At 40.8% G+C, this 72,089-nt stretch overlaps 1 protein-coding gene and 1 long non-coding RNA gene across 3 annotated transcripts; both read right to left on the bottom strand.

Annotated features, from left to right (window-relative positions):
- Window positions 1–23,591: 23,591 nt before the first annotated feature.
- Window positions 23,592–25,604, bottom strand: LOC130830037 (uncharacterized). The gene is made up of 3 exons (XR_009047707.1): window positions 25,456–25,604; window positions 25,128–25,288; window positions 23,592–23,632 (listed from the first exon to the last, which is right to left on the bottom strand). It is a non-coding gene; the product is annotated as an uncharacterized LOC130830037 (long non-coding RNA).
- A 1,602-nt stretch (window positions 25,605–27,206) lies between these two features.
- Window positions 27,207–68,235, bottom strand: LOC130830036 (cyclin-Y-like protein 1). Of its 2 annotated transcripts, XM_057696910.1 has the most exons (10): window positions 67,907–68,235; window positions 59,208–59,282; window positions 57,313–57,347; window positions 52,236–52,336; window positions 42,523–42,558; window positions 40,265–40,316; window positions 39,293–39,412; window positions 34,881–35,047; window positions 31,446–31,608; window positions 27,207–30,305 (listed from the first exon to the last, which is right to left on the bottom strand). In XM_057696910.1, the coding sequence occupies exons 1-10, from the start codon at window positions 68,130–68,132 to the stop codon at window positions 30,189–30,191; spliced, it is 1,092 nt and encodes a 363-aa protein (XP_057552893.1). In that variant the 5' UTR covers window positions 68,133–68,235; the 3' UTR covers window positions 27,207–30,188. The 2 variants fall into 2 exon arrangements, with proteins under 2 accessions (XP_057552893.1, XP_057552894.1); XM_057696911.1 differs by lacking the exons at window positions 40,265–40,316; window positions 52,236–52,336.
- Window positions 68,236–72,089: the final 3,854 nt, after the last annotated feature.

Below are 72,089 nucleotides of genomic sequence, written 5' to 3'. Positions count from 1 at the left end.
GCCTTGAGAGGAAAAAGATGGCGGCGAAGTAGAGAGACGTGGAGTGCATCCCTCTCCACAGATGCATTGGGAATGCACGGAAGGACGCAGTCATTCCCACAGAGAACCAGCTGAACACCAGCAGATGGCCTCGGACACCAGAAAGGGCTGCGGGGAGCCCGACATAGCCGGTAGGGAGGCATCTACGAGGGCTCAAAGAGGGGGAAGCGGCGGAGCTGTGGCAGACGGGAGGGAGTGAGAAACATACGGAGGGTCCGTAGCGCAGCTCAGCGTTCCCGGACCGAGACATCGATCCGCGGCTGAACGGAGGATCCAGGAGCGGGAGCGTGGGAACCGGAGAGCTGGGTCAGGGTGAGAAACATTGTTGCCGGTAGGGTGACGGACCGAGAGGATAGGAGGGAGGAGGTCCGCGGAGAGGAGTGCTGGTCCCTGAGAGCTGCCCGGCCATGATGGCGGCTGGAGGCTGCAGGCTCCTGGGCAGGGGGGAGGAGCCGCGCTCGTAGCCTCTCCCTCTCTTTCGGTGCCTCTGCAACAGGCAGTGGAGAGATGCCCTGCGGGCCACCTAAGGCGCTCAGGGATAACAAGCACTCTCAGGCACTCGGGCGGGGCTAGATTAAAACTCCTTGCAACGCCAGCAGCAGGGAGGCTGCCGAGAGAAAAAAAAAACCAGCATCAAAAAGAAAAAACCCCGAGAGAGGCCCAACTCTAAGACTTTCTGTGTACGCCTGAGCCACCAGCGCCCTCTGCAACAGGCACCTCCAAGCCTGACTGAAACAACAGTGCGCCACTGCTCACTCACTCCCAGGAGAAGGAGCCACTATTGTACCCTCTCCCTCCCCACACACCGAGGCTTACAGACGAACAATAAAGGAACCTCTGCTGGTCACAGAATAACGCAAAAAAAAAAAAAAAAAACCCAAGGCAAGGAGAAGGACACTTACAGCTGAGACGCTAAGGAAACAGAAATAGTAGTATCAATACCTATTGAACTGGTCCATTCTGGGATCAGTTCTGGATTTTTTTTTTTTCTTTCTCTCTCTCTTTTTTTTTTTTTTGATTTATTAAATACGATCTTAGCCCTAAGGGATCTACAAGTTTTACAACATAATTTTTTAAGGATATTTTTTATTCTTTTTTTTTTTTTGCCTTTTTATATACTTCTATATCTAGCTAAGTTTTTGGTAGTATGGACAAAATATCTCTCATACTTTCCTTTCATCCCTTTCTTTTATACACTTCTATTCCTTTCTTTTTCTTTGCATATTTCCAACCACATTACGCTCTTCTGTTCCCCTTTCTTCCAGCCATTTTAAGTGTATTTTATCTTAACATACTTATAAGCAACACTATCGGTCTGCTCAGACTCCTTGCTCTATTCTCCAGATGATGCACTGCCTTGGTATTAATATTAGGCTTTTGTCTTTATCTTAGTTCTTAGTACAGTTGTCTAATTACATTCTGAGAATCTCCATTCTCTCTGGTGGTACTCCAGCTCATTTCTATATTTGATCCTAGCTTACAAAATCTCCCTGGATTGATGTTTGTATGTGTAGGGTGTTATTTGTTGTTTGTTTGCTTTTGCTTTTGTCTCTGATTTGTTCTGTTTCAGTTGTCAATTTCCGCTGGGTTTCTCTTTGAATATCTGATAGCACACTGGGGTTCTGTCAGGTCTTTCTAGAGCCTTATGTCCTAACGGATTCAATAATTGTGTGTCTTATACATGTATGTGTTTCCTAGACTGAATATTCGTTTAATCCAATACTTGGACATTAGTCTGAGGCTTGGACAGTCTTCTATAAACACCTCTATCACCAGGACAAGCAACCAAAAACTTGGATAACCATGAGGAAACAAAGAAACCCCATGCAGGCAAAGGAGCAGGAAAAAAACCCACAAGACCAAATAAATGAGGAGGAAATAGGAAAAATGCCTGAAAAAGAATTCAGAGTAATGATAGTAAAAATGATACAAAATCTCGATAACAAAATAGAGAAAGTACAAGAAACAGTTCATAAGAACTCAGAAAAACAAACAGCAATGGATAACAAAATAACCGAAATTAAAAATACTCTAGATGCTATAACCAGCAGAATGACTGAGGCAGAAGAACGAATAAGTGAGTTGGAAGATAGAATGGGAGAAATAAACGCCACAGAGCAGGAAAAAGAAAAAAAAATAAAAAAACTAGAAGACAGCCTCAGAGACCTCAGTGATAACCTTAAACGTACCAACATTCGAATTATAGGCATCCCAGAAGAAGAAGAAAACAAGAAAGGGTCTGAGAAAATATTTGAAGAGGTTCTAGTGGAAAACTTCCCCAACATGGGAAAGGAAATAATTCACCAAGTCCAAGAAGCACAGAGAGTCCCATACAGAATAAACCCAAGGAGAAATACACCAAGACACATATTAATCAAACTAACGACAATTCAACACAAAGAAAAAATATTAAAAGCAGCAAGAGAAAAGCAACAAACAACATATAAGGGAAAACCCATCAGGATAACATCTGACCTTTCTACAGAAACTCTGCAGGCCAGAAGGGAATGGCAGGATATACTGAAAGTCCTGAAAGAGAGAAACCTACAACCAAGAATACTCTACCCAGCAAGAATCTCATTCAGATTTGAGGGAGAAATCAAAAGCTTTCCAGACAAGCAAAAGTTAAGAGAATTCAGCACCACCAAACCAGCCTTACAACAAGTGCTAAAGGAACTTCTCTAAGTAGGAAACACAAGAAAAGGAAAACACCTACAAATACAAACCCAAAACAATTAAGAAAATGGTAATTGGAACACACATGTCAATAATCACTTTAAATGTAAATGGATTAAATGCTCCAACCAAAAGACACAGACTGGCTGAATGGATCCAAAAACAAGACCCTTCTATATGCTGCCTACAAGAAACCCACTTCAGACCAAGGGATACATATAGACTGAAAGTGAAGGGATGGAAAAAGATATTCCATGCAAATGGAAGTCAAAAGAAAGCTGGAGTAGCAATACTCATATCAGACAAATTAGACTTGAAAGTAAAGACTATTAAAAGAGACAAGGAGGGGCACTACATAATGATCAAGGGATCCATCCAAGAAGAACATATCACAATGGTAAATATCTATGCCCCCAATATAGGAGCACCTCAATACATAAGGCAAAAGCTAACAGCTATAAAAGGGGACATCGACAGTAACACAATAATAGTGGGAGACTTGAACACCCCACTTACATCAATGGACAGATCATCCAAACAGAAAATAAATAAAGACACACAAGCTTTAAATGACACATTAGACCATCTCGACTTAATTGATATTTATAGGACATTCCATCCAAAAACGACAGACTACACTTTCCTCTCAAGTGCACACGGAACATTTTCCAGGATAGATCACATCTTGGGTCACAAATCAAACCTCAGCAAATTCAAGAAAATTGAAATCATATCAAGCATCTTCTCAGACCACAATGCCATGAGACTAGATATCAATTACAGGAAAAAAACTGCAAAAAATACAAACACATGGAGGCTAAACAATTCACTCTTAAACAACCAAGGAATCACTACAGAAATCAAAGAGGAAATCAAAAAATATCTAGAAACAAATGACAACGAAAACACAACAACCCAAAACCTATGGGACGCAGCAAAAGCAGTTCTAAGAGGGAAGTTTATAGCAATACAGTCCTACCTTAAGAAACAAGAAAATGATCGAACAAACAACCTAACCTTACACCTAAAACAACTAGAGGAAGAAGAACAAAGAAACCCCAAAGGGAGCAGAAGGAAAGAAATCATAAAGATCAGAGCAGAAATAAATGAAAAAGAAAGGAAAGAAACCATAAGAAAAATAAATGAAACTAAAAGCTGGTTCTTTGAGAAGATTAACAAAATTGATAAACCATTAGCCAGACTCATCAAGAAAAAAAGGGAGCAGATGCAAATCAACAGAATTAGAAATGAAAAAGGAGAAGTCACAACGGACACCTCAGAAATACAAAACATCATGAGAGACTACTACAAGCAACTCTATGCCAATCAATTGGATAACCTGGAAGAAATGGATACATTCTTAGAAAAATACAATCTTCCAAGACTGAACCAGGAAGAAATAGAAACCATGAGGAGACCAATCACAAGTACAGAAATTGAGACAGTGATTAAAAATCTCCCAACACACAAAAGCCCAGGACCAGATGGATTCACAGGCGAATTCTATCAAACATTTCGAGAAGAGTTAACACCTATCCTTCTCAAACTCTTCCAAAATATTGCAGAAGGCGGAGCACTCCCAAACTCATTCTACGAGGCTACCATCACCCTGATACCAAAACCAGGCAAAGATGTCACAAAAAAAGAAAACTACAGACCAATATCACTGATGAATATAGATGCAAAAATCCTCAACAAAATACTAGCTAACAGACTGCAACAGCACATTAAAAAAATCATACACCACGATCAAGTGGGGTTTATCCCTGGGATGCAAGGATTCTTCAATATACGCAAATCAATCAACGTGATACATCATATCAACAAATTGAAGGATAAAAACCATATGATCATTTCAATAGATGCAGAAAAAGCTTTTGACAAAGTTCAACATCCATTTATGATAAAAGCTCTGCAGAAAATGGGCATAGAAGGAAATTACCTCAACATAATAAAAGCCATATATGACAAACCAAAAGCCAACATTGTTCTCAATGGAGAAAAACTGGAAGAATTCCCTCTAAGAACAGGAACAAGACAAGGGTGTCCACTCTCACCACTGTTATTCAACATAGTTTTGGAAGTGTTAGCCACAGCAATCAGAGAAGAAAAAGAAATTAAAGGAATCCAAATTGGAAAAGAAGAAGTAAAATTGTCACTCTTTGCAGATGACATGATATTATATATAGAAAACCCTAAAGACTCTACCAGAAAACTGCTAGCACTAATTGATGAGTTTAGTAAAGTAGCAGGATACAAAATTAATGCACAGAAATCTCTTGCATTCCTATACACTAACAACGGAAGAGCAGAAAGAGAAATTAAGGAAACTCTCCCATTCACCATTGCAACAAAAAGAATAAAATACCTAGGAATAAACCTGCCTAAGGAGGCAAAAGATCTGTATGCAGAAAACTTTAAGACACTGATGAGAGAAATCAAAGACGACACAAACAGATGGAGGGACATAGCATGTTCCTGGATTGGAAGAATCAACATCGTGAAAATGACGGTACTACCCAAAGCAATTTACAGATTCAATGCAATCCCGATCAAATTACCAATGGCATTTTTCACAGAACTAGAGCAAGAAATCTTACGATTTGTATGGAAACGCAAAAGACCCCGAATAGCCAAAGCAATCTTGAGAAGGAAAAATGGAGTTGGAGGAATCAGGCTTCCTGACTTCAAACTATACTACAAGGCCATAGTGATCAAGACAGTATGGTACTGGCACAAAAATAGAAAGGATGATCAATGGAATAGAATAGAGAACTCAGAAGTAAGCCCAAACACATATGGGCACCTTATCTTTGACAAAGGAGGCAAGAATATACAATGGAAAAAAGACAGCCTCTTCAATAAGTGGTGCTGGGAAAATTGGACAGCAACATGTCAAAGAATGAAATTAGAACACTTCCTAACACCATACACAAAAGTAAACTCCAAATGGATTAAAGACCTACATGTAAGGCCAGACACTATAAAACTCCTAGAGGAAAACATAGGCAGAACACTCTTTGACATACATCAAAGCAACATCCTTTTTGACCCACCTCCTAGAATCATGGAAATAAAATCAAGAATAAACGAATGGGACCTCATGAAACTTAAAAGCTTTTGCACAGCAAAAGAAACCATAAACAAGACAAGGAGGCAACCCTCAGAATGGGAAAAAATAATTGCCTATGAAACAACGGACAAAGGATTAACCTCCAAAATATACAAGCAGCTCATGCAGCTTCATACCAAAAAAGCAAATAACCCAATCCACAAATGGGCAGAAGACCTAAATAGACATTTCTCCAAAGAAGACATACAGATGGCCAACAAACACATGAAAAGATGCTCAACATCACTAATCATCAGAGAAATGCAAGTCAAAGCCACAATGAGGTATCACCTCACACCAATCAGAATGGCCATCATCACAAAGTCTGGAAACCACAAATGTTGGAGAGGGTGTGGAGAAAAGGGAACTCTCCTGCACTGTTGGTGGGACTGTAAGTTGGTACAGCCACTATGGAAAACAATTTGGAGGTTCCTTAAAAAACTACAAATAGAACTACCATATGATCCAGTCATCCCACTCCTGGGCATATACCCAAAGAAAACCATAATCCCAAAAGAAACTTGTACCATAATGTTTATTGCAGCACTGTTTACAATAGCCAGGACATGGAAGCAACCTAAATGCCCATCAACAAATGAATGGATACAGAAGATGTGGCATATATATACAATGGAATATTACTCAGCTATAAAAAGGGATGAGATGGAGCTATATGTAATGAGGTGGATAGAACTACAATCTGTCATACATAGTGAAGTAAGTCAGAAAGAGAAGGACAAATATTGTATGCTAACTCACATATATGGAATCTAAAAATGGTACTGATGAACTCAGTGACAAGAACAAGGAAGCAGATACAGAGAATGGACTGGAGAACTCGAGGTTTGGGAGGGGGCAGGGGGTGAAGGGGAAGCTGAGACGAAGCTAGAGAGTAGCACAGACATATATATACTACCAACTGTAAAATAGTCAGTGGGAAGTTGTTGTATAACAAAGGGAGTCCAACTCGAGGATGGAAGATGCCTTAGAGGACTGGGGCAGGGAGGGTGGGGGGGACTCGAGGGGGGGGCGTCAAGGAAGGGAGGGAATATGGGGATATGTGTATAAAAACAGTTGATTGAACCTGGTGTACCCCCCAAAAAAAAATAAAAATTAAAAAATAAATAAATAAATAAATAAAGGAGGAGCCTTTACAATTCAGAGAACTCTCTACAGTACCTTCAACCCAAACTGCGTTCACCCCTCCAGCAGACTTCTATTTGAAACAAAAGCAACCAGGACACAAAAAGTGTAAGAGGTTGAAACTCACTGGCAAGTCACTCAATGTCAAATTCAATCATTTCCCAAGTTCCTTCAAAAAAAGCCTCAAAGAACCACACACCCAGCAATCAGCTTTATCTGTTCCACACCCTTGGACCCTCTTTGGAGCAATTGATGGAGAGGTAGCAGACTGCCCTGGAAGTGCCAACCCCAGCTCTCGGCAGATGCCGCTTTTGACTCATTACCAGTAGCAGCTAAACACATAATCGAGCACAGCTGCAAGGAAGAATGGCTTGAGCTCATGGTTGGCTGACTGGTTCCCGAATTCCCACTCAGTAAGCATCCCTCTGAACAGCCTTTTTCTACTTGGGGAAGACCTAGAATAAAATCCAACCGAAAACGGTATGTTGCCAAGTAGAGGGACACCTAAATCTCTTCATAGGCAGATTCCAATTAAATGTGAGTCAAATACTCCTATTGCTGCAGGAATTCTGCAGAGCCATTTCCACCCAGGTCCTACTGGGGTGCCTTGCTCCAAATAAGACTCCCCTTTCTTTTTCGGTAATATGTTCTTTCATAATAGCAGGAGATGATGATTACCCCCCAACTTATTGTAAATCAGCACCACTGTGCAGTTCTGCTGAGCTGCAGATCCTGGGATTTGGGAGGTCCCCTGTCCAGCACTGGTCCTGGCTGGAACTTGAGCACAAACCTCTTTTCACATCCTACCAAAGCACTGAGAAGGATGCGAGCATGACCTCACCAACCTGCTTGTGGAGTTAAGTTCACAGCTGTCACAACTTTCTGATCACATCAGTCAAACTGTCTCAGCTTCATCAGGAGCATAGAAAGCAGCACAACACTGACCTGAAACTGCATCTTATGCAAAAGGACAAACCAAAGAGCTGAAAGGCACACGGGGTGGAAAATGTTGACATTTGTTGAAAAACATTCAATTGGCCAATCAACTTATTTGTAATTTTAGAATCTAAAATGTACAACTTTTTTCTATTTAGAGGTGAGAGGTGGTATCCAAATGCTGTTTTTTTTCTCCCAGATTTTCTAAAAGGACCACTAGGTTATAGAGTTAGATGGGTGGTAGGGGGGAAAGAAAAGGGCAAGTCTCAAAAGCTGGTCAATAACAATGAAACAGAAGTAACACAGCCACCCACCTAACCCGCCGAGCTCTGAATCCTCTTGTTCTTTCTTAAGGACAGGAGTTGAGAGAGGCTCACAAATGGCATAAAAGAAACACCCAGGTTCATATTTCTGCTCCCATCCCGCGGCATAGGGAAGAATGGCAAACCAGAAGGATGGACAGGTAAGTCCTGGCCCAGATAAAAGCACAGTAGCATGATTTCATAGATCAATTACAATTGCCTCATGATATTATGAACCAGACATGCTATAAGTCTTTTTTTTTTCCTTTTAACAAACAGACCCTATTTGATTAATAGCTCCATGGGAGGGAGAACTAGTTTTTATTTGTAGTGCCTCAAAAGAATAGGACCGATCAGGTGATCTGGGAACTGAAAACAGTTCTTTGGTTAAAAAAAGGCTCCATTTTATTAATGACAATGCTGCCAGCAGCCCAACCAGAACCCCACCTGGGCTTACATTCAGCTGACAAGATGCCAGTGTGCACTCTCACGAACACAGCTACATTAGAAGAGCCTGGGAAGGTTAGTTCTTGTGCAGTGATAAATTGTTTTGCACAGTTAGGTGTACATAGCGCCTCTCTAACCTTGAGCCCATTTCCCCCGAACTTCAGTCCACCTTGCCTCTCCTTACAATTTTCAAAATGATGAAGCAGACAAAACCCTCTCCTAAAATAAAACTCACATACACCTGTTTTGATTCCCATTTTCTGCATCTTAGACTTGGCAAGGGCCCCTAAGTTCCGGAAAGGGATCTGTAAGTCCACATACATTCAGATATCAACTACACACTTGCACATATATGTGCAACTTTTCAAGTGTATTATGGAAGAGACCAGCACATGTCCTGAGTTCACAGCCATCTCCCCAGCCTCCCCAGCTAGGAGGTGCAGCCATGTGACCAGGTTCTTGTGGTGGGAGAATAGGCATTGGGACCCTACTGGAGATCTGCATCTGGTCAGGAACGCAAAATATGGATGTAGGCAGAGGTGATGCATTCCACTCCCAAGATGACCCCAAGAAAACCTTCCATGCGATTCTCAACATTCTCCCCCTAAGCCTACCCTGCCAGCCAGACACAGGCACCAGGTGCAAAATAACATATTAAGAATGATGTGGTATTACCTACTAACCATTCAAAACTACTTCCTCATTCATTTCACCTCATCAATCACACCTTAGAGAATAAATTGTAATACTACATAGGATATTTTAAGGCCAGATCTTTACATCATATTAACTCCAAGTTCTCCCATAAATCTGTTTCCAAATATGAACATCAAAATTTATAAAACAATAAACGATGTCTGTGCTGTATCTCTGAGCAAATAGGTTAGATTCTATTTATTTAAGCAAGGAATGGAATATACACCGTTATTGAAAGACTGAAAACTAAATTATAAAAACAAGGATGGAGAGAGTACCTATTATTATGTTTGGCAACTATCAGGCAGTCAGCATGGATTCCCTTCCCTGAAAAAAGTCCAACTCTCTAGCTGCAGAGACTGTCGGTAAATTAAGAACTAGAACCTAGGTCTTAGGACCTCACATCTAGTGTCTGTTTTGTAATAACGGATCAAAGTTTTACTTACATTGAGAAACAAAAATGTATGAGTCTCTGAAAAGTGTGCAAAATAACCAGAATGAGCTTTAATGGGATTTGGAAAAGGATCAAGACAGGAAAACAGAAATAATGAAAGAATAAACAGTGCTAACTTCCAGCTAAACATGGCAGGTTGAACACCACTTTTTTCCATTCTCTCCCAAATGTCCGCTAAAATAACAGTAAATAAATAACAATAACAAGAGAACTGGAAAGGAGACAAGAGCAGACAAAAGTTGCCAAGTGTTTGGAATATGGAAGCCAGTGGAGGAAGTGTACCTGACTCAACAGACTCGTGCTGATGAGGAAATTGAAACTTCCATACTTGTAATTGCTTACTCTCCTCTATCTTGCAAAGGCCTGCTCGCCACTCTCAGGTAAACAGTAAAATGAATTACTAAGAGTGATCAGATAAGGGAAGACTGTCTCGCTCTCAGGCACCCACCCCAAGCCTTTGTTTGAGACCCTTTGCACATAGACTTGTTAAGTGACCATTAACTTCAACCTGCAACCAATATGAGAATGCAAATTGTGACCTTAGTCCTGATAGGAATGGAATGTCCCGCTCCTACAGGTTCCTATTAGGACCCCCTACTATGTGTGTAACCCATGGCAACTCCCGAGCTCTGTAACTGCCCGTGACCTATAGTAATTTGTAGCCAATCAGTTTGTACCAATTATAGCTGTATGTTTTAACCTATATAAGGAGAAGACTCCCCTGAAACGAGGCCCCAGAATTTTGGAGCGTTAGCTCGTCTGGGTCCGCCTGCTCAATAAACCTGAGCTCTCCAACTCTCCGAGTGTTGTGCTTGGTTTCTCGTGGGATCAGTTTTTTTCCTGCAACAGTGCCTGCAACAGGATAGATCGGGAGCAAGACCATTTGACCTGTAGAAGCTCAGAGAGGTTTCAGACGTGGAGGCACCTGGTGCTGCAAAAGCTGGCAGTGGAGTTTTGTCTACAACTAGGAATAGTCATTGAAAATTATCAAAAGAAGACTCTGTTGGAAAGTAAAATTGAGAAAATCTTTCAGAAACTATACCAAAAAGGTAACAATAAAGACAAAAGATTGTACGAGATAGACGGTCGATCCACGAGGCTTAATAACGGACTGAGAGGAGTTTCCAAAAAAACCAAACACACACAATGCTGGCAAGGAAACTATCAGAGACATATGAACATAAATATTCACCAAACTGAAGGATGCAGATCTATTGAAGGTCCATGAAGCACGTAGCACACTGAATTTAAATAATCCACATCGAGAGACAGCATCATGAAACTGGTGCAGATGTTGGCAAATGTCAGCGTGTGGTCCAAATATGGCCCACCACTCATTTTTGTAAATAGTTTATTGGAACACAGCCAGGTTCATTCATTTCTATACTGTCTATCACTGCTTTCCTGCTATAGCGGCAGAGTTCAGTAGTTGAGATAGAGATAAGCATAGCCTACAAAGCCTAAAATATTTTTCCAAGAGAAATGAAATGTGTGTCCACACAAAAACTTCCACATGAATGCTTATAGCAGCATTACTCATAATAGCCAAAAGGTGGAAACAACCCAAATGTCCACCCACAGACAAATGGATAAACTAAATGTCATATATACATTGGAAAAAAACAGAATGATAATACACTGCTTGACACGCTGTAGCCATTACAATAGATTAATACTGACCATTGGGTCTTTAAAATGTGATAAAACATCATTAAAAATGATGAAAGGAAGATGAGAAAGAGAATTAGGAAGTCATATCATAATGACAATTTAATAGAATATAATAAATCATATTAAAGTTATACTGTAATAACTACAGAAGTACTATCATATAAAAAAATCACAAAAAATTAAAAATGGTTCTCCAGTATTAATATAGTCAAAGGCAAAGTTGGTTTTAGAGCATAGACTATTACTAGGTTAGATAAGATCATTTAATAATGATGAAGGAGTCAACTTACCAAAGACATGACAATTCTAAATATGTATACACCCAATAACAGAACTTCAAAACAAATAAAGAAAAACACTGATAGAACTTCAAGGAGAAGCAGGCAATTCCACAGTGGTAGATGGAGACTCATACATCTCTCAGCAATTGACAGAGTAAGCATGTCAGTAAAGGCATAGAATATTTCAATACTCTCAGGCAACTTGACCTAATTGATGTTTATAGAATATTCCACCCAACAACAGCTAGATTAAGCAGGAAAATTTAGAAGACACAGATTTGTGGGAAACCAGAGAGGACGCAGAGGACAGTAACTTGGAAACACCTGCGGAGGGCACAGGACAACTGAGTGACTGTAAACATGTTCTGAAAACAGAACCAGTCTCAAAGGAAAACCGACTGAGATAAGGCAGTCACGAAGCCCGATAGTGCCAGCTCCGGGTTGAAGCTCAGCTATACTCCCTAGTAGTGATAATATACACAAGGTGTTCTGTTTTGGCTCTTCTGAATTCTCGTGCCTTGTGTTTTTCATGATTTTGTTTTATAATTTGGTCTCTGCTAGAATGCTTTTGATCTTTCTCAATAAATATGCCATGGGAATCAGAGCTTGGGGCTCTTGACTTGCTTGGTCTTGAGTCCCCTGACTGCCTGCTTTCCTATACTCTCATGTGAATTGTCTTAATTCCACCGGGCCACTCACATTCAGGTTCGTTCGTGTGGACGTTACCTCCACAACGGGCGCCTGAACAGGGATCTGAGGTGAAAGGAGTTGCCTGAGCAACTGGTTAAAGATAAAAGACCGGTGGAACCCAAAAAGCAGAGGGACTTGCCAGAAAAAAGAGAGGTAAGTTCTCTTTTTGGGGATTTTCTTCAGGGTTACCTTATGGGTCAGCAATCTTCTACTCATGTTGATGATGACTATGTGCAGTTATTACGGACTCTGTTACAAGGCTCCGGAATAAAAGTGAAAAGGAGGAGCTCTGAAGAGCTATTTTCTTAGAGGACTGGAGCGGGGAGGGAGGGGGGGACTCGAGGTGGGGGGGTGAGTCAAGGAAGGGAGGGAATACGGGGATATGTGTATAAAAACAGATGATTGAACTTGGTGTACCCCCCCAAAAAATAATAAAAAAAAAAAAAGAAAGAAGAGGATGAGAGAAAAAAAAAACAGCTATTTTCTCTAGTTAGACAGCACTGTTATTGGTTTCCAGCGGATGGTACTTTACAAATGAAACAATGGAAACAGGTAGCACAGGAACTTAAGAGAGCTTATAGGAGTGGAGAGCATATTCCTCTTTCCATTTGGTCTCTCTGCAATCTTATTTCTTTAGTCTTGCAACCATTACAATCTCCATCTGGCTCAGATTCAGAGGAGGAAGAAGAAGATAGGGCCAGAGAAGTTAATCTTCTCACCTCTGACCCTGTCATAGAAGGTGAAGAACAAATCATTTATGAAAATGAAAAGGATGAAAGAGAAGAGAGTCCTTTATTGGCAATGCCAGCTTTAAATTATGGAACACAAATTAAGATGAAAAGGACCAAGAAAGGAAACGGTAATTTAGAGGGTACTACAGCCCCCGTCTGGAACAATGGTCTATTTTTGGATTTGAATGACCCCCCTAAAAGGTCTATTGTCTCATCACTTAAGGGTTCAGGAATACAGAAAGGAATTGTCAAGCCCAATTAGAGGGAGATTTAGAGGCTTACTTACACCCTTGTGCTTTTCCGGGGAATGTTTCTCAAAGTACCTTCTAATCAGGAATTCCCTCAAGGGGCTTATCGATTTGATCATGCCCCTATTCCTTCTAAAACATTAAAAGAATTAAAACAGGCACGTATGGCTTATGGGACTCGCTCCCCTTACACTATGGGGCTAGTGCGAGGTTTATCTCAAGCAGAAAGACTCATACCATGGGACTGGGACCAACTAGCCCGTCCTTGTTTAACATCAGCAGAATTTCTACAGTTTAAAACTTGGTGGCTAGATGAAGTGTCTCAGCAAGGAGCAATGGCCGCTTACTGTAGAAAAACTGGACGCCCTTCAACAATTAGTTCAAGAACAACTTCAGGCCAGTCATGTTGAACCTTCCACCAGCCCTGGGAATTCTCCAGTTTTTGTAATAAAGAAAAAATCAGGAAAATGGAGAATGTTAATGGATTTGAGAAAAATTAATGCTGTCACTCAGCCAATGGGATCACTACCACCAGGGCTTCCTTCTCCTGCTATGATTCCTAAGGACTGGTCTCTGATTATTATTGATTTGAAGGATCGCTTTTTCACTGTCCCTTTACAGCCACAGGACTGTATTAAATTTGCCTTTCCTATTCCTTCAATTAAAAACCACAAACCTGCAGAATGATATCAGTGGAAAGTATTGCCCCAAGGAATGTTCAACAGTCCTGCTCTTTGCCAACGTTTTCTTAATCAGCCACTGCAGCTGCTAAGGCGGCAGTTTCCTAATGCTTATATAATTCATTATATGGGTGATTTATTATTTGCAACTCCCACCAAGGAGGAATTGACTCTTCTTTTTTGCAGCAGCTCAGCAAGAACTATTAAAATATGGTTTGGAAATAGCCAAAGACAAAATTCAGACTGAATCTCCATTTCATTATTTGGGAGCTGTTATAAATCGTAATATCATAACTCCACAAAAAGTTCAAACTCGTGTTGATTCTCTCAATATTTTAAATGATTTTCAGAAATTGTTAGGAGATGTTAATCGGCTACATTCAACATTGGGAAGTCTGACTTATGCTCTTTCTAATCTTTTTGATATTCTGAGAGGTGATCCTGCATTACACAGTCCCAGAAAACTCACTCCCGCTGTGAAAAGGGAATTGGAATGGATACAACAGCGCATTCAAGCTCAGCTTGAACGCGTTGATTTAAATAAACCTATTCAACTTTTGATTTTTCCTTCTTTACGTTCTCCAACAGGTATATTAATTCAGGAAGAGGCCATTACTGAGTGGATCTTCCTCCCTAACAAGGTTAATAAAGAGCTACAGCTTTATCTGGACAAAATGGGACAATTAATTCATAAAGGAAGAATTCGTCTCCAGCAGTTAGCAGGCCGAGACCCGCGTGTTATTGTAGTTCCTTTAACAAACGCTCAAATTAACAAAACTTTGCAAACTAATATTGAATGGCAAATTGGGCTCTCGGATTATGTAAATATTCTTGATAATCATTTTCCCCATAGCAAATTATTTCAGTTTTTGAAAGTCACTAATTGGATTTTATCTCATATTGTTGCCAAAAATCCTATTATAGAAGCCCCTACTTTTTTTACTGATGGAAGCAATAATGGCAAAGCAGGATATTCAGGACCTTTCACTAAAGTATGGGACACTTTTCAAACATCTGCACAAAAGGCTGAATTAATGGCAGTAATATCATTATCGACAGATTTTGCTGACTCTCTTAATATAGTTTCTGATTCACAATATGTTGTTTATACAGTACAAACCATTGAAACTGCTGAATTTAATTCCTCTTCTATCTTTCAATTATTAACTCAATTACAGGAGACTCTTCAACAATGAACTTTCCCATTGTTCATTTCTCATACGTGAGCTCATTCAGATTTGCCTGGACCATTATCCAAAGGTAATCATAATATTGATCAGTTACTTATTGCTAATGTTCAACTTAAAGAAGCAACAGAATTTCATCGATTGACTCATGTTAACGCCAAAGGTCTTAAAGAACGCTTTGGAATTTCCCATCGCCAGAGTCAAATGATTAGAAAACATTGCCCGTCCTGTCAAATCATCAGTGTTCCCTCTTGGCCTAGTGGTGCTAACCCCAGAGGGCAAGCCCCAAACCAATTATGGCAAATGGATGTTACTCGTATCCCTTCCTTTGGTCGTTTGGGATATGTGCATGTTACTATTGATACCTATTCTCATTTTATTATGGCCTCTGCTTTCCCTGGTGAAAAAACATCTCATGTTTGTTCTCATTTACTAGCCTGTTTTATGGGTATGGACCTTCCACACAAATAAAAACAGATAATGGTCCTGCTTATACCTCTAATTTATTCAAAAAATTTTGTAATGAATGGCATATATCACATTCTACTGGCATTCCATATAATCCAACAGGCCAGGCAATTGTTGAAAGAGCTCACTTAACATTAAAACAAATGCTGGATAAACAAAAAGGGGGAGATGGGTTTCCTATAACACCTAAAGATTGTTTGAATAAAGCTTTGTTTACACTTAATCACTTAAATTTGGGGGCTGAAGAGAATAAATCAGCAATAGAAAAACATTGGGAAAATGAAATACCTGAATCTCCTCCCATGCAGCCAATTTGGTGGCGTGATATAAGTACAGACATATGGAAAAGGGGTTAGGTTAAATCATGGGGTAGAGGTTTTGCTTGTGTCTCCACAGAAAGCAGAGAAATATTGTGGCTCCCTGCAAAATGACTGAAACCCAGAAATGAACCAGAAGAGGGTGAGATTCAACACAGATCCACCACTAGAGGAAAGAATGGCAAAGTTGAATATATGACCTTCAATAACTGTCACCAACACAACTCAGAAAACCCTTCCCATGATGTGGGGAGCGATAAAGAAGACCACGCATGGAGCTGACAAGATACTGGAGGGATTGTGCATGCCAAAGACGCCGGCTAACACGTTTCTAGCTATGCTTGCTCTCATTAACACTACGGTGGGAATAGTACATTGTGGAGCTGATTTCTCTTACTGGGCTTATGTTCCACATCCTCCACTAAACAAACTAATTACTTGGTATGATGGAGAGCCTTTTGTTTATATTAATGATTCAAATTGGCTTCCGGGGCCATATGATCCTAGGGGATCTCTGGTGCCAAATGAGGAGGGCTATACTATTTCTAATTATACTGTAGGAGCAGATAATCTTCCAATTTGTTTTGGACATGAGGATCACTGTCTTAAAGTGGAATATCAAGGCTGGCTATCTACCATTAAGACTAACAGTACTAATCCTATTCAGTTATTTTTATTGGCAAGTTTTAGCTTTAAAGACACTGGGATCATTAGCAGCACCATGCCTCCAGACATACCCATTTGTCAGCAAAAAATGCTATCATCTATTTCAAATTGGATCAGTTGGGAGGGATGTAGGGGTAATGAAGGTCAAGTGCTTCTTAATATTTCCCAAGGAAATGTCATTTATCGGAGCCCTAAGGGTTCAGCTTGATGCCGCGTTCCCCGTATAATTTAAGACAGAAAAAATATAAGCATGGTACTGTTATCTCAACTGAGGTGTCTGGAGATATTATATACTGACATGGATCATTGATGACTCCTCCAAGTCCATATTTTACTCATGGTCCAGTTCATAATCAAATTTGGAAATGAATGGCCTCCCTTCATAAAATACGTGCTTCAAAAGGAAATCATACTAGAAATTTGGTTAGTAATGATACTGCACTCTCCTTTACTATTAATGAAACACATTACATACAAGCTTGTATAAAATTCCCTTACCTACTAATGAAAGGACATACTAACTTTGATACTTATGAATTATTGCTAAATTGTGTTAACTGTACTTTTTTTTTAATTTTAACTGTACTTTTTATACTTGCTTAAATTCTGGCATATTATTTAACCATAGTGCTGAATCAATTTATATACTTAAAGCTCGCCCAGGAATTTGGCTGCCAGTTCAAATGAAAAGGCCTTGGCAAGAATCTCCTAATCTCTACTTCTTGCAGGAGATAATTAAAAAAATACTAAAGAGAACCAAACATTTCCTCGGAACTTTAATTACTATCATAATAGGTTTAATTGCAGTAACTGCTATGGCAGCAACTGCAGGTATAGCTCTACATCAGACTATTCAAACTACGGAGTTTGTGCAGCAATGGCATGTTGACTCTGAGCTGCTTTGGTCTGCTCAGAATCAAACTGACAATAAACTAGCTTCTGAAGTGGCTGATTTACAACAAGCCACAGTTTTGATAGGAGATGAAGTTTCCAGTCTTCGGAAACAGTTACGTCTTCATTGTGATTGGAATATTAATCAATTTTGTGTTACTCCCTATCCTTATAATTCTTCAAAATTTAATTGGAACAAAGTATGTCAACGTTTATTAAATCAAGGAAATATGACTTATGAATTAACATTATTGCATAAAGAAACCCTTGACACTTTTGACAAAAAATTGGAATTACTAGCAGGATCAAATTATCTGGACAATATTGCTAATAAATTGGATAAATTGAACTTTATGCCCCATTGGCACATATTTGGGGGCTCTGCTTTGGCGATAATTGGGATATTAATCTTAATGATTTTCTGTTTTGGCCTAGTCTGGCAACGTCTCCTCTGACAAAGTCGAAAGCAACAACGACTAGCTCCGTGTGCTGTGAAGCTCAGATACGTGGCCAAAAAACAAAAAGGGGGAGATGTGGGAAACCAGGGAGAACTCAGAGGACAGTAACTTGGAAACACCTGTGGAGGGCACATGACGGCTGAGTGACTGTAAACATGTTCTGAAAACAGAACTAATCTCAAAGGAAAACCCACTGAGATAAGGCAGTCACAAAGCCCGATGGTGCCAGCTCCAGGTTGAAGCTTAGCTACACTCCCTAGTAGTGATAATATACACAAGGTGTTCTGTTTTGGCTCTTCTGAATTCTCGTGCCTTGTGTTTTTCATGATTTTGTTTATAATTTGGTCTCTGCTAGAAAGCTTTTGATCTTTCTCAATAAATATGTCATGGGAATCAGAGCTTGGGGCTCTTGACTGGCTTGGTCTTGAGTCCCCTGACCCCATGCTTTCCTACACTCTTGTGTGAATTTTCTTAATTCTGCCATGCCACTCACATTCATGTTCGTTTGTGTGGAGGTTACCTCCACAACAGTTCACTGGGTAACAGTTCACAGCAAGGGCTGCCTGCGAAGGGCTGCACTCAGCTGGCTCTGGTACAATTACCCCCTTTTCTTTGATACTCTTCAATTCTGAGGAGAACATGTGGGTATGATTTGGATAGAGTGGTTAATCATAAACTCAGCAGAGGAACTCAGTTTTAGGGGACTTGCTTTCAACCTCCATTCCTGGTTCATCTTTTCCCAAGTCTTTCAGGGAATGGGGTGACGACCACTCTAGCTAAGTCCTGCTGGAGAAAAGCATAGTCCTACAATGCATTCCGAGTTAGAAACAATGCCATGTTCCAATTCCTTGATCCAACTCTTATATAAACTTGTATAAGGAATTCAGGAGAAGAAGCCTGAAAAGCAGTGTGAGTGTGGCACTCTGGGGGAGACATTTTGGCAAGTAAACCAGACACACAGAAGTAGAATTTAACAAATTGTTGTAAGTAGTTAGGATGTTGATGGGAAGGGCTTCCCTTTTCTGGAGAACACAGATCAAAATCAGTATTATTCCAAACCAAATCCATCAACTTTATAACCATATGCACCCGTTTACTCAGTTTGTCAAAAAATCATTGGTATGAACATTCTTGAAGATTAAGCAATTTAGCCACGCCTCAGCTTAACTCTCTGTTAGAGACTTAAACAGGCAAAGTTAAAGATGGGATCACAAGGTGTTGAGAAGGGAGCTTAATCAAGTTGCTCTCATGTAACCATCATTATGGCTGATACCTGCAACCCAAACATACCTGCATTTCAGAAACTTTGTATACTTTCCAGATGATCTATAGGTGTATCTTTTATCCATACTGTGTAATTTTAGAAGCTTATCCTCCCTTTGATAATGTTTTCTCTGTATTTCAACATACCAGATATACGACTTAAATATTCCACCTTGAGTTGCCTTAAGGGACCCCTAAAAAAATCCCAAAGTTAACAAAAAGTTTCAAAACACTTGGTCCAATAAGATCATCAGTGACTCTAAGAGAAGACATTTCTTTTCCAAAGGGAGAAGAGATCCTAAAAGCAAATAGAGATCCTTTAAAGACAAGACAGTGGACATACCATGTTATTGAAAGCAGCATTCTAAGTAAATGTGTTCTCTTAGTAGTGGGGAACCAAATCCAGCCTTGAAAAAAACTTATTTTTAATAACAGTATCCATTTCCCTATGTTTAGTTTAGTTTCATCCCAACCATGCATAAAATTTCATTTTTTTGCTCAACACATTTATCCCACCTTCCTACTCTATCTTGAAATGGTTTACTTTTAATGATTTTATTAGTTTTAATTACATATTTTGATTCCAATCCTCAACTGTTTAACACCGTCATTTTAATGAAAACCAAGAAGCAAGCAGTTGTGAGTTGGATGTTATACCAGCATTTCTGATTGGAGACGCATGCTTTCGTTACCTTCTCCTAACTAGGCAAAGGTAGGGAAACTTAGATGTGCCCAGCATGCAATGTTCCAATCCTCTATCCTCTTTGAAATGACCCAGATAGTCAACGAATTCTTGCCATTTAACTTGGTTAAGTTTCAAGGTACCAAAATCTAGAGAGGCAATTTAGAAAGACTTAAAGTGTCATCATTTGAACTTATGGTCCTTGCTGTCAAATTTGCAACAGATAACGTCTTTTTTGATCTCTAATAAACCTAGGTACAGGAGAAGGTTTATACTTCAGAATCCAACAAGCTTAAGGCAGCTTCCATACCAGATATCAATTCAGTACTAGCTATTTGCCAGACCATGAGAACCTGAAATACATTTAGGCCAAATTTCTCAAGAGGAGGAAGTATTGAATTGGTAAGTGCTTCCTTTTCAGTTAAATAGAGCTCATTTACACATCAACTCATCACTTTATATCAATTTCCTTATACCTGAAAATGGTCCAAATCTTGAGAATGCACCTGAAAGGGGTGCATTGGGGAAACACATTTGAGTTTCCCATAGCCGGATCAATTTCACACAAAACAAATGGCCTCTTTTGAGGCCAATACTGGCCAGCAAAATATCAATGACCAGGACTGAGTGGGGACTAAATTTAAAAAGCTAAAACAGCAAAAGCAATTAAAATTTGGGAATGCCTCCCTAGAAAAACAGTGAGTGTAGGGATTTGTGCTTCATTTATACCAAAGTTGGAAAAGTAAGATTTAAGCCCAGGCCAGTTTTTACTTTATGGATATTAAGCAAACAAGTATATAGGTTCCTTAGTGGATTTAAGCACTTTGCTGGTGGAAAGAAGCCTGGTGTTAGAGTTTTCATAGACTTTCAAAAGCTGTTCACATTTGTAAAAATGCACTGCTCATCCTCTGAGTCAAAATTAAAATTTCAGTATATTCGACAAAACCTAGTACACAGAGCTACAGAATTTTTTGCACATCTAATTCCTCTAATTTATTCAGAAGCTTCTTAGAACCTTGAAATAGATCCCCTGCCTGAGGGCCAGTCCTCTCCTGTTTTTCAAATGACGACCTTTTGTGATCACCTTGACCTCTTCCCTCATTTAACATGTCTTCCCAGAAAGTACATCGATTATTCTGCTTTGGTCATTGTGCCTAATTGGGGTTGTTCCTGTTCCTTTGTTTGTTTGTTTGTTTTGCTGAGTGTTAAAATGATGCAGAATGTATCAAAGTTGTGGGATGATGTGGTCGAAGTGATTTAATTCTTCCTTTTAAAACAATTTTTCATTTTGTCAACATACCAAACCAAAAGAGAATAACCAATTTACTTAAAAAAGAAAAATAGACAGTTAAGACAAAGGATACTAAGCCAAGGAGAGGCAAAAGAAGTAATGCATTTAGAGGTGTAGCTCCAGACCAACTCTCAGAGCTGCCTCTGTTTTCAGTCTCTGTTCTCATCCCTGCTCTCCCTCTCGCTTCCCTCAAAGATTAAGCCCACCTGCTTCCCTGAAGTCTTACATCAACCACTCCTCCCCCGACCCAGGGCAGAGAAACCCGTCTACTTTACGGTCACCCTCTATTTCCATCCCATATGCTATTTTCTCCTCATTTTTATTTTTATTAGGCAAACAATCCATACTCATGAAAATAATTATAAAATGAAAAGTTGTGGGTGGTTGAGCAACTTCTTCACAGCCAGCTCTGTGATTTTCGTGAGGGTTTAAGGCCCAGTTTCGTCTCACATGTACAGCTTTTGGGCTGTCCCTTTCACAGTTCAATTTCAAGCAGTGTCTCCTGTCATAGATTAGGGGGGAAAGATTTAGAAGGAACTAACATGTGACCTCTCAGTGAATCCGTTGACAAGACTTAGGAAGTCTTTTAAATTTACATTATTAACCTCACATTTTGAAGGTGTCTAAATTGGCGGAAAATAAGTTTTCTTGGTGCCTTATTGGTTTATCCTTGCAAGCGTCTGTCGTGTTTTCTCGTGGTCATTTCCAGGGATGGGCCTGTGTGTGTGTGTGTGGTGTGTCATTGTGCGCAGGTACAAGCTGAAATAATGTGCCGACAACACTGTTTCCAAGTTGGTCTTCATGAGGCCGTTTCCTCCTGGGCTAGGGCTGCGCTAATCCTGACACTGGCTGCCAGGAGAAAACCTCGTGGATTCCACACGGAACCGTGATACCAGCATCCGTGACCTGCCGTCTCAAGCACAGAATGGGAACCCCAGAGCTAGGAAGTGTCGTGGTATATTTTAATGAACTGCTACCCCTGCTAAAGAGGCTTCTTTCACTTTTGTGCTCTACAGAAAGACCAAGCGGGTAGGAGGGACAAAGCTTTGCCTAACTGCTTCCTAACACCAAACGTGGCCAACAGGACAGAGACCATCACAGATCTAGGCAGGTGTGAGGGACAGTGGCTGAGAACTGCCCGCTCCCCCCGTGTGTCCTTTCTTGCCTCCAAAGGCCAACCAAGGGATCCTGGGAAAGAAATACGCCTGGGCTGAGGAGGCTGTTTCTAAAAGAAAAAGCTACGAAGATGCTAAAGCAGGGTGAAGGGTAGGCAGGATGAAAGTAACTAAGGAACCTGACTCAGAACCTTCCAAAGCTTCTAGCAGCTTGATGACCATTACAGGATTTATTTCAGCCAGGATAATATCTGTGGTACATCATTTGAAGACAATATTACTTCATGTTGCTACAAATTGTATGTATAGTGTGTATGTGTTGTGGGTGTGTCTATAAATAATATATGATATATATGAGAGATTTAGTGACTTTTGATACGGGTTTGGTGCAGGTGAATGTATTGCTGAGCCAAATGAGGCACATACCGAGTGAGTCGTTTGAGTCCAGGGCATTCAATACTCTTGCTGATTTCTGTATACGTATAGTGCCTGTCCCACGTGGTCTTGTCGGTGTCATGTCAAATCCAGAACTCACAAAGCAGAGCCAGCGATGTTTTATTTGTAGACAATCAACTTAAACCTATAAATTATTACTGGCAGACGATTATAATTCTGAATCCCTAACACTAACAAAAGGAAACCCAGAGCATCTTGAGAAGAAGTTTTTTGTTTTTGTTTTGTTCCTGGAAGTCAATCGAACAACAGTTGTCTGGTTACATTAGTTTCAAGATACTTAATTTGGTGACCTTATTATTTCAGAAAAAAATTTGTATGTATTATATTTGTGGGAAGCTAAAATAATGGTTTGAGATTTTTATCAAATATGGAGAGTAGCTATTTGTGAAAAACCAAGAAATGTCTATATTTGTTCCTTTGTTCCCAATTAATGTAGATAAATGTTAACGTACATTAAAGCAATGGTAAAGCAAATAGAAAGATGCTGTACAAGTATTTTTCTCCTCATGCTTTTATGGAGAGACGCACTGCTTTCTCAAGAGTATCTAAAGGAGATACGTGGATTCTAACTTCATGATCAGACTCCTCAGGTTTACTTAAAATATAAGCAGCAATGTTTTTATTGATAATAAAGTCAAGCAGATTTCAATCGCCAGAAGCAGAACTCATGAAAACATATTTTACTTGACTATATACTTCATAGGTCCTCCTGCTGATCCTGTGATTGATTCACTTGAAGAAATGAAGGGAAATACACATAAGAACAGATGTTGCCTGAGATGGTGGTCTAGTTTATCAACCCTCCGTCTATACTCTATACTGAAGCAACTTGGATAGAATTAGTGCTGTTCTGGGTGTCTGGCTGGCAGTCAGGAACTCCCCAGACTTTATCATTCAGCAGTTAGATCCACAACATGGTATGAAGGTCTAAATACAAATCAGGGAGCCTAGGTAAGAGGATATATAGCTCTCCCTCTATATTTGTGGGGAATTGGTTCCAGGAGTCTCCCTCTCCCCACCCCCCACCCAATACCAAAATCCATGGATGCTCAAGTCCCTTATATAAAATGGTATCTAAGAGTACTATGTGCATATAACCTATGCACAATCCTCCCATCTTCCCCCGCATCCTCCCGTATACTTTAAATCATGTCTAGATCACTTATAACACCTAACACAAATCCTAAGTAAGTAGGTGTAAATATAATGCAAATGGTTGGTGGTGTGTAGCAAATTAAAGGTTTGCTTTTTGGAACTTTCTAACATGTTTTTCCCTAAATATTTTCAATCCACAGTTGGTTGAATCTACTGACACAGAACCTGAGAATACACAGGACCTAATCAACAGGAAGTTGATTTAGAGTTGGCACTTCCCTGACAAGCTGGTGGACAGATGCTTAGTAAACCAGAAATAATTACTTTAGTGTCAAAGTGAGTACTATGAGCATTATTAGATTGGTACCTATTAGAGCATTTGGGAGAATGGAAAACACAGCAGTTGAGCTGCATCCTGGGGGAAGATCCACGGTGCCTTATCTGAACAGGTCTCTGTAGTTGGCACATCTTCCCAATGCTTTCTCATTGCTCGTTTCCTCCCAGTGGAATAGGGGGGGCACCGTTGGACTTAGGAGGTTGGAGAAATAGATAATGCTTCTTTTAGTGATTTAGTTACAGAGCTCTTTCATTTGTCATGCCCAACAGAATGAGAGGCAGTAGAATGGTTCTGTGCATAGAATTGAGAGCTATACTGACTAGGGATTCAAATCCCAGCTCCATCATTTATGGGCTGTGTGATCCTCGACAAATTACTTAACTTCTTTGTACTTCATTTGTGTACTTCATCTTAAGACTTTCTCATCTGTGAAAGGGGGATAATGATAGGACTTATATTTTAGGGTTGAGAGGACCTAAAAGATTAAATCAGGCTAAGGTAAGTAAAACAAGGAGGAAGCAGCCATTCAGGAATAGAATGGAAAGAGAACTGAGAGACTAGTTTTCAAATTTGTATCTGCATAAGAATCATTTGGGGTTCCTATTCGAAAGCTAGCTTTCCAGCCTTCAGCTCCAGAAATTCATTCCAAGAAGTGGGCCTTTTTGTTTGCTTGTTTCAGTACATTTTTAGAATTATTTTAGGTTTACAGAAAAGTTGCAAAGATAGATCCATTTTATCCTAATATTAACATGTTATCATAGCACATTTGTTAAACTAAGAAGTCAACATTAATACCTTACTGTTAACTCCGGACTTCATTTGGATTTCACCAGATTTTCCACTAATGTTCTTTATCTGTTCCAGGATTCCACACTGCATTTAGAGAAGCTTCATTTCTTACAGGCACTTTCAGCCCATGAGAGGCAGGTGGTCTGGGGGCCACATCTTGCGAAACACTAGGACATGTAAAGGACTGAGGAAGGTCAAATTGCCCCATCCTCATGTTGGGAAGATGAATGCAGTTTTGAAGCAGAAGGGAATAAACTGGGGGTGGGGGGTTGGATGTAGAAGTTTGATTTTAAGAGTTGGGATGGAATCTCCTCCAGTAGATGAGAGGGGTTACCTTAAGAAGTGAGGCATTGGACTTCCCTGGTGGTCCACTGGTTTCCATGCTTCCACTGCAGGGGACACGGGTTCGATCCCTGCTCAGGGAACTAAGGATGCCACATGCTGCATGGCACGGCCAAAAGAAAAAAGAAAACGAAGGTGTCTGTTCCTAATGCTTGGAAGGTGGGGCTGCTGCCTAGCCTGAGACACATCTAGGGTTGTGGGCAGGTCAGGGGAGTGCAGCAAATTGGGAACTATTGATACTTTGCGGGAACACAGGAGGGCCCAAGTCATTGATTAAAGGCGATTCTTATTATTATATTTCCTGGAACCTGGGGATAATGTTTTGGAACTGGGTCATAGTAGTAACTGACATCAAGCATTGCCACACTGGACACTAGCAGAAAGGCAAAAGGTGAAGCTGATGTGACCTTGTTGAGAGAGGGCAGTGGGAGGTGGACAAAACATGGAAGCTCTGCCTTTGGACGCGTCAGTTCTCACAGTGAGGAGATACAGGGCCACCATCTGGGGAGCTAGAAGTAAAGGTTAGTAGAATTGAGAATGGTAAGATGAAGGAATAGATGTTTTAAGAAAAAGCTAGCAGAATAATTGGAGGTCTTGAAGTAGATAATCTACACATTCTTGAGGACCTTAGGTTCTGAGGCTCTCACTGAATTTGTCTAATCACATTCAACTTACTTAGCTCCCTTCACAGCAGTTACAACAATCACCTAACTTGTTCCTCTTTTTAAAGAACAGGAACCGCTTTTCCTTTAACTCTGGATTCCTCTTAATTTCTATAGTTTCACTTTTCCTAGTTCTTTCTGCACCCTAGAGATCCTAAACCATAAACTGGTATACTGAAAATCTGTTTCACATTAAGCACATGTAATCTGTCAAATCCATTTAAAATAGACTAGTGGAAATTGCCTCAGAAACCAAACAGACTGCACCTGCGTACAAAGGACCAGGCTTCGCTGAAGCACTCCTTGTATTCTTGCTGGCACAGAGTCAGGCTGGCCAGGTTGGTAAGTGGCAAACAGCTAAGATTTTAGGTGGTCTACTCTTTAACTTGAGAGTTGCTGGGTATAATCTACAGATTCTGCATAGAAACCAGCCCTTACCTGGGAGAGCCTCTGCCAGCTGTCGAGTGCTTTACCAAGTAGCTCTCTACTCAGGAATGTGGCTTCTGGGTGAGGGAACAGTGTAGTCATTTTACATGTGCTTAGAGAGGAGGCCTGGGTGATGAAAGATTTTAGCTAACCTACATGCTGTAGGGAAACACTTCCAAAAACACCACATAACCTGAATACAGAGTGAATTGTTTTCCAGTAAATACTGGCTTCAGCATGTTTTCCCCCAAATCAAGGAACGGTACATTTTATAGAATGGGAAAATGAAACTGAGAAATGAAACTTGAACTGTTCTAAAACTAGGAATTAGAGCTGTTGGATTTCAATAATGAGCATACAGGGTACACGAGGAGTAAATGTGAAAGAACTGTGCCATGATGGAATCTGATACAGGAGGGAAAACATTCCTTAGCCATAAACACCGGGCCCTAGTAAGCAGCTGTCTTAGGGTGAACCATGTGAATTTAATGTACAAAAACGGCAATTTCATTTGGTTCAAACATACATTTCAAACCTTTGTCTTTTCCTTGTAAAGAATAAAGTTCAGTTCACAGTATACCAGAGTTAAAGTTGCACTGATGTCAACATTCCAACAGAAAAAAACAAAACAGAACAAAATCTGAGTTGAGGTAGTCAGGTATTCTTTTATTATAGTCTTACTACTTTAGGGAACAAACCCTTCCTAGGTATAAAATCATGAAAAAACTGCCGTAGTTGCCACCCAACTAGTAACTAGTTTCCATGCCCCATCATAATTTTCAGAGAACCTACTTTCAGCGATGTTTAAATTTCTACCTTAAGTTGACTCAATTTCCCATTTATCAAAATGGCTGTATTGCCTCAGAATTAAAGCTGAAAGAGAAGAGCAATTTTTTAGTGATTCTCCTTATTCTAGCAACTTATTCTTGAAGCTACACTTGTGTCCAATGTTCCTACCCATTTTTTTTTCACCTTCCACCACTCAAGATATGTCAGCATTTCTGCTTAGTAACTGGCGTATTACATGATGCGAACTATCAGTGACTTGTGATAGATTTTTTTTCCCTTCTGTACTAAATCAGACCATTTCTCCCAATCAACAACTGACCCACAGGGCAAGGATAAGGATGCAGACGCAGAGGATGGACTGGAGGACACGGGGTTGGGGGGGTGGGGGGCGAAAGGGAAGCTGGGACGAAGTGAGAGAGTAGCAGAGACATATATGCACTACCAACTGGAAAAGAGGTAAATAGTGGGAAGTTGCTGTATAACAAAGGGAGATCAACTCGATGATGGGTGATGCCTTAGAGGGCCAGGACAGGGAGAGCAGGAGGGAGTTGCAGGAGGGAGGGGATATATGTATAAATACAGCTTATTCACTTTGGTGTACCTCAAAAGCTGGTACAAGAGTGTAAAGCAATTATATTCCAATAAAGAGCTTAAAGAAAAAAAAAAACTTATCAAGAACAAAGTTAAAGATCTGACCGTAGGTAGTGAATTCAGGTGGATGAAAACACAGCAGTACTATCAGGACTAATGGAATATTGCTCAAGCGCAGGGGCTAGAGCCTTAAAGAACCTTAAAGAGAGCTGGTATATTTCTAATGGAAAGGTAAGTGGAGATAGCATTTAAAAGTAATATTATGTGGCTTATTTAAAAGTCACCCTCTTTACAGCAACCACAATTCTAGTACTTCCTGTTCTTCCATTTTCTTTTGTTCCATTGCTTGAAATCCTCAAATAACTCATGTTCTGATTCTACAGTATTCCTGTAATTCCTTTTTCTCTGTATTCTGCCTACTTTTCCTTCTACCTGCTTTTCCCTCTTGGCACAAAAACAATTGCAAATGCCATCTAGCGCACTCTGCCACTGAGCACTGTAGCCAGTGATTTTCGGTGTTCTAAATTATCTTCAGATTGAAAACAGCATAAGCCAAAGAAATAAATGACTACACCTGAACTAAAGGCAAGGGTCAAAACAACTTATGAATGGTTAGTCTGAAAGTGCTTTAAAGCCAACTATCAGAGCTGACTGAAAACATCTGAGTTAGGCAGAGTCGTAATGTTATGTGAATAGTGAGAAGTGTTACAAACACAGCAGCCAATATATTTTAATTAAAATAGAGCTTATTAGCTTTTCTTTTAATATAAACATGAGGAAGAAAAACCACATAAGTTGTAGCATTCTTTTCAAAATAAAACTGCAATCAATACTTGAGTTTCCAAGCTCCAAACTGCATAAGCAATATTTTTTGAGGTGGTAGACTGTAATATTTTATATACCATTATTTATCATTTAGGTCTCTGTCCTTTAAAAACGATGGAACCTGCAGCACTCAATATAATGTGAAGCCTTGCTATAAAGAGAGAAGGTATTTCTGGCCCAGAAATGCTTTGTTTACAGGCAAAATTCCTAGGACTGTATTTGAGAAGATAGGCGGAAAAAGATTTCACATAGTTGAGAACACTAATCTTTCTTTCTTTCTTTCTTTTTTGTTTTTTAATATTTCAAGTTTAGGTGACATCATTACCAATCTCCTAAAAGAGAGATACTAAGCTCTTAATTTTAATTTTTTGTTTCGGCCCATTGTTTGCTATCTTCAAGAGGGGCTGAAACAAAAAATTAAAATTAAAAGCTTAATGTTTAAAATTTACAAAACTAAATGAGTTCAGAAGACATCCAAGTAGACTTTCAAATGATGGTCTGCCAGTCTGTAGCATTTATACTTCTGCAACAGTGTCCTGCAGTGTCAAGCACACTTATATTAAAGCTTAAAATTGCACTAAGACTTTTGGGACACCTTCTACTTTATTACCTGCTTGCTAATTACTGGACCGCCATGTTGGCTGGAATTAGGAAAACAGCCTTTCACACAAGTACTTAACAAAGAGGAAAATCATCAGAAAATGAGAAGCACCATTAGAGTCAAAAAGAAATGCAGCACGGACTCAACAGAAGCAGATGATAACATACTTTCTCTGCTTTTGATCCCAAACACGCTAATAATGCTAAGAAGTAGTGCTTGCAAAGAATTTGAATGACAAGTGTTATTCAGCAGCTTTTTGGTTTAAATCGATTGCCAATAATGACAAGCAGCTTCAATGATGTAGTAGGGAGGAAGAAGCCTTCAAACTGAACAATGCTACAACAGTCTGTTCCTAAGTGGCTTTATGAGTTGTTAGGAGGCCCATGTTTTAATGGTAATACTGCATTGATTCTAAAGGAATATGCAGCAACATGGGGGAGTGGGGCAAGAAAAGCAGGGAAAACGTAAATGTTATATAGTTAGTGTCTTTAAAGTCTAAAAATTTAAACTGCTAATTAAAAAACCTCACATCGTTCAGAGCTATTGGCCTACAGAGTAAGCAAACAACTGTGTGTGGGTTGGGAGCTTTTAGCTTTGGAGTGGTTTTTGTAACTCTGTTTACATTAAAAAGGACAGAAGAGTGTGTTGCATTGACAAGGTCCCGTTCTTTCCTATGAGCATATATAATCCTCGCTGTCCGTGAGTCTCTTGAATTCAATGTCTTTCTTTTAGGTGAAAATACTAACTTTGCTGGTTTCTGAACAGGAGAGGTGATATTTCTCCAGTCCTCGTTGCGAGGGGTTTCTGATGTTACAAACCCTCACTTCTTCCTTAAGAGAGGATGGCACTGGAGTGCTGAATACCGATGAAATGATCAGCACTGAAGGACCTTCTTACAGCACTTCTGCACAAGTCTTTGTATTTGTCGTCACACAATCTGGAAATGGCCTAGGAAAGTCACACAGAACACAGGTACGATTAGGGGAAAAAAAAGTTCCAACCTTTAAAAAAAAAAAGGCATCATTGATAAGCCACACATCGACATTCTTTTAGATAGTTCATAGTTACTGCTACTTCGGAGAGCTGATATCTACACTAACGGCCAATTCCCTAAGGTTATAGCCTTTAAGGGCTATGATTAGATTGCTGGGGTAAAGGGGAACTGAAGAGTTATTGAAAAATTGGGTTCCCAAAGATAGGCTCCTAATAGCAGTATCATCTGTTATCTACACACTTGATCCTTAAACATAATGAACATACACTTGGGCTGAATCAGTGTTTACTCAGTTATTCAACTTCTATTCAATCTTCATCAGTAATTACATACTCTGAGAAATTTTAATGAGGTAGGTGTGTGCTGAAGGCAGGAGAGGTCTCATGATTGAAGCACTGAAAGGTGCTATTTCACTTGCATGTAAATTACGGTAGAAAAACATCTTACTCTAAAGTACCACCGAGGTACCACAGAGAGTGTCAATTTTAAATGTGTTCATTTCAGTTGTGAATTTTGCTGTATGCCCACCAAAAATCATAAGCCATAAATTACTTTGTCCCATGTACATTACCATTTCCATTAAAAACTTAAGTACTTTCTACATCCATATCTGAACCCACATTATACCTTCCAAGTATAGGTCTCTCGGGTTAGCCACTGATGCTTTGTCTAATAAACTCATGGGACTGAACTGTGATACACACACACACACACACAAACTGCAAGCTGAGTAAAAGACAGTTAAGAGTGCTAAGTAGATTATGTATATACCTATGATGAGGGATAAAACTGTAAGAAATTATTCACGTATGGTTATATGTAAGTGTAGAGGTTCAGATGGAAAACCACTAAGAACAGATTAAATCTAATTGAAAATATTCTGAAGTATGGTTAAAGAAGAGAGAATATCTACTTTTTTTTTTTTAATAATGTGAGATCCCTGTATAAACCATAGGAAATATGATGCCAGGGTTAATAAGCTCTTCAAACTGTTAATTTAACAGCTTTCCATTTTCCAAATCACTGCTCAAGACAATTTGGCCACAGACGCTGGCTCTGGTGGCTGACAGAAAACCCCAGTGAGCGCTCCTCACCTCTAGGTTCTGTGCCCGCTCTTTGCTGAGAGGAGCGAACAGAAAGCTCAGGTTGTTGTCATCTGCTAAGGAGCGGAGGTCAAAGTAGTATTTGACATAAACACTGGCAGGAACATTAATATTAAACTGAAGCAGCTCCAGAAAGTGCCTTTCCAGCTCAGTCCTGGGGGAGGAGAAGACAAAACCAACACAGGACAATTTTAGTCAACTGGGCTATTTTCAAAAATACCATTCTGAGCTACGAGGATGGCTCTAAATACTGTTTTGAAACAAATAATGGCTACCCAGCTGGATTAATACACTAACGTTCAAACAAGGCACAGCTATCTGTGGTCCTTTCTGCATCCCAGCACTTTGAGTTTGGGACAAGGGGGAAGAGGTTACGGCCCTCTTATGCTCTCGTGCTGCTGACTCGGGGGCTTATTCTTCGGAGTTCCATTAGTGCAGCTGTACGATTCATGCTCCACGCTCACTCACAAGGCCCCGCTACAGTGATCAGATGAAAGGAAGGAGGTATGCTGTTTATTAGCTCTGAAGAACTTGCAGACATTTTCACCGGGCCGCTAACAGGAAGGGGCTTACTGAAGTAGATACGCGCCAACAAAAGGAATGGGCACGTCACCACGGCAACAAATGGATCCATCGAGAGCCACCGCTATTATCTCTGAGGGGGGGAAACTCTTGAAGCAACAAGGATTCATCGCAAATAAATCAATAAATAAGCTACATTCCATGAGAAAGGGAATCCCTTCCCCCTGCTCCAGTGCATGGGGCTGTGTCAAAGGGCCTAATGCAAGTTTCTGTTCACCTTAACCTTCCTAGGGTGAGAAGCTGTCACTATGACAGGACAGGATGTACTTTCTAAGCTTTAGAAGGCAGTAAGCTTAAAGATAGCTGTCTTGGCTGGACTAAACCCACTTTATGATATGACCTCTGACAGAGCAGACCTGGATGCTCAGCCCCGCAGCCCCCTGCCTGGACAGAACGCGCACATGCACGCGGAGAGCAAATTCAGTGAAGTGGGAAAGTAGAGTGCTGGCAGCAAGCCTTTGCTACATAACCATATATAGCCATTTGCTTGCCAAATGTTTAAGTAAATAAACATAAAACTAGAGTAAATCTTACCATTTTCACAGCAATCACTAAAATTAGAGAGTTAATTATATAAGAATGGTAAATACAAACATGAGTGTGGCTTATTTTACAATATATTTGGTCTCTGGGTTTTAAACTGTTAATATTTTATCTATTGGATAAGTCAGTAAATGCTTGATGTTCTCCTGTATGGAGAGCAGAATGTGAGCAGAAATGAGGCTTCTCATTTGCTGAACTTTAAACCTAACTGAACTTACTTCCAAAATTAATCTCCTGTTCTCATGGCCATAAGTCTATAGAAATGTGAATCAGATAATGTTTTGATAATCAGCTAATCAGGACTTCATTTTCTACAGGAATAAATGCACTTCACTATCCCTTCTATATTTTCTCCACGAATACATTTTAATTGTCTGGAAATACAGTACTTCATAGGCTTAACATGTCTATTAATAGAGCCTTAATCACTGAAGAAAAGCATTATGCCTACAGAATATGCACCTTCTGTGTTTTTTGTTGTTTTTTAAATGGCTAGATGGCTGAAGAGCAGACCATTTAGAGGCACAGCAAATTTTTCTGAACAGCAGCTGCTCACTTTAACGTAGTCTTTTGAAGGGAAATATATTTTAATAAGACATAAATGTTAGAAAGTTTTAAAGAAAAGCTGTTAGACACCAATTTTTCAATTTAGACTCAAAGTGAGACCATTACAAATAGTAGTCAACAGCAGAGGGATGAAACAAATGTGTATTCAACACTTTGTGGTAATGCTTTCCCATTTCCAAAGATCATCAACAAAAGCAGCCTATTATACACATAACTCCGGGTGATTCTCCATTCTACACAGAAAAGCGCTGCTTCAAATGTTTCTTCCTGCAGCTAGACACTGCCACCAAGGCTGCTGGGCTCACATCTATGAACACCCACACATTGCCCTGCATGTTCTCTGATGTTATAACTGGAACCTGAGCGCCGGTCAGCTTAGTGGCAGGCTCTCAGAAAATTTCCGCTGCCATCATGCCAGGGTTGGTGTTTACGATTACAAATTTTCCTTCCTTCAAGGGACCAGTTTAAAGACTGATGATACTGATGGTCAAAGTCACTTTAGTTTTTGCAACTTCCAAAATTACCTCTATTCATTTCAAAGCCATTATCCGCCATCACACTGTTTACTACGATGGCTACCAACAATATCCCCATGACTACTTAGTTTCCATTATCACCAGAGTGGACATTTTCACCAAAAGCCACTTTGACAGCTACCATCCCAACAAGCACTGGTCCCTTCACTTCGTCACAAGTTTCCTCGCTTCAGTTTTAAATATGCACTTCGGCAATTCTGAATTATCTAGAGTAAGGTGCAAAGGGACAAAAGCAAACTCTGGCCACTGCCTGCCATGATCTTGATCGGCCTCTTCTGTTCACTATAATGCAGACGTGTCCTTTCACACTTTCCTAAATGCCACCCACAAAGACATTTTCACTGTCAAGTGAGCACTTCAAGAGTCTGCTAGAAATACCTCTCTGGCTCATCCTGCATCCCACCCTTGGGGCCCTTCACTGCAGCCAGATTGGAAGCCTGGTGTTTCATGCCCATGTCAGCATGCCATCAGTGAGGAGCACCTGCCTAGTTAACTCAAGGTCCCACAAAGTGCTGCTGGGGTTGCTGAGTGCCCTGGGTGAGGCCCGGGTGATGCTTCCCAGTCTGAGAGATCAGAGTTTCCTAACTCAGCAGACCTATTTCTAAACATGGGGAATACTCCTAAATAGGGGAGGAGATAGGAACACAGGGATCTGAAACCTTTATATGTGGCTATCTGTACATCACGGTTTCTATAACAACAAAACCTCAGATAAAAAGGAGGAAAAAGACCAGCAAAAGCAAATATACAATGTGTGACTCAGGCTGAAGTTATACCTCGCAGTAGTCTAGGGCCCTGAGACCTTAACGGTGGCCGCTTACTTCAGAGGCCAGACGTGTGCCCCTTAAAAATGGTCTGAACCTGGTAGACAACTTTAAGAAAGCCGTGAAGTTATTTACTATACCGTGTTATTCTGTAGTGAGCTTGTAAAATGTCTGGCAAAAACCACCGGAAAAATCATGTCAATTTATCAAGCAGAATATTACAGCAATAACACATCAAGACCTACCAATTAATGATGGGAAATACGAATTGTTATACTACAGCCAGAAAGGAAGAAGTCTGTAGTTTTATGCCTATTTCAGCTCTTTGCACAATATAACCTTTCTTAAAATGTAATATTTCTTAACATGTAAACTGTATGGGAACAAATGAGGTATTGGAAAACAGAAAGTTCACCAGAACCTTACAAACTCACATGTCCTCAACTATAATGTCCTTGAGGATCAGGCAGTAGTCCACATTCCATAGAGGCTGATGGTCCCCAACCTTGGAGGCAAGAAGAATGGCTCCCAAAACAATTCTTCTCCAGTTAGTGGGGCAAAGATCGATCTCAGCGTAAGTTAAAAGCCTTTCTAAGTAAACCTGCAAAAAGTAGAGCACTGATCGTTGATTTTAGTTCAGTTGAAGTGCTGTGATAAGAACTGTTAGGAATGACAGATTTCATCTGTTTCTGACGTGCCTTTTATTCTGAGGTTCTACAGACTTTGCTTGGCCAGCCAAGGCCAGAAGCCAAGTCACAGTTGTAAGTCAGGTATTTCTGTTGCTCTGATATTTCTACTCTGCCCATGTGAATTTCCAACCCAATTCTGGTCACAGGAATGAAAGGACAAAGGGCATTCGAAAGACAGGCCTTGTGTTATTACCTTCCCACCTGTAAAGGGCAGCACATACAGCCCAGCATGGATTTCAACTGCTCAGTAAATGCCTGAGTGCCTGCACGTGCAATGTACCTACCATACCTGGTGGTGGTTACATGGCAATTTTACATAACGCTTGAGTATGTAAAACTCTGGTAAGACTGAGCACATCTTTATCGCCTCTTCAGAGTAACTAGTCCTTTTATGGCATGAACTTGAAGATAAAAACTGGTGGTCAAGAGAGCCTCCCAGTGGCTGCTGTGTGGCACAGCAGGACAGGCAGTACAGAGGGGCTTTCTAACTGTCGAGCATTCCCATATTCAATACCTTTCTAAGGAACGCACATGCATACAGAGGATAGTCTTTTTCATATCCCCTATTTTTCACATCTCCATTATCATTTAATAATTCACTTCTGTCTTACATAATCTGCAGCTTATTCAATTCGTTGGTTTTAAGGCGGAAAGAGCTGCCCATGTTTGTATCCCTGAGGCCCCTCTAAACCTGCCAGGCAGTTTGCGAGTGAATGTCACGATTTCTTTTCCATGTATCAAATGTCTATTCTACAAAGAAATGGACAAAGTTAACAGTTGAGTAAAGATGAAAGAGGTAAGCTGTGATTTGTGGTTACCTCTGCAGAAGAGTGCATATGCCATCTGACAAAAAGGAAAAATCCAATTTTAAAGCGTATGTTTAACTAACTGAAGGTTATCAGATTGACAGCTCAGACTTGCCAGTGCTCTCCAAACTCAACTGTGTTTTCAAACATGGATATTGAGATTCTATGTGTATGTTCTGAGTGAATTTCTGCTCCCATTCCCCAGAGAACTCAGCACTCTCCAGTGCCCTAAGAATGAATCTCCCTAACAAGGTTCAATTCTCTACGGGACTAATTAGAGGCACTTAAAAGGACATTGGCAATCTCTCAATCTCCTCTCACCTGTACTGGCAAACCTGGTATGTGCCCACACTCATTTATACCACTTGCCCTCCTGTCTCAGTGGGAGTGAGTTTCTTTCTTTTCACTAAAGCCAACTCTTCTATGAGTGAAGTGGATCCCATCTCACTTCTGCAGAATACTGTTCCCACGATTAACCTCTTTTTGAACACTTTCTCCCTCTCTGTCAGAGATTTCCTCCACTGTGAACACTTACCTGTTCCCAGCCTATGGCCCACAACCCCTACCATCTGTCCTCAGGAAACGCCCTGACACTGGCTCCTCATCGCCTCCTCTCCTTAGCCCACTGTCGTCCATCCCCTGCCGCCGTGGCTCTACTGAAACTACTCTTGCCACAGTCACTGGTGTCTTCACAGGACTCTTCATCCCAACGCTCCCCAGCCCAGGCCTTCCCTCACAACTGAAAGACACTGCCACACGCCTAGTTGCTGGGACCAAAAACCTCCATTTGAGTTCTCTTGCTCCAATCTGTTGGAGATTCTTGTTGTCTCTACCTTCCCTGGTAACCAGACCACTTTTCTCTTCTCCTGGGTTGGCCAAGAAGTTCATTTGGGTTTTTCCCTAAGATGTTATGGAAAAACCCAAATCAACTTTTTGGCCAACCCAACATCTGTCACTTCTGACTCGTGTTACTGCCACTGCCTCCGGACCTCTCTGCCTCCACTCTGACTCACAACAGACTACAGTCTTTTCTCCCCAAAGCAGGCAGGAGAGCCTCTTAAATTAAGTGTACTTCATGTGCCTGCTCAAGATCTGCCAGAGTTTTCCCATCAAACAGATAACTTCTTGGCACGGCCTCTAAGTTACAAGGCCCTGTGCGGTATGGCATTGTCCTGCGACCTCATCACCTATGCTCTTTCCCTCATTCCCCACTCTGATCACAACGGCCACCTTGCTCTTCCTTGAACACACAGGACATATTCCTGTCTCAGAGCCTTGCACTTGTCCCCTCTGCCTGTAACACCGGCGCTCCTGCTCTTCCTCGGTTCGGCCAGGCCCCAGGTTCAAATGTTACCTCTTTAAAGAGGCTCTTCCTGATCGTTCCAGTAAGCCCCTCTAATCACTTTATTCCTTTACCTTGCTTTCTCTTCCTGATTTTTACAACTACTTGAAATATTCCTTTTTAAAAATACTCATTACAAAAGATACTTATACTTTGCTGTATACCTGAAACGAACACTACATTGTAAATCAACTATACTCCAATAAAAATTAAAACAACAACAACCACCAAACTCAAAAAACCTGAGCAGGACTTCCCTGGTGACGTAGTGGTCAAGAATCCACCTGCCAATGCAGGAGACGTGGGTTTGATCCCTGGTCTGGGAGGATCCCACATGCTGCAGGGCAACTAAGCCCGTGAGCCACAACTACTAAGCCTGAGCTCTAGAGCCCACAAGCCACAACTACTGAGCCCACATGCTGCAACCACTGAAGCCCGTGCACCTAGAGCCCCTGCTCCTGCAACAAGAGAAGCCACTGCAATGAGAAGCCTGCGCACCACAACAAAGAGGAGCCCCGCGGCTCGCCGCAATGAGAGAAAGCCCACGCACAGCAACAAAGACCCAACGCAGCCAAAAAAATAAATAAAATGTAAAAAGTAAAAACAAACACAGAAACTTATGTCTTCCACACTTGCTCCATAAAGGCAAGAATTTTATTCAACCTGTTCTCTCCTCCATCCCCAGCACTTAGAATAGGGACAGAGTAGGTATTAGGGGGGATTTATGGCATGAGCAGCTCCTTGGCAGCAACCAGCACTTGGACCACACTCTCCTTCCTGAACCTCTCCTGGCACCTCTTAGGATTCCCTCCTGGGTTTCCTACCACTCTAGCCACTCCTCTGGGGACTCGCCCTTAAGTGCTAACAGTCCCTACACATCTTCTACCCACTTTCTATTTTACATTCTTTCTCTGCATTTGAACAGCTATACGTAATGCCCTCCCTCTAGCTCAGATTCATGATCCTGTCCCATACACTCGACTGATTACTAGACATCGCCACTCTGCCGTCTCACAGGTACGTCACACTCAACATGTCTACAAAGAAATGCCCCTCTTCCAGCCCCAGATGCTCTCCTCCCTGCATTTCCTGGCTCTCCACACGCAAGCGCCACTGCTGCCTCTCTCAAGCATGTGCTAAGCACTCCAAGTGGCCTGGAGCTCCAAGGAAAGGCCTGTGTCTGATCCAGTGTCCACGGAGGGGTCTCTTTTCAAAAGGACAAGCCTCCTCTGCTAGATTCTGCCTGGACAGAAGCAGGCAGCGGCCTAACTATTCCTTCCCTCCGGACCAGCTGACTTTCCCGTACAGGTGTGCTATAGGGAGGAGTAAGTAAAACGATCCCAACTACCTCTCACTTGAATATGATTTATTATTCAAATGATCAGCTCTTACCGTAGGAATACAGTATGGATGACACAAAGGTCCTCACGCAACTGCAGTTTAGCAGGCTAACTAGAGTAAAGCCTTTCCAAGTACTGCTGGCACCCTAATCCTGGGCAACTCCACATGCAGGCACAAGAGGACAGCGGGGATGGTTAACACCATCATCCAAGAACAGAGAACTGAGGGCAGCAGTTCTCAGTCAGTTATACATCAGAACTGTCTGGGTAATACAGCCTGGGACTCAGCTTAGAACTACATGGAGTCCGTTTCTGCCTGTGGACCAGATGAGTCATCGCCCCCATCCTACCACCACTGCACACCTTGTCTGTGTGTACGTGTGTACACTGTATGTGCATGTGTGGCCTGAGGTGTACAAGGAGAAACCAGAACTCTCTCCTGCTGCCTTGAATAGCAACTGTTTTCTGATAAGAAGAGCAATGGCAACATTTTAAATCATAATGACTATTAAGCTCAAATGTGTATATTTTACTTTCTTTTCATAGGTTTCTCTTAGTAAAGTTCTGACGATCCTTTCAGGAACCTACTTTCATTTTAAAAACAGGACCACACCTTGTGTACAAGACAGAAATTTCTACAGGTGCTTTATGAAAGAAAACGTAGCTTACCAAAGTTACTATGGCACACTCAGCAGGTAGTTGTGCAGCACTAAACAGAACGCAAACAAATCTGTAAATGAATTTATGTTCAGGATCACGCTTAAAGTATTCCTCTGGAAGCTTTTCTTGCTAAAAGAAGAAAGAAGGCAATATAAGCATCCACTGAAGAAAACTACTTAAAAGTACCCTCAAGGCAGCAGTCTTCACATTTGGGCCCACGTGCCCCTTAAAGTAATTTTGGTTGGGTGACATGTCTTGGAGTCTTTTAAATATAAACAATGGGATCCTAAAACACTACAGTGATTTAATACTCACCACCACCCACTAAAGAAAAACACAGATGCAACCTCAGAAAATGTACATATTTCCACCTTTCTCCCCACAGAATTCTAACCAAATGTCAACTCTTTTTAGGTTCAAAAGTCTTGCTGATCACCATGTGTCATCATACTTTTCTGCCATCAACTTTGAAAAAAACACGTCCAGGGTCCTGTCACCATAAGGCTCTAAGAATGCTCTGTCCTATACAGTAGTCACCAGCCACATGTGGCCACAGAGCACCTGAAGACGTGAATCTTAAAACTTTGTCATTTTAATTGGTTTAAAATTTAAGCAGTTTTCTAATTTTCTTCTTAGAGGTCTTACCACATTTGTTAGGTTTATTTACAAATATTTACATTCTTTGATGTTATGGAAAAGCATCCTTCAAAAAGATACACCTTCTGTTACTTGGGTATGTGTACTTACCTGCTCACTAATCATACAAAGCACAACTCAGTTCTTATCCGTCACACCCCTTATACAACATGCCTTTGGTAAAATGACTAGACACAACATGGGGTGGGGAAGAAGACTTCAGAGGAAGATGATTTAGACCTTGAGCTGGAGGGAGTAATTTTCTTCTAGTAACTAATTTCAAAGCAAATCAGCATGAAATAAACAACTATAAGAGAAAAATACTTCAGTAAAACTGACACTTACTGTGAGTGAATGTGATCTCTCATCAAAAATATCCAGGGATCTATTTGCATCTCTATAAAATAAGAATATGCATGTAGAAAGTTAATTCAGGAGTTACTATCTTAGTAACATCTGCTAGGAGTAGAGAGAGGAGCAGAGGAAGCTTAACCTTTGACAAAGCAAACAGTTTTTTACAAATTCTTGTCCTGGATTCTGCCCTTAGAAAGGTTTCCTGACCTATTTTTATTCAGCACATCAAACTCTGAAATCTTTTCTACAACAACCAGCCAGAGTTGCCTTCACAAGCACTAACCCTCCCTAACAGGCAATGCTAGCAAACCAATATATTTCCATTCCTCTAACCTCACACGGAAATATATCAATAGAAGAACGTTTTATAAAGCAGTGGTGGTGGGCAATGAAGTCTTCTCACTTCAATGAATGTGAATGAGAGATTCAGTTTTCTCCCCTGTTTCTTTCTCTTTATTTCTTTATATTATATTCTTACCGTGTATTTCTTCTTGTCTCTCTTAAACAGTTTGAGTTAAAAATGTAATTGTCTTTTTATTTTAAAAGAGACCAGGCTTTTTATTTAAAATTTCACCACACTAATACATGGTGCTCATAATTTACACAGCAGTTCTCCAAATGTGGTCTGCAGGGCTCTGGGATCCTCCCCTATCCCCTCTTCAGGAGGCCCAAGATGTCAAAACTGTTTGTATAAGAATACTAAGACATTACCTGCCTTTACATTGTTTGACATTTGCTGTGACTGCATAAGAGCAAAAGTGGGTAAAACTGCTGGCTTCTGAGCAGTGGTACCAAACTCAATTAGAAGTCATTCAATTATTCACAGCTACTTGCAGTTTAAAACAAATCTGCTTTACTTAAGAACATCCCTGATAAAATCATAACAATTAATACTGTTCTTAACCCTTGATCCTTCTTTTTAATATTCTGAGTAAGTGGAAAGTATGCATTAAGCACTTGTACATACTGAAATACGGTTGGGTTAAGGACGAGAATTTCTGACTTCGTGCTAAGTCACTTTTCTCATAGAACACCATCTTGATTTGAACCATTTTTTTCATAGAACACCACCTTTATTTGAATGTACAAGTGACAGTCATTCTTCCAAAAATGAACAAAGTGAGCCTGTTACTTCAAGGAAAATAACTGTAACGTATCTGTTGCTAATGATAAAATTCAAGCCATCAAGCTAAAAATATCAGGATTTTTGGAAAACTTGTAAGTCCTATTGTGAGCTTGATCTACTGTGAGCTTGACAACTTCTCAATATTTAAAGACTTTTCTGGTAAGACTGGTGGTGATACTAACAAAAGTGAGTTTTTGACACTGTCTAAAGAAATGTGAACCAATACTTTCCAAATGACCGACGTATAGTAATGTAAAATCAGGTACAGGTAAAAAGATCCACTTCAGTATGCATGACAGTTCAATGGGTATTAATTAACACAGTATTTACTACAAGTTCATGGATATGATTTAGAATTCCATTTTAAATAATTTAAGAAACTAGCACATGTGGACTTTTAGTACAGTATCAAAGAATATACCAAATTATCTGAAGGCTTTAAAAATACACCTTTTTCCAACTATATATCTGCATGAGGCTGGATCGTCTTCATATTGTTTCTTCAAAACAGATGACTGAAGACAGAGCAGATATAAGAATCAGCTGTCTTCGATGAACAATGAGATACTCTTCTCTCAACTTTTTTGTTGTGGAAAACAGTTTAAAAAATGACCTATGTTAAACACTGGGGTTCCCAAGCAGGAGTGATTTCATCCCCCAGGGGACTTCTGCCCATGGCTGCAGAGTTCTGGTTGTCGTCATGTGGAGGAAAGAAGAAGGCGCTCCTGGCATCTAGTGAGCAGAGGCCAGGTGTGCTGCTAAATACCCTACAATGCACAGGACGACCCCCCCCCCGCCCAACAAAGCATTATCTAGCTCAAAATTTCCATAGTGCTAAGGAAAACGCTGTTTTCACATACAATGGATTTAAGGTTTTAATTCTCAATTTCAATTTCTAATATAGTAAATATCAATATAACCCACATGAACAAATACTCTGAGAGACCCAGTAACTTAAGAATTAAGTCTTGAGATAAAAATAAAAGACTCATTTCAATATTATAATAAAAGCATTCTAATAAAAGCTTACTCCAATAATGTCTATAGTTATCACCTAACACTAAACATGATACCTTGTAAATTAATTAGCTGGAATAACAAGATAGGTTTTAAAAGAGCTCACCTGTTCTTTATGTGGTAATAGATTGCTAAGGTCACACTGTGGAGGGAAAAAAATATATTGTAATAATTGATTTTTATCATGTTAGACCTGAAGACATTTTGGAAAGGGGTTGGCGGGGAGGGAAGACCTTCCAGATGTCCAGTGGCCCTGACATCCTCTAATTCAGAACAGTACTCCATGGGTGCGTTCCCTCTGGTTTTAGGTTCTTCGGCTTTTAGCAAAATTAGGAGACCCAAACTGCCAGATATGCTGTGAGAAGACGTGTTTTGGTTATTATAATATATAAATTATTACATATTTCCCCAGTCATTTGTCCTTCTACCTACAGAAACTTTCGTCCTGTACAAGCTATATTTATCTATACACATGCTTAGATTCAAGCCATACAGTAGGTGGTGTGTGCGTGTGTGGCTTTTTTGTTAGGCCCTGCATCTCAGTTGATTGAGTTCACTATCCACCTACCCATCCATTTTCCATTATTTCCCTAAAAGTAAATAATAAAAATGCTCTATACCAAATAAAATGATTTAAAATCACTTTTACCTAAGTATTAGAAATTTTAATAGCAAAATTTTACAGCCACAAAATTGAGGATAGGTCTGGCTACCCTGGAATAAGCAGTGCTAATAATGCAGCATACTACAACACAGTATACGACCACTGACAGGTATTTCCAAATTACTTAAAGTATTAATGAACAGACAGATACAAGTCCTCAGATACTCTTTAAGTTCCTATATTTCTAAGTTATTCACAGATGTTGTGTATGAGGCAACAAAGGGTTTTCTGGTTAAGTTATATGTTTCCCTTTGTTCTCAGTGTCTAAAATGAAACTCAAAATAAGTGAGGGAAGGCAAATCTGAATTTTATAAGTAGGTCTATAGAATCTTAGCACTTGTATAAAGGCCTGTAACACTGTCAGCATCAAAGATGGAAACTTCTCTAGTGCTTCAAAGTTTCATCTTCCAATTGATTTTAAAAATCACAGAATTAGAAGTTATATGATGAAAGGACCACTGAACCTTAGATGACATTTAACTAAAACAACTCATTTTACAGATAAGGGAACCATGGCTTAAAACTGGCTTACCCAAGGTCCCACCAATTATCAGAAGCAGTTCTCTTTCTCCTACCCTCAAACCAGACAGTGGCTCCCAAGCTCGGCTGCACACTGGGATCACCTGAGAAGCTTTAAAAACTGCCTGGCTTCTGCTTCAAAATGTTCTGATTTCACTGGCATTGGGTATGACTTGTGTATCAGGATTGTTTTTAAAGATCCCCAGGTGACTGCAATGTGCAGCACAGTTTAGCATGAATGAGGTAGGGTTAAGATCAGAATCACTCGGGATGCTTTTGTCCATAGAATCATGCCTCGCAACATTCCCCCGCTTGGCAAAAAGTGCGTGTGAGAGAGAGGGACAGACACACAGACACTGTGTCTTGGGGGCCGGGGGGAGGTGGAATTCATGTGTTTAGAGACATATATCTTGAAAAAGTTTCATAAGTGATTCTAATAAGGCTCACCTACCCCACTGAGAACAACTACCCCATTGAAAACTAATCTCATGATAAAACATTTTTCAAAATCATTCCTAAAAGCCAATTGGCCCTACTAATTAGCTCAGTAAACCTTTATTTCACCAATAATGAATGTGCTGAATGATCATTTCTAAAACTTAATGAGAGCTAATTAAAATTTATTGTACTTCCAAAAATTACATTAGATTGGGGAAAAAAAGCATGAAACCTACTTGTCTGAGCAAGGTTAATCCTTAAAACTACGTTTGAAGTATAGACTAGAACATCAGGCTCTTTTGAATTCAAAAGAAGCTGTGACTCTAGCCAAAGCAGTGATTTTTTTACCCACAGATTTAGTGTCTTGGCTAAATAAAAACATTCAGTGCCAAAACTCAGGGCTTTAGAGACAGACAGGGCTCCGCGTTTGCTGAAACATGATTTGACCACAACTATTATCATAAGTAAGACAGGAAAGTTGCATTACTATGATTGGGAACTTGCTGTTTTTAACGAGAAGTTATTGACAATTTACATAGCTAAAAAAAGGCTGGCACATTAGCAACAAATTACTTATCTTTTTAAGACGGAAAATAAAATGAAGGAGATTAATATTTTCAAAAAGCATTTCCCAAACTGTGCTCTGCAAAGTCAACATTCATATCCTAAGGAGACATTAATGTTCCGGGAACAACACCAAGGGAGTCAGAAAGCTCTGCATCCTGTTTGGTTTTACCTTCTCTCTCTTAAATAAACTCGAAAGGTTCATCATTAGGGGGTTTTGAAAGTGCATCTCCAATTGTGGACCATGAGGTGCTCCCAGAAGCTAAGGAACAGTTTTCATCCTCATGACACTGTTCACGTCTTAAGTATAAACCTAACCACAGCCATGTTTCCAAAATTTCATCTCTTTTATTGTTCTTCTGCCGTGATTGATACGGTGTGTTGGAGATGTATTTATAGATATACGAACAAAAATTAAATGTATCTCAAGTTAAAACTTCAGTCAAACAAACTGCATCTACAAAGAAATTAAGCTTGAGAGTGTGTTCCTTAAGACTGCTTTGATGTATTTTCCCCCTCTTTCGGGTTCAGGAAGGAGAAGTGAAATTTCACCCAGAAATAGTGCAGGAAAAAAAAATGCACAGTGGGATAAATCTGACAAAATCCAATGAAATTTAAATGCAGATTCACTATGGTGCCAGTAGGGGACAAGCTGTTCCTTCTTCTAAGAGTAGCTTCCAAAGTAGTATACATTGTTTTAGGACTACAACTCATAAAGAAATCATTTTGTCTAGAACTATCCAATACAAAGGCCCACTCCTTCTCATTATGTTCATCAAGGTCTTAACAACAAAAATGGGGGGGGGGGGGGGGGGCGGGGGGGCGGAGTCAAGATGGTGGCATGGGAAGATGCGGAGATTGTGTCCCCCCACAAATAGAAGAGCTACCGGAGGCCAGCGGGGGACCTGAGGCCCAAGCAGACCTCAGGAACCCCGCAGCAACCGGGTAGGACCTGGGGGAAGTCAGGGGGGCGGGGAAGGGGAAGCCTGACCGGACCAGCACCCCTGGGGGGTGGCTGCGGGAGGGGAGACGTTCCTGCCTGGAGGGACTGCTGGGGGCTGGGGAGATCGGGGAAACCGCGATTGGGTTTCTCCCACCCAGGAGGCCGGGGGGCCTGCTGGGCTCCTCAGTGGGGTCCTCCACCCTCCAAGGCCCCCTCCAGGCTGCCTGGGTCCTGGGGGGTGTGGAAGGAGGGAGGAGGGGCGAGGAGGTGGAGAGGCAGACAGGAGGGGGTGGGAGCTTTGAGACTGGGGGACAGGGGAGGCTGGAGGGCATTTCGCCTGCTCTCTTGGCCAGGGAGGCCAACTGCGCTCCCCGACCTGGTCCTTCATTCTCCAGGCCCCCTCCAGCTGCTTAGAACCTAGGAGAGTGGGGGGCAGGGGAGAGGAAGAGAGGCAGACAGGGACCCTACCAGACTGGGAAACCTGGGGAAGTGCGGCAGGCATTACCCAAGCCCAGTTGGCCCTGGGAAGCCTGTTGGGCATCAGAGTCTGGTCTCCCGCTTTTCAGTGCCCCCTGCAGCTGTAAGGGTTCTAGGGGAACAGGAGAGAGGGAGTGGGAAATAAGAGAAGCCAAGGGGGAGGGGCCCTCCAAGACTGGAGGACTAGGGGAGGGACATGGGGAGGTGCTTGCATCTCTCCCACCAACTTGGGCCCAGGGAGCCTGCTGGGTACCTTGACCTGGTCCTCTGCTCCCAGGACCAGAGGCATTTCCAGGCCCCTCTACCTCACTGGACCTATGCCCCATTCCCCACCACCCCCAGGGCCTTCTCTAAGCGTAGGCTCGGCCCATTGCCTAACATCCGCCCCCACCACTGCCCTTGTCTAAGCCCCGTCCCCACAGCCAAGGCCTTTTCTGGCTTTTTTTTTTCTTTCTTTTCTCTTGCCACCCCCTCACCTAGGATACTGCAGTTGTTTTACAATCCAGTTGTTGCTCCATCATTTTTTAAAAAGTTTTTTCTAACACATCTGTTAGTTTCCTACTATTGTAGTTTTTAGCTTGCTATTGTCCTCCTGTTCTCCTACCTGTTTTTTTTTTCTTCGTTTTCCCTGCTTCACACAGCTTGTGAGATCTTGATACACAAGCCCAGTGTCAGGCCTGCGCTCCTGAGGTGGGAGCTCTGAGTCCAAAACATTGGACTGACAGGGAAACCCACTTCCCAGGAACCTCCCAGAGGTTCTCAACTTAACACCAAGACCCAGCAGGAACACAATTCCACCCATCCAAAGTGGGGGGAAAATGAGATGACAAAAAAATATGCCACAGATGAAGGAACAAGGTAAAAATACACAAGAACAAATAAATGAAGAGGAAATAGGAAAACTGCCTGCAAAAGAATTGAGTTATGATAGTAAAGATGATCCAAAATCTCGATCACAAAATAGAGAAAATATAAGAAACAGTTAAAAAGGAATCAGAAGAACTAAAGAGCAAACAAACAGTACTAGATAACAACTGAAATTAAAAATACTCTAGATGGTATAAACAGCAGAATAACTGAGGCAGAAGAACGAATAAGGGGATTAGAAGATAGAATGGGGGAAATAATTGCCACAGAGCATGAAAAAGAAAAAAGAATAAAAAGAAAGGAAGACAGTCTCAGAGACCTTGGTGACAACATTAAGCGCACCAACATTCGAATCATAGGCATCCCAGAAGAAGAAGAAAAAAAGAAAGGGTCTGAGAAAATATTTGAAGAGGTTAGAGTGGAAAACTTCCCCAGCATGGGAAAGGAAATAATTAATCAAGTCCAAGAAGCGCAGAGAGTCCCATACAGAATAAACCCAAGGAGAAATACACCAAGGCACATATTAATCAAACTAACAAAAATTAAACACAAAGAAAAAACATTAAAAGCAGCTAATAACATATAAGGGGAAACCCATAAGGATAACAGCTGATCCTTCTACAGAAACTCTGCAGGCCAGGAGGGAGTGGCAGAATATATTGAAAGTCCTGAGAGAGAAAAACCTACAGTCAAGAATACTCTGCCCAGCAAGAATCTCATTCAGATTCGAGGGAGAAATCAAAAGCTTTACAGACAAGCAAAAGTTAAGAGAATTCAGCACCACCAAACCAGCCTTACAACAAGTGCTAAAGGAACTTTTCTAAACAGGAAACAAAAGAGAATGAAATGACCTACAAAAACAAACCCAAAACAATTAAGAAAATGGTCATTGGAACACACATGTCAATAATCACCTTAAATGTAAATGGATTCAATGCTCCAACCAAAAGACACAGACTGGTTGAATGGATACAAAAACAAGACCCTTCTACATGCTGCCTACAAGAAACCCACTTCAGACCAAGGGACACATACAGACTGAAAGTAAGGGGATGGAAAAAGATACTCCATGCAAATGGAAGCGAAAAGAAAGCTGGAGGAGCAATACTCATATCAGACAAATTAGACTTTAGAGTAAAGGCTATTACAAGAGACAAGGAAGGACACTACATAATGATCAGGGGATCCAACCAAGAAGAACATATCACAATGGTAAATATCTATGCAACCAACATAGGAGCAACTCAATACAGAAGGCAAATGCTAACAGCCATAATAGGGGAAATTGACAGTAACACAATAATAGTAGGAGACTTGAACACCCCACTTACATCAATGGACAGATCACCCAAACAGAAAATCAATAAGGACACACAAGCTTTAAATGACACATTAGACCATCTCAACATAATTGATATTTATAGGACATTCCATCCAAAAACAACAGAATACACTTTCTTCTCAAGTGCACATGGAACATTCTCTAGGATAGATCACATCTTGGGTCACAAATCAAGCCTTGGTAAATCCAAAAAAATTGAAATCGTATCAAGCATACTCTCTGACCACAATGCCATGAGACTAGATATCAATTACAGGAAACAAACTGCAAAAAATACAACCACATGGAGACGAAACAATACGCTATTAAACAACCGAGAAATCACTAAAGAAATCAAAGAGGAAATAAAAAAATACCTAGAAACAAATGACAATGAAGACACAACGACCCAAAACTTATGGGATGCAGCAAAAACAGTTCTGAGAGGGAAGTTTATAGCAATACAGTCCTCCCTCAAGAAACAAGAAAAATATCGAATAAACAACCTAACCTTACACCTAAAACAACTAGAGAAAGAAGAACAAAAAAACCCCAAAGTGAGCAGAAGGAAAGAAATCATAAAGATCAGAGCAGAAATAAATGAAAAAGAAATGAAGGAAGCAATAGCAAAGATCAATAAAACTAAAAGCTGGTTCTTTGCGAAGGTAAACAAAATTGATAAACCATTAGCCAAACTTATCAGGAAAAACAGGGAGAAGATGCAAATCAACAGAATTAGAAATGAAAAAGGAGAAGTAACAACGGACACCTCATAAATACAAAAGATCATGAGAGACTACTACAAGCAACTATATGCCAATCAATTGGATAACCTGGAAGAAATGGATACATTCTTAGAAAAGTACAATCTTCCAAAACTGAACCAGGAAGAAATAGAAACAATGAACAGACCAATCATAAGTACGGAAATTGAGACTGTGATTGAAAATCTCCCAACAAACAAAAGCCCAGGGCCAGATGGCTTCACAGGCGAATTCGATCAAACATTTAGAGAAGACCTAACACCCATCCTTCTCAAACTCTTCCAAATTATAGCAGGAGGAGGAACACTCCCAAACTCATTCTACGAGGCCACCATCACCCTGATACCAAAACCAGGCAAAGAGGTCACAAAAAAAGAACATTACAGGCCAATATCACAGATGAATATAGATGCAAAAATCCTCAACAAAATACTAGCTAACAGAATCCAACAGCACATTGAAAAGATCATACACCATGATCAAGTGGGGTTTATCCCTGGAATGCAAGGATTCTTCAACATATGCAAATCAATCAATGTGATACACCATATTAACAAATTGAAGGATCAAAACCATATGATCATCTCAATAGACGCAGAAAAAGCTTTTGACAAAATCCAACATCCATTTATGATAAAAACTCTCCAGAAAATGGGCATAGAAGGACATTACCTCAACATAATAAAAGCCATATATGACAAACCAAGAGCCAACATCGTCCTAAATGGCGATAAAGTGAAAGTATACCCTCTAAGGACAGGAACAAGACAGGGATGTCCACCCTCACCATTAGTATTCAACATAGTTTTGGAAGTGTTAGCCACAGCAATCAGGGAAGAAAATCAAATAAAAGGAATCCAAATTGGAAACGAAGAAGTAAAATTGTCACTCTTCACAGATGACATGATACTATACACAGAAAACCCTAAAGACTCTACCACAAAACTGCTAGCACTAATCGATGAATTTAGTAAAGTAGCAGGATACAACATTAATGTGCAGAAATCTCTTGCATTCCTATACACTAACAATGAAAGAACAGAAAGAGAAATTAAGGAAACTCTTCCATTTACCATTGCAACAAAAAGAATAAAATACCTAGGAATAAACCTGCTTAAGGAGGCAAAAGACCTGTATGCAGAAAACTAGAAGACACTGATGAAAGAAATCAGAGACGACACAAACAGATGGAGGGACATACCATGTTCCTGGATTGGAAGAATCAACATTGTGAAAATGACTATCTTACCCAAAGCAATTTATAGATTCAACACAATGCCTATCAAATTACCAATGGCATTTTTCACAGAACTACAACAACAAATCTTGCACTCTGTATGGAAATGCAAAAGACCCCAAAGAGCCTAAGCAATCTTGAGAAGGAAAGACGGAGTTGGTGGAATTAGGCTTCCTGACTTCAAACCCTACTATAAGGCCATAGTGATCAAGACAGTACGGTACTGGCACAAAAATAGAAAGGAAGATCAATGGAAAAGAATAGAGAACTCAGAGATAAACCCAAGCACATATGGGCAGCTTATCTTTGACAAAGGAGGTAAGAAAATACAATGGAAAAAAGACAGCCTCCTCAGTAAGTGGTGCTGGGAAATTTGGACAGCTACATGTAAAAGAATGACATTAGAACACTTCCTAACACCATACACAAAAAGAAACTCAAAATGGATTAAAGACCTACATGTAAAGCCAGACAGCATAAAACTCTTAGAGGAAAACATAGGCAGAACACTCTATGACATCCATCAAAGCAAGATCTTTTTTGACCCCCCTCCTAGAATCAATCATGGAAATAAAATCAAGAATCAACAAATGGGACCTCATGAAACTTAAAAGCTTTTGCACAGCAAAAGAAACCATAAACAAGACAAGAAGACAACCCTCAGAATGGGAGAAAATACTTGCCAACCAAGCAATGGACAAAGGATTAATCTCCAAAATATACAAGCAGCTCATGCAGCTGAATACCAAAAAAGCAAATAGCCCAATCCACAAATGGGCGGAAGACCTAAATAGACATTTCACCAAAGAAGACATACAGAAGGCCAACAAACACATGAAAAGATGCTCAACATCACTAATCATTCGAGAAATGCAGGTGAAAGCCACAATGAGGTATCACCTCACACCGGTCAGAATGGCCATCATCACAAAATCTAGAGACAATAAATGTTGGAGAGGGTGTGGAAAAAACGGAACTCTCCTGCACTGTTGGTGGGAATGTAAGCTGGTACAGCCACTCTGGAAAACAGTTTGGAAGTTCCTTAAAAAACTAAAAATAGAACTACTATATGGCCCAGTAATCCCACTCCTGGGCATATACCCCAGAGAAAACCATGATCCATAAAGAAACATGTCCCATAATGTTCATTGCAGCACTATTTACAATAGCCAGGACATGGAAACAACCTAAATGCCCATCAACAGATGAATGGATAAAGAAGTGTGGCACACATATACAATGGAATATTACTCAGCCATAAAAAGGAATGAAATGGAACTATATGTCATGAGGTGGATAGACCTAGAGTCTGTCATACAGAGTGAAGTAAGCCAGAAAGAGAAAAACAAATACTGTATGCGAACACATATACATGGAATCTGAAGAAATGGTACTGATGAACCCAGTGACAGGCAAGAGTGGACATACAGAAGTAGAGAATGGACTTGAGGACACGGGGGTGGGGTAAGGGGTGAAGGGGAAGCTGGGACGAGGTGAGAGAGTAGCATAGATATATTTACACTACCAGCTGTAAAATAGATAGCTAGTGGGAAGTTGCTGTATAACAAAAGGAGATCAACTTGATGGGAGATGCCTTGGAAGGCCGGGATGGGGAGGGTGGGGGGGAGTTGCGGGAGGGAGGGGATGTGGGGATATATGTGTAGATGCAGCTGATTCACTTTGGTGTACCTCAAAGACTGGTACAAGAGTGTAAAGCAAATATATTCCAATAAAGAGTCTGAAAAAAAAAACCAAAACAACAGAAATGCATCAAATAAAGATTTATACTTTTCCTGGGATTTCGTATTTGCTCTCTGGCTTTCCCTTCTATCATGCACTCTAAGATTAAAATGGAAACTGAAAATCCATAGTTAGGTCCCTGAAATCAATATATAGTTGACACCAGTTTCTTAACCTGATCACTGAAAAGGACAATTCAAATGAATGAAATTGCGTATGGCTCCGGTGCTTTTAGCAATGAGGGGGTCTCTGTCACTCAGCCCTTGGCAACCTAGTTGTACTCACCATTTTATTGTGGTTGTAAGATTAGGCTGGCTGACTGTGCTGTCATCTAGAAACATTGTTGAGCATGAGCTATACTTTTTAGTAAGCTGCCCTGGAGATACCTGAAGGGGAAGGGAAGTAGAAGAAAATGTCACAGTAAGTTAAACCTATAAAAGGGTGTTTTTTCCTCGCTTAAGATGTCAAACGATAAAGCATTAAGATTTTTCTTACACTCCATGAACTGTGTGAGTGTGATATCCTGTGAAGCTCTATGGGAAACCTCTACACTCTAACTTCCACAGATGAGATTGGAGAAATGGTTTATAAAATGCTGCCCTTGGTATAGTACCTACAATCCAACCTGGCAAGCACCTATTATAAATTACCTTTATAATAATGTAAAAAGTTTAGAATAAGATTTCAGTGTTTTTTCCTTAAGCAAAGAAATGCAGCTGAGATTTTCTATTTCTACTCCTTTACTACAATAAAATGTAATGCTTTATGTAGTATCAATGCAAGAGCATTTCACGGCAGTAAATGAATGCCAATAATGAGACAGTGACGAAACAAACGTTGGTGAATCAGAGGCTGGGCATGCCAGGGGTGCTCTATCTCTAACAAGCTCGGGGCCGGAAGTCTCTCTGGGCCTCAATTTCCTTATCTGGAGGACAAAAAGGTACTGCTTGAAGATTCTCTCACATCCAAAAAACAGATAAAACAACTCTGAGAGTTTAACTTCTCACTTCATGTTTAAGTAAGACTGCCACCACATTACTCAATTGAGAACCTCAGAGAATACTTTCCATTCATTTCAAAATTTCATCAATTCTTTTCTACATATTTGACACTCCTCATGACACTTTCCTGCCTCACGCATTCTGCTCTCTGCCTGCAACGCCTTTTTTTTCCCTCCTTGTCCCAGCAAGCCTGACCCCATCTACCTCCAGCATGTATCTGCCAGCAGCCACACCACAAAACTTCTCCCATTCTGTACACTCAACACATCTAATTTACCAACTGTTACATGGGCTCAACTGCTTGCATGGTATCGCCCTCATAAGTAAGCAAGCTGCTCCAGGTTAGGGAAGATTCTTCTCCTACCTCCAGCTGCTGAGCACAGAATGTGGGACAAATTAGGATTCCACAAGTGCTTGAGAAATTTTTTAAGATCACTTACAACTAGAAGGTAAATCTTACTAAAGATACAAATTCGTGAGAATTTATCTGCAGTGGTATTGAATAGGTGACAAGGAACTTTCTGAGACCCTCTAGAGAATAAACTATCTTTCAAACACTTTAGAAGTATCCATTTATTTGTGAAGAGCCCAAGAATGCAGCAATAGTCAAATACTAAAATAGCCTCAATGATGTTAGGACAATGCTCTTTCTTAAAGTAAGGCCACTAACCAAATCCCGCTCACTATCAGCAGTTGAAAGTAATAGCAGCATTCTTTAACATCACAGAATACAAACAATTGTAATGCTTGGTTTTGTTTTTGGTTTCTGTTTGTTTACTCATTCAGATAAGCCTTCCTGCCTCCTATTAATATAAAATAGTTTTCATCATGCTGTCTCGCTCTCCCATCAGTGTCTTCCACAAATACACGAAAGGTGAGGAAGGGAGAAAATCTACTTGATGCTTTTTAAAATACACAGCATTTAAATAAACATTGCCAGCAGCCAATAATCAGAAATATACAAATGGTATAGAAAACACCATTTTGCTTGTTTCAGATGTTTTATGGCAAAGCCACTTATTCCTTATTAACAAAAAGTTCTAGATGGAACCTATTTGAAAAGTATCACTATTTGGAGGACTAATTTATCCTTCAAACGAGAAATGTTTCAAACTCAAACTCTGATATGGTCCTTAAGCTATTTGGTTAATGTGTAATTTTAGAACCTCAAAAAACAGATACAGCATGAAAAATGAAAATTCATTCATTCAAATACTTTTCTTCTAAATGAAGCAGGTTATCTTTTAAGGTCATTGCTATTAGGGTAGAATATGACATACACTCACATAGTAAAAGTCAATTCTGACCAAAACTCTGTATATGAGGAGAATAAAAATAGTAAGGAAATGCTATTTCCTTACTAGAGACTAGTTGGTAGAGCTTTGGGTGATAGTTACCCTGTTTTCCTCTATTAAAATTTTCTTTTTTCTGTTGTGGTCTTACGGCCCTATGGGGGCTCCTTTAACGTATCAGCAACTTACAGTCTACTGGCTCGATCCTACCAAAGAAACACTTCCGCAGGCCTACTCCCAAAGCTATTCCAACTTTTTAGCATCGAGTATTCACTGAAGGATGGCAGAATTAAAGCCTGAGCAAAGCCTGGATATATTACCTGCCAGCAGGTTACTTTCCTCTCATCTTGCTTGAAAATTTAAGATAACTGTCCTTTATGATTAGAGCCTTACCACTGCTGGCTCAAAACCTCAATAAACTACACGGACACACATAAGGATATAAAATTCAAATCCAAAAAAAAAAAAAAAATCCAACAGCTACTGACAGTTTAATGTTCATAGGTATTATTTCAACTGGTTGCTGAAGAACAGTATTTATCTTCACTCAGGACAGAATACATGGAGTTTTACAATCTTTACAAGGGGAAAGGGTTGCTTAGTAGACTTCAGGTTTAATGGCAAAGATGAAAAAATAATCATACCTAGAAGGCTAGTGACAACCCCCAAAACTGCTGAAATCCTGCCCCCACCCAGAGACTCTTCTCACTGTGCCTAATGCCTCTGACTTCAACCCATTAAAAAAATAAAGCTAAAGGTCACTTTTGTCCTCCCCCTTTTCACAAGTTTTGGATATGTTTATTAAGAATCAATGACTTTAACTTAAAAATTTGTAATACTTCACGCATAATATTCCATCTATGTTGCACATTAATGAACAATACGGTATGGTGAGTGATTTGAATTAAGTTCTTAATAAAGGCCTTAGCAGAAAAGTACAATATTTTAATTAAGGTATAATCAAACATATTGTCTGAATTAATATCATTATATTGAATTAAAACTGTAAACGTAGAACCTATATTCAAAGTATAAATCTAAGTTTGAGTGGACTGACCACAAATCTATTTCCTCTTCCCCTTCCTTCAGAGATATCATCTCATTAGAATTAAAGGCATTTTTAAAAAATGCTATAAAGGCTATACATAAGACAGGATAAAGACAGCAGATGATTTTTAACATTTGAAAGATGAAAAGGCTACATAAAGCAGTGGTAACTGACATGGCAGGAGAGAGGAAGCACAACCTTGGTACCTACAGAGAATGACTGCGACAGGAACAAGAAAGTCAATCTGCCTTCCAGAAACCAAAGCAGGCTCACAATTCAGAGGCGTGGTCCCCCAAATCCTTCCAGTGATGCTTCCAGTTAGGTCTTAACAGACAGTCAGGGCCCACCACACGTTTGAGGGAAGGCCCCAACAAGGAAGAGATCAAAACAGGGAGAAGGAATTGATGAGAGTGATAAAATTCAGAAGTAAGTGAAAACTTTAAAAAAATATCTTAAACATCCACAGAAAGACGAGAAATTGCATCAGTGAAAAAAAAAAAGAATGACAGGATGTAAGAACTCTATAAAAATAAGGTAGACAAAACAATATATTCGATAGGATTAGAGTATAGTCAAGGAAATCTCCAGTAAGTGGGACAAAAAGACAAAATGCAAAACAGAAGGGGAAAGAAATTAATTAGAGATCTGTACAGGAATACTGCTCTAGGACTTCCAACATCTGAATAATAGGAATCCAGGAAAAAAAAAAAAACCCAGAAAATATCAAAGAAACACACAAAAAAGGTCTATACCAAACCATATTATGAAATTTCAAAATCCCAGGGAGAGAAGGTACTAAAAGGTTCCAGAGAAGGAAGGGATGGGGGAAAATGACTAAAACCGGTAATGTACAACGTATCATATGTTGACAGACTTAAGAGCAACACTGTCAATGAGAAGAAGAGGGAAATGTCTTTAGAACTGCAAAAATTAGTTTCAACCTAGAATTCTATACTTTATCAAACAGGAGTTTCAGAGAGGCTAGATCTCTATAAAATTTCTGCTCATGTGCCCTTTCCCCAGAAAAATGTGTCCAGTAAACAAGGGAGTATAACAAGACAGAGGGAAACATAGAATCTAGGACATCAGGCACCCAACACAAGAGAGCAGTTATGTAAGATCCCAGATGACTTCTCACAGATATCCCAGGAAAAGAGACACAGAGCCGGGGAAAACTAGTCTATATGGGAGTAGGAAGACAAAAGGTTGGAGAAGAGCGTCTCCAAGGAAAAAATGGAACAGATGTGGCTTAGCAGATGGAAAATACTTTTGATAGGCATGTGACAAATGTTACAACATTTGGGGAAAAAAACAGCTGTTAGAAAACAGGCAAGTGAATATAGTCAGGAAATTAATTCCACGGAAGAAATGAAGGATGTCAAAGCAGGGAGACTGGCCAGGGAGCTGTATGAGATCACATTGGCTAGGAAGAGGGGGACTGGAGTATCCTGGAGAAGTGCAGAAGTGCTCAAATGTCATTAATACTTAAGAAAAAGAATGGTGTACAAGGAGGAGGCACAGTCATAGAACTATATGGTTCAGCAATACATAATATTCACAGTCTTAATAATGTAAACATTGATTCTGATTTCATAAAAACTGATACATGTTGAAGGAACAGAGGGAGGGAAATAAGGTCATGGTGGAGTGAGGAAGCTAAGCTTTCACCTGCTATGACAAGAGGTTAATGGACAGTGCTAAAAATTAACTTACCTATTACACGTTTATTACTTTGGTTAAAAAAATAAGATCAAAAGATTAAGGCAAAAGAATTTAAGGCAGATCTTTATACCACAACCATATTACTGAAATTTAACTTGAATGTCAGAATCCTTAAAAAATGGGCACTACTAAGTCAAAGACTTTCCTGCATACATTGGATAATTAGGAAAAGAGAGCTAGAAAATCTACAAAAAAGAGGTCCACGCTAATAGCATTGGATCCATCATATTTTTCAGGATTCGTGGCAGACATTTTTAATTCAAACCATTAATTTCTTCACTTTGCAACTGTTTACTTACATGGTTTAGATGGTTGCTCTTCCCCTTTTCTCGCACTAAGAATAAAAAAAATTAACTGATGAATTCTGATACAAATGCCACAGAAAAATAAAAGCTGTCACTATCTGACAGATTACCAATAACATAATGAGATAAAATTCCATTTTATTTTCTAAAATAATTTCCAACAGAATATATAATTTAAATCACCCAGCAAGATGAGTGCTATAAATAAAATCTAAAAACTTAGTTTTACTTTTTGACCTAACAGATATTCTGTATTAGGGACAAACCAAAGACTCTCCATTTACAAAGGAAAAGAACAAAGCAAATTAGGCCAGGTGAGAAATGTAGCTAATGCAAAAATTTACTCTGCTGCACAGCTGGACTACTATTCAGTAGTATATTCTAATTCTACATTTACACACAGCTTACTTTAATTACCAGCATCTAACAGATGACAACTCGAAGAACCAGTTGGCCAGGCACTCATCTCTAAATGCACTAGTATCCCTGGAAGCATCCTGAATCACTTATTGGTAACCTACTCAAATACCTTACTGAAAAAATACATGGGTCTTTACACAACTGGAAAGTAACCTATCTTAAATTTAAATTTTAAAATGAGTGTGCTAACCTAACTGAACATTATCTACAGCACACAAAACTGTTTTGCTCCAACAAAGGCCAGGAGAATAAAAGGTCAAAGAGGGTCTTGGGCCACACTCTTTCCCACACCACCCCCTTTAACTCAGGATGGGCATTACAGGCACAAATTCTTTAAGACTGAAGAGAGAGATGGGCACGGGGCCACTTTTCTTTTACTGTCTCCACAGTCTCTCTACATGTGAGCAGCTCATGGCTCTGGAAGAAACTGAGAAATAGAGCAATCCTAACCAGAAATGATTGTCTCAAGACAAAGTACACACACTGGAAAAATGCCAAGTTAAAAACCCTAGGAGCTTCCAAGCTGGTGAACATGTGGTGCCCTCGGAGATGGCATGAAAGCTCTGCGCCCTGTCCCTGTGCCTGGCCCTCTGCATCTCTTCCACCTGGCTGTTCCTGAGTTATACCCTTTCCTAAAAACCAGCCATCTAATGGGGAAACAAAGAAAACGCCATTTTTTACGGTGCTGCATCACTTCAAATGTTATGGAAGGTTCACTTGTATTTCTGCTCTGGTCATCAACTGAAAAAGTTGGTCATGGATGGCTTTTTGGCAAATAAACTAGGATTTAACATAACATTAAGGAAGGCAAGCAGGAATGCCAAAAATTCTACAGTTCTGATTCTCCTCTTAAAACAAGCATGACACAGGAAATTTACATGAGTTTCACATGCTGAGGATAATCTTCTGTGAAACCCCATAAGGCATGTTGCTCTGATTACCCTGGCACAGCACTACATTAGGATGAGAAAGTTTTGAATAGCTTCAAAGTTCTGCGTAGCATAAATCTGGATGTGAGATACGCTCATCTGGGTGAGCACTCTGTAAAACAGAGCCAAAATCACAAGACTCAATTCCCATGTATAACAACTGATGTTTTGGATTTGATCAAATGAAAACCTAACTCTGACCTAAACCCTATCACTCATCTTTAACACGTGTGCTCTTTGGAGCAAGGGGGAAAGAACAAAGTATCATGGAGAAACAGACCACATCTAAATCATGGGGCCAGTTGGCGATGTTGATAAAGAAGTGGCAAAATGTATCGACAGATGGTTTAAGTGTTCTCCTCACTAAAACAGTGACAACTAAAGGACACTGAATCATCATATATTAAAATAAGATGAGTGAATACATGAAAAAAAATGAAACATTTAAACCATCGTAAGAGTTCTTCTAAATCCTTCCCATAATACAAAACAAAAACCGTTTTCAATCTTTTGCTCAGGGGAAAAAAACCAGTGTCTTACCATCCGTTTGAGATTTGCTTCGGAAAATTGTGCTTGCCCTTGGCTGGTCAGAAGGGTTTGTTTCCAAAGCAAAATCTGTGTAGGAAGAGAAAAAGGTGTGATAATTCAGTTGAGTAGAAAAATACATGATTTTTAAAATAGCTACACACTGATTTCAATCACTTTTAATAGTCTTGAGAAGAGCTTTTAGTAATGACAAAAAGGCACTTTTAGTTAAAGCCAACGATATAAAAATTCTGTTGGGAAACAGAAAAATTGTAGAAACTCTCCATACAGGTGGAATAAAACCATGGCTATGACTTACACTTTTCTTAACTTGCACCTAAATAATCGATGCTACTTTTAGATGAATCATATATGTGACTCCCCTCCTACTTATCAATTAAAAATTCAGTCACCCTCCTTTTAAGATGATATTACTAGCACATTCCAGGAACAGTCTCAAGAAGCAAACTATGCTGTGGCCAACTATTGTCAGATACCAGCTCAACATATCAAATATGCCAAAAAATAGCGAGTTGCTTTTGGCAAATGGTCTTCAGACAATCAAATGGCTAATTCTAACACCATTCAACAAATGAACTCATTTAGGTGGCTGTGGTTTACGTGGGGGCTATTCATCATGGCAGACTGAAGAGGACTACATAAAAGTTCAATGTTCTAATCTACAGGAACACTTCCATGATAGTGATTTTTAACTTTGCCCTCTATTTCCAAAGCTAAACTCTCACTTCTTCATTCCATGCCGCATGATTAATTTGGGGCTTCAAGAAGAGTACTTTCTGGAGCAGATCATAAGGCTACTTGGAAAAAATTTCAGCCATACCTACGTAAAAAGGTGGGTCTGCCTGCAGTCCACCTTGCACCAAGGCGGGATAGTCTTCTATTTAGGCAGAAATACAAAACAAGTGCCAGCCACCACACAGGATCGTAAGCTTATGGTTTCAAACAAACAAATAAATATAAAAGCCCTACGACATTTCCTCAGCAAAGTCCATCTCAAACCACTTAACCCATCTTTTAAGAAACTGGACCAAGATTCAGAGAAAGAGTAATGGTTAAGGCAATATTTCCCAAACCACATAATAACTTTTATTTTTTACAGAGGGATTTGGTGGTCAAAGTGAAATACACTATATCCCCGACTCTCAGAGAATCAAAAGAATACACGCTGATATATTAAAAACTAAGCAGTCTAGTAGTGAATTCTGTCTAACCCCAGTATTTCACAAATTTGTTTACCTAGAATCCCATTTCCCCCAAAAAAGAATTTGGCACGAACAGAAATTTGGGACTTCCCAGTTTAGCAGGAATCTGAGCCATCCATTTTAATGTTACTGCCAGCATTAGAAATTTACAGCTAAACCAACTGCTTTGTTCTTCAGGAAAAATTCCTTCACTGAATTTGAAGTTTAGTAAGCTGCTTTTCGAGAAAATAATTCATTCAACATTTTTATGTAAAAGACCCATTAAATTATTTTAAAGTTTTTTCCCCTACATATTTGAAAACTGAGACAATGGGAAAATAAATTTCAGTTGTCCACAAAGTGACAGGCAGAGACTTTCACAGCTGCCTCTAACCTAAGGCTTCTGAAAGGATTCATGACTACTTACCTGTACCAAAAAGAAAGTAAATAGACTACATTTGAATCTAAAACATGAGCAGAAATGTTTGCAAAGTAGCCAAATTATTTTATCAGTGTCTATGGCATGGTAAAACTTAACAATTTTCAATGGCAGACCAGGAAAAGTAAGGGCCAGAATCAAACAGAAGCAAGTTTTAGCAACACCCCCACCCCCTGCCCCCTCCCCCCCAAGATGTGCTACGATGGATCTAAATACAGAAATCAAGAAGGCTGGGATAAAAGAAATGACAACATGCAGAACAAAGCAAACTTAGCCCAAGTGACCAGAAAAAAGCTGGCACGCCCCTAATCTATCCTAGGGGGTTCAAACATGGGCACATGACCAAGGACTGGCGGATCACAGCTGTCCTGGGACTTCCCAAGAAAACAGACAAAGGCAGAGCTGTGCTCCAGGATCCTCAGCGAGTCTGGAGCTGCCAGACACTCCTCTTGCTATCACGAGGGGAAAGCCTTTTCAGGAGACATCAAGAGAGGAAAGCAGAATGGAGACAGGCTCTAAGGAGATCACTTTCACTCCTGGTCAAGCAGTGCTTAACTTACTCTGTGAACTCTGGTTTTACAAGTCAGTACTTTTTTTAAAAATGTAAGCTGTTCTGAGATCGATTTTCTTTAACCTGCAATTGAAGGAGACCTGGTTCATCAGCAGTACAGATGATCACAATAAAGGTGGGGAAAGCTAAAAGTCACTTGCTCGTTCCTTTAACAAATATCATGAACAAAAATCTGAGCCAAAACGATGCTGTTTAAAACTTAACCCATAAATTCACAACCATTACTTCTAGTTGCTTTTCTTACACATTAAAAAAAAAGCTCTAATTAGTGTACAATTTAGGTCTTCCTGTTCGAACAAGTGCTCTCCACCCCACGGTTGCATCTTTACTGTGTAACGTAAGCCATTAGACAGTAAACTCATACTTACACCATTTCTGCACTCTCATTAACTGTCTTCCCAAGAACCTAAGGAGACTATGATGAAACCTACTACTCTTCACTATCACAGGGTAAGACTGCCAACGTAGTAAGCAAAGCATTACCACCCACCATCCTGCTCATCCCCGCCCCCCAACCACCACCACACACACCCACACACAAGTTTAGAGAGATTTCAGGAAATTACTGTGCATTTTATATGTGAATTCTTCCTAAAATTATTTCTTTAGACACCTCTAAGAATAGTTTAATCCAGAAGAAATATTCCTGAGCTAATGATTGGCGTTGTGATTTAAATTGCATTTTAAGACCCATCACTCTTGTATTATCAATTTGAAGTGTAACTTATTTGACAGCATGATAGGTCGATGTAGAAAAAGTATTAAAAAAAATTAAACTCGGGTCTTAATGTAAACATTCCTCAGAGGAAACCTGCAAAACACCATTGACACTGAATACTGCTTCTCCTCCAGTCTAAGATTCTATCCGTTTTCAGATCCATCTCAACTGCAGATATTAAACGTGTGAAAATATAGGCAATTTAAAACAAATGATATGCATTCCTGAAGGCTAAAAGTGTTTAAATTATGCTATCAAACTCTCAATAAATAATTTTTCCTTTGTCAAAATATTAGAGGGAGAGGGACGTGACCAAGAAATCATCTGACAGAAGCACCATATTTCAGAAAAAGACTACTTTCAACATATTGATTTCAATATATTCCAATTAAACAGTTTCTGGGCCAACTGCTGGGCACCAGGTTCCTTAAAGATTTACTGTGTTTACTCAACTGCCCTAGCATCCCTATACTGCACAGTGTATTAGTTTTATGGCTCATAATACAAACATTACAACTCTTACAATTACCATGTAAACTGATGATTTCATCCCTTTGAGTCCACACTGTCCACCCCAGTCAGGGAGTTCCTGCCAGCCAGCCCTGAGCTGGGCTGCCTCACCAGAGGGCACACAGCAGGCTCCTGCACCTGCCAGTCTACTGCTCGCCCAAGCCTTGCTCCTGCTTTTCCAGCTTCTGACAATCCTGGCTTCCAAACTTCCCAACTCTGGTTTCCAGCTGCTTCTGTATCTGCCTCTACCTTGGTTCTCACTCTCGCCTTATTTTAATCCTCAATCAGTGTGTTAGTGATCATGACTGAGAGGTGACATATAGGTAAGTATACCTGGCTTTGCATATTTCCAAAGAGCATTTTACTCAGTTGCTTGGACTTTTAAGAACCTTTCTGGGTTGTAAGGTACCTTCATTTCATTTCACATTATGCAATGTAACTGTTTCAACTCTAAAGTTTTATTACTTTAACACACTAAAACAAACAGAAAAAGGGGGGTGAGAAAAAAGGCAGTATTCCAAAGAAGCTCACATAATGGCATCAAATAAATTCTGTTCCTCTAGGCTGTACATTTGGAATTTACAGTCCTGATCTCTCAAGACTCATTTTTATCACCTTAGACAACTCAATGTATACCTCAGAGAAGAATTCCTACACTCCCTAACTCAGAGCATGGTAAGAACGTTTCAAATGAAATGCAAGAGCAATCCATATACTACATAAAGCACAATAAATGACAAAACAAAGCTTTCACAAATTAACTCAAAAGCAAAAAGCGAACATTTAGCATTCCACAGGAAAGTGTATGTCCACTCATCATGCCCACCCAAATACCGTCTTAAGCAAATAGTGCTTTGACTACCAACTAAAGGAAAAGGGGTGAACAGTCACACAACCAGCAGGAATTACTCCTCGGGTTTTTTTGTTCTTAAATAAGCAAATACATATTATTTCTCCTGCTGCTGTCATGGAAATTACTGTATATGCTTTCCTTGCTTTTTTCCTATAACATCTCCTGGAGATCAAGTCACAGCAGGAGAACCCCCTAATTCTTCACGGTGTGCATGTGCCAGTTTATTTTACCAGTCCTTTACTGGACATTTGAATTATCTCCAATATTGTGCTACTGAAGAAATGCAACCAAAGTTTGTGAATATGTGGTTTCATATTTGTGAGATATAGCTTCATTATAAATTCCTTTTGTGGGATCTCTGGATTCAATGAGATTGTGTCAACTTCCCCTTCATGAGGTTGAACCATTTCACACTTCCACTAGCAATACATGAATGTAACTTTCTTCAGTCTCACCAAAGAAGGCAGTGCCAAGTTTTTACATTTTCTCCCAACAGGAGAGAAACTATAGTAATTGTATTTTGCATTTCTCTTATGTGTGAGGATATGTTTAAAGGTCATATGTATTTCTTTTTCTGTGACTTGTCCCATTCACACCGTTGTTAACCGACTTTTAGATTCACTCAATTTCTTCAACTCAGCCTATTTTAGGCCATTATTAGTATCAAGTTTTTGTTCAAGCCACTCTTGGCTCTCTCACCTGAACACAGGCAGTAGCAACAGCCTAACCGGTCTCCTTGCTTCCTTCCACTCTTGCCTGCATTACCATCTATCTTCACACAGACGCTGGTCTGATCTCCCTCCACCCTCCCCAACCTCCCTCCCTTGTTTTAGGAATTAACATCATTCCCCTGCATATAATCCTTCAATGGTTTCCCATTACAATTAGACTAAAATCCATCTTTTTTCCTCAAGGCCCACTAGGCATACAAGGTCTCAATCCCCTACATTCCTCCCACATTCTTTCACTTAGCTGCAGTCACTCGTGTTTTTCGGTCCTTTGCGTGCACCAAGCGTATTCCCTTCTGCGGAGCTGCAGAGAAGCCCCTTCTCCCGCATCCTCACATGGCTCCCTCCCTTAGGACTGCTCACAGGTCACGTAAGGAGAGCAGCTGTCTTTAACCACCCCATGTGAAACGGTCCTCCTCCCCAGTCCATGACCCTCATTTTCTTTCTTCTCAGGGTCTCACTACCTGATATTATGCTTGTGTTGTCAGCCCCTACGCACCGCTAGAAAGGAAGGGCCTGAGTTAGAATACAGGTTTCGTCTTGTTTAACCACTGTTTGCCCTGCCTCTGGAATGGTGCCGGTACTCATCTGTTTCAGTGTACCCAAAACCACTGACGTTTCCCAGTTTTCCCACATCATCTAAGATTTCTTCTAATGCAAAATGTCTTTTGATGGGTCTGTCACCTAAGACCAGCATTAATTTTAGATCTCTCAGAGTAGTAGTTGAGTTACTCAGAATCAAAGACATGAGAGAGGTTACCAAGAACCACAAAAACCTAAAAGAGGAAATCTAATGTTTAGTGAAAAATCAATGGTAACTTTAATCTGGGAGAAGCACACTTAAGGTTAAAATACCTTAACTACAAAACGACCCTATGAATTTAATGAAGTCATAAGACAATGCGTATCATCAGAATTCTATAGGGAAGTATAATACAACGCATCAGTTTTTCTCGGTGTCCCCAGAATAAAGCATTATAATGGGATGATAAAAGATGCCCAACCATAAAGGGTGGATAAATGAATGATGCCCCAACCATTCGATGGCACAGGAAACAGCTGGTAAAAGGCAGGCAGTAGAGCTACTTGCGATTGCATGCAAATGCATCCTGGAGCTCTCTCTAGATGCCAGCACACCTCTAGGAGCTTCACATCATTACTTTCCTTTATAACAAAAAGTTACAAAGTGGCACATAAAGAACAATCTCATTTGTGTAAAATAAACACAATGTTATGTGTACATGCATACAAAAGGTTCAGGAAGAATCAACACCAAAATATTAATAAAAATTCTGGATATTCTAGTATGAGTGAATGACTTTTCCTTATTTTCTAAATCTTTTACATCAAATGTTTATTAATATTGTCAACAAAAAAAGTAAAAAAAATAAAGTGTTTAAAACAGCTACTGGAAAGAGGAAAGATCTGTTGCTCAGAGGTTTTTCCACATCATATTGCCAATTCCTTCCCTACCCACTCCTCTGGAGGATGGGAGGAGGGGGTCACTTGAGACAGCACCTTTCACCAGAAAACTAGCAAAGATCCTAAGGTCAGAACATAAAGGCTCTATGAAAAGTTGATGAATAAGAATAAATTAGATAATAAGACCGTAGCATCTTATTTTCTATTACTGACACTACCATCAGTTATATTAGATACACTGTTAAAAGACAAGGCAGTAAAAAAATTCTTTTGAGTCTATCTGAAATCTATCCTAGGTTCTTAGGAGTTATTGCTTTGAAACGGCTTGAACAAATCATGTTCTTCTCAAACGTTTCTGAAAAACAAGACAAGGGCATCATTTATGTATGATTCTGTCTTAAGTAACCAAGTAACTCTTCATTGCAGAAAAGCCAAAATGTTTTATAGCCAAGTAGGTATTTCTCAGTTTCCAGCACTCTTTCCATATCTTAGTCGTATGCTAAATGCTTAGTACCTTCCTTACCTGCCTGCTTACCAGCTTCTTCTAATGCCCCTCTGTCCAGGGCATTCTCGGCTTCCACTGGCGGTCACCAGAACAAACTCTTTAAAATATATCAACGTGTTTACCTGACTGGTAAATTTAGGCTATTTCCTGACTTCTACTTTTCGTCATATCCACTGTAATGAATGTACAGACACAGGATGGAGAGGTAAATGTTGCTTCTGAGTTGCATACAATAAACTTGAAAGGAAAGAATCAAAACTGGAGAAAGTTGAGATAGGCCTACCTTGTGGATAAATTATCAAGTATAAGGTGCACTCTAAACAGTTTTTTAAGCACCCCAAGAACTGAATTTGGTGTATCTATCACCTCCCAAGTCTGTCTCTTCTGTTGAGTAGCTGTGTTACACAGTCATTTCAGATCTCTAGGTCTTGGCTTCTTCATCGGCAACACAGGGAAAATATACACAGGCCTTATTTGTAGATGGAAGCGCCAAGTGAAATACACATGAAAAGATGTTGTAAATCTTAAAAGAATTAAATTTTGGCCTCTCATCCCATGCTACTTTTTTAAAATCACTTAGAGGCTTACCTCACAGTAATAAGCAGAGCAGTTTTCACAAGGACTTATATGATTTGTGTTTAAAGCTACAATTAATTCACATCATTTGTTCATTATTTCACAATATCTGACTATTCGGAAAAGGGAGTACCTTCCACTTACAAAGCCACGTCCATCATATGGATGAATCCACAGGCTTCATTAGTCTAACTTTTAAAGAAATTACGTAAAGACAACTAAAATTTAAACACAAGAGCTATGACACATTTCCTTTATGAAATAATCTCTGGCATTTAAATGAAACAAATGGGCCAGTGGGGCTTTAACATTGCCACTGTGTTACCCAGAATTTTTTCTTTTAACCTACAGCCACCCCTTTCCAAAATTCTGGAGGCAAAAATCAAACTTTTCCTCTCTTCTCTCTCTCCTCTCCTCCCTGACAATCCGCCCACCCCCCCAGCCATTTAGTCTTCAAAACTTTTACCTGAAATAGTTCAAGTTGAATACGATTCTACTGGGGGGAGGGGGGGTTGCCATGGAAACACTTTCCTGCAGGAAAAGGCATCTTAACTCCCAAATCTTTATATTACAAATTACAATCGAGTTTGTTTTCTCTCCTTTGAAACTTTTGACCAACAGTCTCAGGAACCACTCTACCCCTCCCTTAGAATAGGCAACATGTACATGAAGTCAGTTAATTAAGGCTGTGGGGCTGAAGACATATTTGTGTCAAAGTGGGAATTTTAAAGTAATCAGAACTCCCCTGGGGGTCTCCTTTGGGTAAAAAAACCCCTATTCTCTGCAGTCGTGGAAGTAGCAGTCGTGGAAGTAACATTTCACACCGTTCCCAGTTATTTTAAGCCCCCCTCCCACCACTTTCTTTCCTATGGAGTTCAAGAAGGGCTGCAGATGGGAGGGTCTCAGGCCCAGCTGGGAAATGGGAATGGGGGAAAGAATTGGGCATTCGGGTAGCGAAGAGGGAAAGAGACTGGCCAGACGCGACGGGGAAAGAATATGTGGTGGAGACGCCAGACAGAGCCAGCCCTCGTCCCCGGTGCCCAGCCCTGGGAGAGCCAACTCGGGGTACGAAGAAGCCTTAGGCGGCGGCTCCCTCCCGGGGGACCCTGCGAGCGGCGGGCGCCAGAGGGAAGCCCGAGAGGTGACAGCGCCGGCCCCGCGAGGAGCAAGGCGCGCCCTCCGCTTCTTACCTTTGGGCATCTCCCGGTCACTGCTGTGCTGCAGGTGGTGGCCTTCGCCGGCTCCCAAGTCCAACTCGGCGAGTTCCACGGCAGCTGGCGCCAGCGCTACAGCCACCGCGTCCCCGGCCGCCGCCTCGTAGACCTCAGGCTCATCGTCCGGCTCCGCTGACCCCTTGCGCCAGCCCAACTTGGGGCTGGCATTGGGGCACACGCAACAGCTCAGCGTGTTCCCCATGGGCCCCTCCGCTCCTCACCGCCGCCGCCTCAGCTCCTCGGCTCCTCCCCCGACTCCGCAGCGCTCAGCAGCCGCCCCCCTACCCCAACAATGGCGAGGTGGGCACCGGCAGCGCCGCACATGTAGACGCGGCCTCGCCCGCCGCTCGCCTGCCTGTCCCGGTTAGGGCTCTGGCCCCGGCTGCACCCCCGCCGCCTCCCCGGAGCCAACTAGTCTGTGAGGGCAGCGACCAGACCGGCTTATTTAAAAGGGGTGGGGACTGGACAAGCGCTGAGACTCGCAGCCACTGAGCGGAGAGAGCTCGGCCGGAGCTCCTCCTCCTTCCACCACCCCTTCCGAACTGAAAGCCGCTCGCCTGGCCGGGCCTTGGCAACCGGAATGCATCCTTCGGGCACCTGGTTACGGTGGACCAATCACAACTAGAGTTCGCTGCAAGCGCCCAGCAGAGCACAGGCACATGACTCACAATGCCCCGCCCCTGCCCCCCCCCCCCGCCCCCCCCCAGCAGCGCACTGGGCACTCTGGTGTCCATTCACCGTGCGCCTCTGGGAGCTTTCTGATCCTGCGGGAAGCGCCACAGGGGTTTGTTAATGGAACCTGTCCTGAGTCAGTGGGCTCTACAAAAAGCCCCGTTTGTAAACATGCTGGTTCCCTTAGCAACTCGGTTTCTCCAGGTCTGACAGCTGCCTCATTTGATGTATTGCTCCACGAACTTAGTTACACCCGAATTGTTGACAGTTGTAACTAAATGCTCCTCCCCTCTTGCCTTCCAAAGAGTGTTAGTTTCCGCATGCAGTTTAACCACAGCAACCCCTGGGGCCCTGGTCCTACTCTCAATAAAGAGCTGTGGCTGTGTCTTGAATGAGACTCCAGGACACGTCACCCCTCCACTTCCTCATCGGTAAATTAGCAGCCGAACTCCTCCCTCCCACCTCTGAAACGCTGGGATTCAGCCGCTCGCTTTTTCTCGCCTGTTTCCTTCTTCCATGGCAGGAGTTTCCAGCTTTTCCTACTTTCGCCAACAGCAACGCATAAATCACGATTCTCTCATATTGACTTGAGAGTCACAAAGTGGACTTGATTTGATGAAGATGAAAACGATAGTTAACATTTGGCAAACACTGTGCGCCCGACCCCGTTCCAAGTGGGGTGCTCGTTCAACCCTCGGGAACAAAATTCTCAGAAACCCTCATCGTACAGATTTCACAGAAAGGAAGTTACGGTCCCAAGGTCACAAGATTGCTCAGGGGTGTGGCCAGGATTTGATCCCTGATTGTGTGGATCCCTAAAGGCACCTTATTGTGATCATCAGAGCATGAAAGAAGTCAGATGTGGTTGGGAGTGGCAGAGTGTATCAGGATTTTCTCTTTTTAAGGAGGAACAATTTTTGGATGTGGATTTTAAAATACTTTCCCTTCATTCAACATGGATTAGTCCCTCCTATGTGCCAGGCACTGTGTGCCTGAAATAATCCTGCATTCAATGAGCTCGGGCAGGTGAGAACAAAGGCTTAGAAAGTCCAATTGCCTGGGGTCACAGTGCTGCAAAGTACTTGAACCTGAAGTTCAAACCTAGATCTGTCTAACCCCAAGTAGATGCTGGAGTAAAGAGCTTGAATTTTTTCCCAGAAACACGAGAGGCATTGAATGTTGTGAAGTTACAGAGCCACTATCAGGTGGTTTGTGGTGAGGTCACTCTGAACAATAAGGAGAATTGATGGACCCAACAAGACCCATTAAGAGACTTCATATTCATCTGAGACTGGAGTGAGGGTTCAAACTGAAGGCAGTGGCAGAGGCTGGAGAGGAGGGAAAGGATCTGAGGTCATTTGGGAGGTAGGATAGAAGTGCTTGGTGACTAGATATGGAATGAGAAGGGAAAAGAGAGGCAAAAATGGCTGCTGGGGTTCTGGCTTAGGGAACCAGGTAGAGCACAGTGATTTTTTTCCTAGATAGAGAGTGCAGGAAGAGGAAGAGGTTTGGGGAGGAAGATCTTCTTGGGTTCTGTTAACTGGAACAGGGAAATGGAGCTCTCTGGTTGAAAGTTGGATGTAAACCTCTCTAGGCTAAGTCCATTTTGTCATATTCCAACCTATGTTTTCAGAAATAACACGTACTGAGGAGTAGAATCAAGATGGTGGAGTAGGAGGTGGTGCGCTCACTCCCTCTTGCAAGAGCATCGGAATTACAACTAACTGCTGAACAGCCATCGACAGAAAGACACTGGAACTCACCAAAAAAAAGCACCCCACATCCAGAGACAAAGGAGAAGCCGCAATGAGACGGTAGGAGGGGCACAATCGCATTAAAATCAAATCTCATAAATGCTGGGTGGGTGACTGACAAGCTGGAGAACAGTTATGCTGCAGAAGTCCTGGGGGTTCTGAGCCCCACATCAGGCTTCCTAACCTGGGGGTCCAGCAATGAGGAGGAATGCCCAGAGCATCAGACTTTGAAAGCCAGTGGGATTTGATTGCAGGACCTCCACAGGACTGGGGAAAACGGAGACTCCACTTTTGGAGGGCACACAAAAAAGTGTGCTCACCAGGACCCAGGGGGAAGGAGCACTGACCTCATAGGAGACTGAACCAGACCTATCTGTTGTGTTGGAGGGTTGCCTGCAGAGGTGGGGGGCAGCTGTGGCTCACAGAGGAGACAGGGGCACTGGCAGCAGGGGTTCTGGGGAGTGCTCATTGGCGTGAGCCCTCCCAGAGTCTGCCATTAGCCCCATCTAAGAGCCTGTAAGCTCCAGTGCTGCCTAGCCTCAGGCCAAACATCAAACAAGGTGGGAACACAGCCCCACCCATTAGCAGACAAGCAGATTAAAGTGTCACTGAGCTCCACCTACCAAATCAGATTAAAGTTTTACTGAGCTCTGCCCACCCATCCCAACCCACCATCAGTCCCTCCCATCAGGAAGCACCCACGAGCCTCCTAGACAGCTTCCTCCACAAGAGGGCAGACAGCAGAATCAAGCAGCATCAGCACTATTTCATCTTGTGGGAACTGAAAATCACAGAAACAGAAAGACAGAAAATGAAAAGGCAAAAGACTTTGTACCAGATGAAGGGACAAGATAAAACCCCAGAAAAACAACTAAATGAAGAGGAGATAGGCACTCTTCCAGAAAAAGAATTCAGAATAATGATGGTGAAGATGATCCAGGACTTTGAAAAAAGACTGGATGCAAAGATCAAAAAGTTGCAAGAAAAGTTTACCAAAGACCTGGAAGAATTAAAGAACAAACAGACAGAGATATGCAATACAATAACAGAAATGAAAAATACACTAGAAGGAACCAATAGCAGATTAACGGAGGCAGAAGGAAGAATAAGTGACCTGGAAGACAGAATGGTGATCATCACTGATGCAGAAAAGAATAAAGAAGAAAGAATGAAAAGAACTGAAGACAGCCTAAGAGACCTCTGAGACAATGTTAAATGTGCCAACATTCGCATTATAGGGGTCCCAGAAGGAGAAGAGAGAGAGAAAGGACCTGAGAAAATACTGGAAGAGATTATAGTTGAAAACTTCCCTAACATGGGAAAGGAAATAGCTCCCCAAGTCCAGGAAGCGCAGAGAGCCCCAGGCAGGATAAACCCAAGGAGAAACATGCGAAGACATTTAGTAGTCAAACTGACAAAAATTAAAGACAGAGAAATGTTATTCAAAGCAACAAGGGAAAAACGACCAATAACATACAAGGGAACTCCCATAAGGGTAACAGCTGATTTCTCAGCAGAAACTCTGCAAGCCAGAAGGGAGTGGCACAATATATTTAAAGTGATGACAGGGAGGAACCTACAACCAAGAATACTCTACCCAGCAAGGATCTCATTCAGATTCGATGGAGAAATCAAAAGCTTTACAGACAAGCAACAGCTAAGAGCATTCACCGCCAAACCAGCCTTACAACAAATGCTAAAGGAACTTCTCTAAGCGGGAAACATAAGAGAAG

This window comes from Hippopotamus amphibius, chromosome 10, assembly GCF_030028045.1.
Source record: "Hippopotamus amphibius kiboko isolate mHipAmp2 chromosome 10, mHipAmp2.hap2, whole genome shotgun sequence".
Taxonomy (NCBI): Eukaryota; Metazoa; Chordata; class Mammalia; order Artiodactyla; family Hippopotamidae; genus Hippopotamus; species Hippopotamus amphibius.
This window is presented reverse-complemented; position numbering and strand designations above follow the sequence as displayed.

Excerpts from the sequence above, each read along its gene's own strand:
- LOC130830036 (XM_057696910.1), bottom strand. The coding sequence starts at position 68,132 with ATGGGGAACACGCTGAGCTGTTGCGTGTGCCCCAATGCCAGCCCCAAG. Across the intron at positions 40,317-42,522 it reads TATTACCACATAAAGAACAG|AGATGCAAATAGATCCCTGG; the intron begins GTGAGCTCTTTT and ends CTTATTTTATAG. Across the intron at positions 39,413-40,264 it reads AGAGATCACATTCACTCACA|CAAGAAAAGCTTCCAGAGGA; the intron begins GTAAGTGTCAGT and ends TTCTTCTTTTAG.